General features: G+C 38.7%; 1 protein-coding gene across 4 annotated transcripts; it reads left to right on the top strand.

Annotated features, from left to right (window-relative positions):
• Positions 1–30,765: 30,765 nt before the first annotated feature.
• On the top strand, positions 30,766–54,496 carry LOC135581622 (ribonuclease E/G-like protein, chloroplastic). 4 transcript variants are annotated; one of them, XR_010485196.1, is made up of 15 exons: positions 30,771–31,112; positions 32,737–32,837; positions 33,470–33,654; positions 34,659–34,923; positions 35,007–36,088; positions 37,800–38,117; positions 38,247–38,288; positions 38,568–38,692; positions 39,901–40,048; positions 40,465–40,537; positions 40,622–40,667; positions 52,583–52,695; positions 53,254–53,373; positions 53,782–53,937; positions 54,147–54,313. XR_010485196.1 is itself a non-coding variant. In XM_065099387.1 (14 exons), exons 1-14 carry the CDS (start codon positions 30,916–30,918, stop codon positions 54,321–54,323), a joined length of 3,102 nt encoding a protein of 1,033 aa, XP_064955459.1. In that variant the 5' UTR covers positions 30,766–30,915; the 3' UTR covers positions 54,324–54,496. The 4 variants fall into 4 exon arrangements, 3 of the variants coding, with proteins under 3 accessions (XP_064955459.1, XP_064955458.1, XP_064955460.1); XM_065099387.1 differs by lacking the exon at positions 40,622–40,667 and having other exon boundaries at positions 30,766–31,112; positions 54,147–54,496; XM_065099386.1 differs by lacking the exon at positions 40,622–40,667 and having other exon boundaries at positions 30,771–31,079; positions 54,147–54,496.
• Positions 54,497–72,089: the final 17,593 nt, after the last annotated feature.

The raw sequence follows: 72,089 nt of genomic DNA, 5'->3' as shown, positions 1-72,089 counted from the left end.
GGCCAAACAGAGGTGGTAAACAAGTGTTTAGAGACGTACCTTCGGTGTTTCGCTAGCGACTGACCAAAAGAGTGGGCAAAATGGCTTCCCTGGGCCGAATGGTGGTATAATACTGCATATCATTCATCTACAAAATGTGCCCCTTAAGAAGCATTGTATGGTCGATCGGCCCCTGTGATTCCAAAATATGTAATTGGCTCGGCCAAGGTAGATCAGGTTGAACAAGAATTGATTAATAGGGACAAACTTCTACAACTGTTAAAAGATAATCTCTCTACAACTCAAGCTAGAATGAAGCAGCAAGCCGACACACGACGAAGCGAAAGAGAATTTTCAGTAGGAGATTGGGTTTATCTTTGCCTATAACCATACAAGCAACTCTCCATCAACACTCGAGCCTCGATGAAGCTATCTCCACGATTTTTTGGGCCTTATCAGATCACAGAGCGTATTGGAGCAGTGGCGTATAGACTTAAATTACCTAAGGATGCTAAAATTCACCCTGTCTTCCACATGTTATGCCTGAAGCCCAAGTTGGGAGAACACGAGTCACCCCAGATCAAACTGCCCAACACCACTGAGGATGGAGTTATTCAAGCTCAACCACAAGCCATCCTCGATCGCAGGATCATGATACGTCATCGACGTCCCTCTACTGAAGTACTAGTGCATTGAAATAATTTACCACTTGAAGATGCCACACGGGAACCATATTAGGAGCCGAAGACCTGGTTCCCTGAGTTCATAGAATCTCAGCCTTGAGGACAAGGCTGATTTGAAGAGGGCAGATCTATTAGGACTCTAGCTAGGAGAGTCCTAATTAAGAGAGACATTCATGTAAGAGGTTTTTTCTTAGAGAAGAATTAGGAGTTATAAGGGAATAGGAGTCATGAGTAGGAGTCCTATTAGGAGTTGGTTAGAAGTAAGAGTCTTAAGTAGGAGTCCTATTAGGAGTTAGGGTTTAGAAGCCCTATAAATAGCCATGTATTCCTTCTCTTTTCTTAAGCAATAGATTAATCTTTTTTGTAGCCTTTGAGCAGCAACTTGGAGGGAGGAACTCCTATAGAGTTCCAAGGAGGCCGATCCCCTAAAGAGATCAACCCCAAGTTTAGAATCTATAAGGGTTCTAACATATAACCTAGGGAGATCGTATATCCCTGAATCCTTGTAGATCTCTAGGAGAGGGTGAAGGAGGTCAAGCACCCTCTTCTCTAGTGGTGATCAACATAGCAGGGTTGCGATGACGCTCCTCCAAACTCTAGGTCAGCTCTTAGGTGGAGAGGGGGAGGAGAATATGAGAGGCAAGCTAAGGCTCTAGCCTATGAACCACTGAATCCCTCCTATTTATAGAGGTCCCATGTTAACTTAACCCTTATGGATCCTCCCCTATTGGGTATTGGATCTTCATCCAACTACCCAAGCCTCTTAGATTAATGGATCTCTATCCAATAATCTCTCATGGGCTTTTATTGGATCTTGTCCATGGGATCCAATAATTCAGGAGCTTATTGGATAATCAATAAGATAGGGGATCCGGCGGATATCTCATATCTGAACCTCTACTCATCGTAACACCTACCATATGTGTGTGACCCTCTAGGCCCAATATCGAGCTGGCCGTGAGTCATACCTATCAGAACTCCTTCTGGTTCAGTGAATTATTATCTCCATAATAATTCACTTGACTCATCGACTACGAACGTACTAGGCCACTATACCACTGTCCCCAAATGATACAGGGGAATCCAATCTATTGGACCTATCTATCCTTAGTTACTATGTACCTATAGTCCCTCATCCATCTAATATCCCAAAGACCGTATACCGGGCATGGTGCTGTCAGACCTATACAAATTCTATTCGAGTCTTGCTCTAATCGGATTCTCTCGGAGAACTCTTTCTCTCTCAATCCAAATGACCTTGGCTAGGGATTTGTCTGACGAAGAACACATGAGATATTCTTCTCATGAAAGCAAGAGTGGATGATCCTCTATCGACACTCAATAGCCATCGTAAGGTTGACTATCACTCCAGATGACCAGTTGTACTAGATCTGGGACATCTAAACCTATAAGTCTAGTATCAAAAAATAGAGCACTCATATAGGACATCCTTGGAGTCTTAAGTCTAAGGATCAGATACACCATTGGGATTATAGAATCGCTGTCTAACAATAAGGTATCATCAACCATCCAGCATTCCATAAGCGGATCAATTAGTGAACTCATTCTCCAATGAGCACCTGTACTATATCCCTAGTGTCCCCACACGAGCAGCTATGAGACCAACTGCATCCATCATATAGACGGGTATATAGTACACCAGTCTGTCTAGTTATCTCGATGTCCCTCTCGAGTAATCTATGACCGGGATTATTTAGGATTTGTGTTAAAAGGTGAATCGGTCTCATTATCATGATCTCATCACAATCCGATTCCTATTGCACAGATCCAAGAATATCACAATATATACATGCATATATGTAATAGTCAATATAAAGTGATAAATGTCAAAATATAATAAGTAAAACGATTGTGTGTCAAGTCACATATGTCATCACTCACGTGATTGGCTTGCTGGGCACCTATGACTAGCATGAACTGCATTCCAAGAATCACTTGGAAGTCATCCAATGGCACCGCCATTATATTTGTGCTCCCACTTCATGTTCTGATCTTGATAGGAACTCCCTTTGCCAACACAGAGATTCACTTGGCCTTCGAGTTCACTGCCTTCATTCAACTTGGGTTCTTCTCCAAGATCAGCCCAAGTCGCTTTGCTTCTCGGTCGACAATAAAGTTGTGGGTAGCACTTGTGTCCACCATCGCATGGGTCATTTGGCCATTAAGCTTAATGTCTACGTACATCAGCTCGCTGCTTCTTGCTTTTTGCGGCTTTGTCTTCATATTCTCCCTCACTTGACCTCGTATAGCGTTCAACAAACGCATTGCTCCCATCCAGGGTCCTTGCGACTCCTCATTGTCACTGCTAGATTTTGAACTACTTGAACTAAGAGCGACAGCCTTGCCCTTATCCGATTTGGGGGGATGGATAGAAGTTGTTAAGGCATTGAGTGCTTGCTTCTGTGGGCAATCTCTCACCATGTGTGGCCCTTTGCACAAGAAGCATCCGCTAGGTTTTGGGGCCTTGCCCTTTGAGCTTGGCCCTTTGTGGGAACTCTTCTTCCTTTGTTCGCCCCTGGGCTCCTTCCCTCAAGAATATTTTGGGGGGCGATTTCCTGAAGATGGTCCTTAGAGGTAATAAAGTCGGTGAGCCTTGTTAGGATCAAGAGCACTAAGAGGGGGGGGGGGGGGTGAATTAGTGCAGCGAAAAACTTTCGATGATTAAAACTGCATTCATACGATAAAAGTGATTTTGGTAAGAAAGCTGATTCGTAAATCACTTTAACTTGTGATCAAGGGAGATGCAGTTAAAGCAAACATATAAAGGTAGTATGTAGTTATGATGGAAATCAGAATGTAAGCGCAAACTGAAATATGATGTTCGTACGATAAAACTGATTTTCGTCTTAACGTCGATTTGGAAAATACTTAACTATGAAACACGTTCATAAATGAGCAGAAGGAAGTAAGCTACTGAGGAGGTTTGCAGTAAAGATAAGATGCTCAAAGTAAATGCAAACCGAGATTTAGAGTGGTTCGGTCAATCTTGACCTACATCTACTTTTGGCTTCCTCCACCGACGAGGTCACCGACATCCACTAGAGGCCTTCCTTCAATAGGCGAAAGCCAACCACCCTTTTACAGTTTCACTCCTTTTGATGGGCTTAGGAGATAACCCTTACAGAATTTCTCTCTTCTTATGAAAGCTCGAAACTTGGAAGAAAAGAGGGAGGAGAACTTCTAGCCGTTACAACACTTTTGAGCTCTAAAAATCACAGAGTAAGATCAAGCTTTTGGTGCTTTTTGGTTGCCGTTTCATGCAGGAAATGGTGGGGTTTATATAGGCACCAAATTGGTTTGAATTTGGAGCTCAAAAGTGTCTTTTCCCGGATTTCTGGAGTCCTGGCGGTACTACCTCCTAACTTGGACGGTACAACCGCCTGGCAGCTCGGAGACTGAGCCTCTGGGCGGTGCCACCACCTGACAAGGGCGGCTGCACCGCCCAGTCTCGCTCAGAGACTAAGCCCAGACGGTGCCACCGCCTGACTGGGGCGGTTGCACCGCTTGGCAGAGCTCAGAGACCGAGCTCAGGCGGTTCCACCGCTTATCAAGGGCGGTTGCACCGCCCAATCTCGCTCGAAGACTAAGCCCAGGCGGTGCCACCGCCTAACCTGGGCGGTTGCACCACCCAGTTTTCTTGGGAGACCATCTCCTAGGCGGTGCCACCGCCTGACTGAAATTCTGGTTCGAATGGGTTGATACATTCGGCCCAATTTGGGTCTATCAAGGGCCCAATTGCCCCCAGATTAATTTAGTGGGATCACCTCCCAATCCTAACTTAATCTACATGCTAACTACGATATTTCTTAAGACATTTACTACAACTTGCTCCGGTGCGTCAATCGCTTCTTCTGGCGAGCTTCTAGTGAACTTCCAGCAAACTCCTGGACTTGTGACAATCCACTTAGCGAGTTTCGACGAGCTTCTTTGGCAAGCTCCTGGACTTCTTGGATTTGTTCCTGCAGAACCTCCAACGATCGTCCAGACTTCCGTCGAACTCTCAAACTCCCAACGTGATCATGGTCTTGACTCCAGTGCAACTCCTGTTGCATATCTTACTTCCATCGTAGTTAATCCTACATATGTAAAACAAAACTTTGATCGAGATAATTAATCCTAAGCAATTAACCAAGTTGTCTGGCATGTCATTGGTCCCTCGACACTTCATCCGATTCTTTGGCGCATCATCCCCTCCTACGGCCTATTGCCCAATCGGTCAGTTGACTCTGCAATTCCGATATCCTTGGCACAATACCTGCTCTTCTTGGCCCGATGCCCAAGTCCACGGCCCGAAGCATTCTATCGATACGTCGACTGATCCACCGTTCCGACGTCCAATCTTCTGACATGTTCCTTCGGCACAACATGATTTTTCCTGCTTTAATTGTCTCATCCTGATCGAAGCATCCTATGTCACTCAAAACACAGATTAAATCATAAACATATATCAAGTGGTTTCATCATCAAAATACAAGATTCAATAATCTCCCCCTTTTTTATGATGACAACCAATTGATGACAGAGTTAAACTTAACTCCCGGAGTTTAAACAAACTCCCCTATCAATATGCCATATTGATAGAACCTTGAATTCAAACTGAATTCAAGTCATTGCAATATTCATCATGATACTTGCAACACGTCATCATGAACTTATGCATAACATCATACTTCCCCCCCTTTGTCATCAACAAAAAGGAGAAGTTCCAACTCTAATGTGTTTGTAGTATCAATTTAACTTATTGCATGAAAAACATAATATCAAGTTTTATCATCATGCAGTTTTGAAGCTAGAAAATTTAGCAAGTGTTACATCATGCTTAGAACATTCAAGCTATCAAGTTTTAGATATGCATGTTTTACAGCATACAAGATAGAATTTTTGGTAATGTTCAAGATAGCAAGTTCTACATCATGCAAGCTAGCAATGTTACAACATTTTAGAACTTGCAAGCTAGCAATTTCAAAGATATGCAAGTTGGCATATTTGCTTTTTTTTAGATAGGCACGATAGCATATTTTTGCATTTTCTTGAGATTTCAAGCTAGCAATTTTCGGTGATGTTCAAGATAGCAATTTCTTCTCTTTTGAGAAGTGCAATTTTTGCTTTCTTCTTGAATTGTGCAAGCTAGCTATCTCCCCCTTAGTCATTGTCAAAAAGAAGGGAAGACCCTTTCTAAAGAAGGGAAGACCCTTTATGTCAATTTCTAAATCATGACAAAGGTGAGTAATCATTCTTATTTCAAAATTTCATAATTGAGATAAACCTTGAATTCAAATTAAGGTAATTTTATTCATGATTCACATCATATGCAATACATCACATACATCATAATAAAAAGCATAAGTATTGCATGCATCAGTTTAGCAACAAATCATAGCATTTCATCACACGGCAATATATTAGCAAGTTAAATTACGATGCAAGTTCTTGATATCTTAACATGATGCAAACATGGAATATGGCAATCATAGCATTTCTATCATCAATTTACCATATATTTCGATGCAAGCTTCTTTTGATATCTTAACATAATTCAAATTCAAATATGGCACTAATAGTATCAATTTATATATTTCTCCCCCTTTGTCATCAACAAAAAGGAGAACGATATAAGCAAATTTTAAACGTAAGTGCAGTAATGATTCATGCCATAACTAGGTTTACGTCACTTTTCAACAATGAGTGATAGGATATCAATTATACAAACATCTCAAGGAAAACATGACATGGAGATAGCTTTCATTACTTCTTCCTCTTTATTTGTTATTATCTTTTTGCATGGAGGAAAGTCACTTGTGAGCTTACTCGAATGAAGTTAAACTTGATAAGAAATTAAAGCACACTTCATTTTTACAAGGATCAAGATATGTGTGTGAATCAAATCCTTGCAAGTAAAACTATTTCTCTATTTCTTGAAAGATATTTTTCACATGATAAGTCTATGAGAGATGCATTTGCTAGTTGATTCCATATGTCAAAAATCAATTATATGAATCAAATTCGATATGACATATGTTTATTAAGTTCGGAAGAGAATAATGTATCAAGAAAATCCGATTGTTAGGATCAAGAAGATCCGAAAATGAAATTTAACACTTTCACGCATTTGGACAAGGTTTTGCTAGAGATTTTCAAATTCAATCATGAAGATAAAACATGCTCATGATCATGAAAATTTTTGTATCCAAAACACATAATTTTCAACATGTTATTAAGGCATGTAATAGTGTAAAATCATCATGGCAATTAAGTGATTTGATCATTGAATCAAGAAAGTCCGAAAAATAATCTTAACAAGTTCATACATTCGGGCATATTTTTGCCATAGTTTTTCAAATACACTTATGAAAATAACACATGCTTATCATTATGTATAACTTAAAATCTGTTAGAACCCTTGCAGATTCTAAACTTGGGGTTGATCTCTTTAGGGGATCGGCCTCCTTGGAACTCTATAGGGGTTCGGCCTCCTTGGAACTCTATAGGGGTTCCTCCCTCCAAGTTGCTGGTCAAAGGCTGTAGAAAAGATTCATCTATTGCTTATGAAAAGAGAAGGAATACATGGCTATTTATAGGGCTTCTAAACCCTAACTCCTAATAGGACTCCTACTTAAGACTCTTACTTCTAACCAACTCCTAATATGACTCCTACTCAAGACTCCTATTCCCTTACAACTCCTAATTTTTCTATAAGAAAAAACCTCCTACATGAATGCCCCTCTCAATTAGGACCCTCCTAGCTAGAGTCCTAACAGAATGTCCCTCTCAATTAGGACTCTCCTAGATAGAGTCCTAACAGTTTTACATAAATGTCCCTCTCAATTAGGACTCTCCAAGCTAGAGTCCTAACAGACCCACCCTCTTCAAATCAGCCTTGTCCTCGAGGCTGATGATTCGTGAATTCTGGGAATTTGATCTTCAAGTTGTCATAGTTCTCCCAAGTGGCATCTTCTATTGGTAGGTTCGCCCACTGTATTAGCACTTCATTAGTAGGTCGTCGTCGTCGAGTCACGATCCGTTGATTAATAATGGCACTTGGCTGGGTCTGGAGTTCTCTTTGGGTAGTCATATTTGGTAGGTGGCTTTGGGCTGTCTCCAAGAACCTATTTAAAACTTCCATCTAGCTGTTGGTTTGTGGGTGATATATCGTACTCCTTTTCAATTTAGTACCCTGCATATGGAATAACTTTGTCCAAAATCTGCTCTTGAAGATGCAAGTAGAATTTGTCACAAGCACAATGCGTCCCTTAGAGCATAATTCTTTTGAGTCCCGATTGTAATGAGCCACAGAGCTTGGTGCTTCCTTTAATTTTTTTTTTCTTACTGGTCTCCGAATCTTCCTGCCATTCCATCTTAATATCCTCAAGGAAGTCGTTGGTTGAAAGTAAAACAACCGAAAATTCAGCTTGCTTAGGTAGCTGCGAAAGCGCATCTACAACAATATTCTCTTTCCACCTTTTGTAAGTTATTTCATAATCAAATCCAAGAAGTTTTGTTACCCATTTTTCTTGCTCGGGGGAAGATATCTTCTGCTCTAAGAGATATTTTAGGCTTTTATGGTCGGTCTTGATTTGAAAGTATCGCCAGTACGATCTCCACCTCGTTGCTGCGTGCACAATGGCGAGCATCCCCTTATCATATGTTAACATGTTTTGATAGGGGGGAGACAATGTCTTGCTAATGTATGTGAGTGGTCGATCATCTTGCATAAGAACGTCTCACATTCTGTCTCCAGATGCATCGGCCTTAATGATGAATGGTCGTTTAAAGTATGGTAGCGCTAGCACCGACGTCGTCGTTATGGCTGCCTTAAGTTTGTCGAAGGCAGTGGAGGCTCTGTCCGACCATTGGAAGACATCTTTTTCTAGTAACGAAGTAAGTGGTGCACTGATTTTTCCATAGTTTTTCACGAACTTACGGTAGTAACCTGTTAAACCCAAAAAGCCATGTAGCAATTTTATGTTCCTCGGGGTAGGCCAGTTTTGCATTGCTTCAATTTTGAAGGGGTCCACCGTCACACCTTCCTCTGATATGATATGCCCAAGATATTTCACCTTTTGTTGAAGAAAGTAAAAATTTGTAGTGGTCGTTATGTGTTCGAAAGGCGGTTTTCGGTATGACTTCTTCATACACTCGTATTTGATAATACCTGGATCGAAGGTTTGGCTTTGTGAAGATTTGTGCTCCCTTTCATCTAGCAATTCATCTGTTATTGGAATAAGGTATTTGTTCTTGATGGTTATGCCATTGAGAGCTCGGTAATCAACGCATATTCGTCATGTTCCGTCCTTCTTGTGTACAAGTAGCATCGGTGAAAAGTAGAGGTTGCAACTTGGCCGAATAACTCCTGTTTCAAGCATCTCTTTTAAAATCCTTTCTATTTCATCATTCTGGAGGTGTGGATACCGATATGGCTAAGTATTTGCTGGAGATTTGACTGAAAAAATCATTATACAATGATTATGCCGACGAGTAAGAGGTAGGTTGTGCGGCTCGTCAAATATATCTGAAAATTCAGCAAGCAAAGGAAATAGGTTTGGATCTTCAAATTCTATTGGCTCTCCTTTAATTTGCTGCTCAAGTTGTACCAAAAAGCCCCTGCATGCTTTATGCAAAACCTTCTCCATTTGTTGTGTGCAAATCATCGTTACGTCGCCCTTACATTTCCCATGCAGTATCACCTATTTCTCTTTACTGTAAAATTTTATAAATAGTTGCATAAAATTTCAAGAAATATCACCTAATGTCATCAACCATTTAATTCTGAGTATGGCCTCATGATCATCAAGAGGGAGGAGGAAGAAATCTGCAATTATCTCTTGATCCTACAGCAACAGTTTCACCTACGGGCACCTATGATCACACTTCAAAATCCGTCCGTTGGCGACCTTAACGACAAACCTGCTGCAATTATCAATAGGTAAGTTCATATGGACAGCAACCTTACTGTTTAGGAAGTTATTAGTGCTACCCGTGTCGATGAGAACAGTGATCGGTTGTTGTTTGAGAAGGCCTCCAACTTTCATCATATGCGGGTTTGAGTAGCCGGCTAGTGTATGTACTGTAACTTCGGTCGGTTATGGCTCTTCTTCTGCATCTTCTTCTTTATATTCAAGGCTCTTTTCTGGATATTCAATGACCTCTTTTTCTATTGGTTCAATCATAAGAAGTCTCCCTTTACTACAGCGATGCTCACGACTCCATGGCTCGTCACAATGCCAACATAACCCCTTCGCATATCGCTCCCGAAGCTCTTCTCTTGTTAACCTCTTTGGTGTAGGGACTTGGTGGACAGTAGGGGGGCTTGAGGGCTTCAATATTACTAGTTGAGGAGCGACCCTAGTCCTCCGAGCTTCATGATTCAATTGCTCCTCTTGATGTCGTGTGAAAGAGATGGCTGTCATAAGCGTATACGGTTGTCGCACTTTAACTTCTCCTCGGATCTCCGGCTTCAAGCCCTCAATGAAGGTCCTCAATAGCTATTTTTGAGACCAATCATGAGTTTGATTAGATAACCTTTCAAACCTGGTTTGATACTCCTGAATGGTAGAGGTTTGTCGGATCTTTGCTAGTTGTCCGTCAATATTCTCGTAATCAGTTGGTTTGAAGCGGATCAGCAATCCTTCTTTGAATTGTCGCAATGAAATGACTCCATAAGTATGTTCAAACCAGTCAAACTACTATATAGCATCCCCTTCAAGATGTATAGCTGTAATTTTCACCATAGATGCATCCGCGGTTTTATAGTACCGAAAATATCGCTCCACGCGCGAGATCCAACCAATCAGGTCTCCTTCTTCCCATCTAGGGAAATCCACTCTCATGCATGGATAGTTGGGGTTGGTCATAGAGCTTCTCCTCTCTTGGAAGTCATATCTTTGGGCTTGGTGTGATTGGGCAAAGCTCTCTCCTTGATGTGATTTCTTCGAGCTTAGTGGTCGGCCCAATCTGAGTTCGGTAAAGAGCGTCCGAATCTTATCCTCCATTCGCACCTCCAAAGCTTCGAATTTAGCATTGATTGCCTCCTTAGATGCCATAGTATATGCCTCCAAATCTATGATGTTAAGATCTCTCTTTTGTTGTTAGGTTAAAGGCATGTATAGGTTGAGAGAAGTGATAGTCGAAATGGTTGGTGGATCGGTGGATGTAGGCTACGATTTAGGCTTGTTTTGTGGCTGTTTTGGGTGCAGTTTGAGGGTGTGGTTTGGTGGAGTTTTAGGGCTGTGGATGAAAGTTTTGGATCTGTGGTAGATGGCAGCAAAGGCTTGATAGAAATCAGTGGAAGTTGCAGTAAGTATGTGCTGTCGTGTAAGAGTAGAATTGTCGTCGAAGAAATAATGGTTTCTCGATGTAATTTCTACCAAAAACTTGAGAGAATTGAGGAGAGAATTGATAGAAAAATCACATTTTATATGACAGCAAGGATGTCTAATTTAATCAAGAGAATTTTGGTAGTATAACAGCAAGAAAATTGGTGTAAGTTGCGATAGCAGAATTCTCGTCAAAAAATTTTAGCGGTTTACGATGAAAATTTACAGCAACACAAAATCGTTTTTAGAGATGAATTTCTCAATAGATCAATCTTAGATGGAATCCAAGATGATCTATGAAGTGTATAAGAAATTTCATTCAAAAAAGATTGCAAATACATGGGTTAAGGCAACAATATGCCGCTGAAATTTTCTGCAGCACAAATTTTTAAGTATAGCAGATTGGACGTAAAAGATCAGTGGTTTATATTGAGAATTTTTTAATGAAACCAAAGGGAAATCCACTATTAGGAAGTGTCAAAGCTATCATAAAAATTTCGTAGAGATTTGGATAGAAACAATATAGTATCAAGATCAAACAAACAATGCTATACGGCTAAAATTTTACAATGCAGATTTTCAAGTATAACAGATTAGACGTAAAAGATCAATGGTTTATATTGAGAATTTTTTAAAAAAACCAAAGGGAAATCTGATGTTAGGAAGTGTCAAAAATGTCATAAAAATTTCATAGAAATTTGGATAGAAAAAGCACAGTAGCAAGATCAAACAGATGGTGCTATGCGGTTGGAATTCTGTAATGTATCTTTCATCGTAGAGATGAAAACTTTGTGACAAAAGGTTTATGCAGCAATATAGGAACAGTTTTTTTTTTTGGATTTTTGAATAAGGATAACTAAATTGCAACAGTAGTAAGGTAGGAAACCAGAACCTGTTGCAATTCACGGGGAGATCAAAGGATGATCTGCGGTAGTGGAGATGACGGTGGAATTTGGCGACGATCTTTTAAGCAATTGTGGGAATTACTTTGGATGGTTGTGGAGGGTTGATGGATGGCTGTGGAAGGGCAGCAAGATGCCAAGAACGCTGCTCTGATACCAGGTGTTAGAACCCTTGCTGATTCTAAACTTGGGGTTGATCTCTTTAGGGGATCGGCCTCCTTGGAACTCTATAGGGGTTCCTCCCTCCAAGTTGCTGCTCAAAGACTGCAAAAAAAATTCATCTATTGCTTATGAAAAGAGAAGGAATACATGGCTATTTATATGGCTTCTAAACCCTAACTCCTAATAGGACTCCTACTTAAGACTCTTACTTCTAACCAACTCCTAATAGGACTCCTACTCAAGACTAATATTCCCTTACAACTCCTAATTCTTCTATAAGAAAAAACCTCCTACATGAATGCCCCTCTCAATTAGGACTCTCCTAGTTAGAGTCCTAACAGAATGTCCCTCTCAATTAGGACTCTCCAAGCTAGAGTCCTAATAGTTTTACATGAATGTCCCTCTCAATTAGGACTCTCCAAGCTAGAGTCCTAACAAAATCTCATGCATAAAATTATCAATCAAAATATTTAATATTACATCATTATGCATTTCTTCAAATCAAATATGATTTTATTTAATCAAAATCGAGAAATAAAAATGGAAATCAACGTCACATTAAAAAGATATTTCAAAAAGATATATCGATAAGTGATTCATTTGTATCATTTCATTCATTTGGAAGATTCTCCTCTTTGGTAAATAAATCTAGGAGAACAAAATGAATTAAGGGAGATATAACATGATTGAAGCATTGAAAATAATTTATATTTAAAATGTGTCTCATGTCATAAGTATGAATCAAGCATTTGTGAAATCTGAAATCATCCTCAAAGTCACATTCAATAAATTCATACATGACAAGCATAGATTTATTGAAAAGTCGATAAGATAGAGGATCGCATTTCATTTTTTTATAAATTTCTATTCATGTGATTTGCCTCTTATAAGCATGCCTTTACCTTTAATAAAACAAGTGTCAACATTTAAGATGGAAAGGTAAATTTCATAAAACAAATCATCAAGCATGATTCCATGATAACATCCTTTTAATATCTTGATATTCATCATCAAGTATGATTTCAAAAAGTATATTCAAGAGAAATCATTAAGACCAAATGCATGATACACTTATTTATTTTCAAAATATTCATCAGGTTTATTTTCATGAGATTCACATAATTGGTAAAATAAATTCATTAATCTCAATAGGATAGAAAATTCATTTTCATTTCATACAATTGATTTCATGTGAGGGTATTCAAATCTTTTGTGAAAACATGTATCATCATTTAGAATCGAAACATAAGTTTCGTCATAAAGCCGTCAAGACAAAACACATCAAGATATCACATCTATCATCAAAAGACTATCAAAAAATTCATACATAGATGTACATGCACTATGTCATCTTAATATGTCATGAGAGTGTCATCTTAATTCGTCATAAAAACGATTAGACCAAAAACATGTTAATCTAAAATGAGAGTTTCAAATCAACATTTACTTCAAAAACTCATGCATGACATAAAATCATCAAGATACACATGCATGGATTAATCCTAAGCATTATCACATATCATATAATTATAATCCCTAATGTTGCATACATCATTCAACATTTCAAAACATATCATGTTGAATCTCATATTTTGATGATGAAACCACTTGATATGTGTTTATAATTTAAACTGCATTTTGAGTGATGCAGGTCTACTCGATCAGGATTAGACAGTTAACGCAGGAGGAATTGACGTTGCACCGAAAGAGATCACGTCAGGATATTGGATGGCTGAACGCTTCGGACGTCGGGCATCGGGCCAAGGAGAGCGAAATTGCGCCAAGGATATCGGGGTTGCGGAGGTCAACCGCCGATTGGGCAACAAGCCGCAAGAGAGGACGATGCACCGAAGAATCGGACGAAGCGCCAACCAATGACGTGCCGGGCAACAGAATGTCAATTCGCGTTGTAATAATTGTCTAGATCGGAGTTGAGTTTTGGTTTGTGTGTACAGGATTAACTACGATAACGATGAAGACATAAAGCGAAACAAAGTGTCGGAGTCAAGCACGAAGGATTCGTTGGGAGTTCGAGAGTTCGATGGAAGTCCGAAGGTTCATCGAGAATGCTGCCGGAACTAGCCGAGAATGAGTAGGGAGCTTGCCGAAGGGTTTTTCGGAAGCTCGCCGGAAGGTTCGTTGGAAGTTCGCGGAGCTCACCGAGAAAGATCGGAGCTTACCGAAGAAGCTCGTTGGAACTCGCCAAGATCAAATCGTGAAGTCTAGCAGCTTACCGGGAGTCCGCAAAATGGTTTCCGAGAGTTTATCGGAAGACCGTCGGAAGTTCGCCGGAAGCTCGCCGGAAGAAGTCTTGACTTACGGACTTTGTAATAGCTTAGAAAATATCTTTAAATTCGTAGTTAGCACATTAATTAAGGTTAGGATTAGGTGTTAATCCTATAACCCAAGTAGGGGCCACTTGGGCCCGAGTTCGGACTGGTTTAGGTCAAGTTTAGAGCCCAACCAGTGAGCTGAATTGGCCTAGGCGGTGGCACCGCCCAGCACTATTAATGTCTGACAGTGATAAGCGGTGACACCGCCACTAACAGGCGGTGGCACCGCCAGCAAAGGGAACCCAAAGAGAATTCAAATTTTAGAGCCCAAATTTGAATCCTCTTGAGGCCTATAAATACCCCTCAAATCTCAGCTGAGATTACACCTTTTTGAGCAGCAATTGTTTGAGAGAAAGGTCTTAGAAAAGTCTTTGCTAGTCTTGTTTTTAATTTGCTAGTGTTCACCTCCTTCTTTCTTGCTGAAAATCTGTAAGAGAGTGAACCGCTTGTAAAAAGTTGTAAGAGGGGTATTTGCCCTTCTATTTCAAGAGATTTGCTAGTTGTAATATCCCTCACTTTTGAAAATTATTAATAAAGATTTATTTATAAATCGGGGGACCTATATGTAAATATGGAAATTTCAAGGACTAAACTGTTAAGTTGTAAAAAGAAGAAAATAAAGAAAACCGAAAATTTCGGTTTTATCCCACCGCCTCCCACGCTCTTTCTGTTTCTTCGAGAAACAGAGAGAAGCGGTGGGGCGTGGGGAGAAGAAGAAGAGAAGTAGAGGGAGAAGAGAAGAAGAGGGAAAAGAAGAGAGGAAGAAGAGGGAGAAGAGAAGAAAAGAAGAAGTAGAAGAGAGGGAAGATGGAGAGGAGAAAGAGAGGCAGCTGCAGCAGCTAGGGCTGCAGCACCTCTGTTTCCCGCAGGTGGAAACAGAGGAGAGGATGTGTGGGGCGTTGAGGATGAAAAGGGAAGAAGAAGAAGAAGAAGAAGAAGAAGAAGAAGATAGCTGCAGCAAGGCTGCAGCGAGGAGATGCGTGGCTTTGGGGAGGAAAAGGGAAGAGGAGAAGAAGAGAAGGAGAAGAAGAGGGAAAAGAGAGGGAAGACAGAGAGGAGCGAGAGGTGGCAGCAGCTAGGGCTGCAGCACCTCTGTTTCCTGCAGGTGGAAACAGAGGAGACGTGTGGGGTGTCGGGTAGGAGAAGAGCAGAAGAAGAAGAAGAGGAAGAGAAGAAGAAGGGGAAGCAGGAGAAGAGGTTGTGATACCTCTGTTCCCTGCAGAGGAAACAGAGGAGAGGGTGTGTGTGACGCTGGGAAGAAGAAGGGGAGGAAGGAGAAGAAGAGAAGAAGAAGAAAGGAAGGAGAAGGAAGAGGAGAAGGGAAAGAAGTAGCTGCGGCTGCGGCTGTGGCAGCTGCAGCTATGGCAGGGAAAAGGGAAGAAGAGAAGAAGAGAAGGAGAAGAAGAGGGAAAAGAGAGGGAAGACGGAGAGGAGCGAGAGGTGGCAGCAGCTAGGGCTGCAGCACCTCTGTTTCCTGCAGGTGGAAACAGAGGAGACGTGTGGGGTGTCGGGTAGGAGAAGAGCAGAAGAAGAAGAAGAGGAAGAGAAGAAGAAGGGGAAGCAGGAGAAGAGGTTGTGATACCTCTGTTCCCTGCAGAGGAAACAGAGGAGAGGGTGTGTGTGACGCCGGGAAGAAGAAGGGGAGGAAGGAGAAGAAGAGAAGAAGAAGAAAGGAAGGAGAAGGAAGAGGAGAAGGGAAAGAAGTAGCTGCGGCTGCGGCTGTGGCAGCTGCAGCTATGGCAGGGAAAAGGGAAGAGGAGAAGAAGAGGGAAAAGAGAGGGAAGATGGAGAGGAGCGAGAGGTGGCAGCAGCTAGGGCTGCAGCACCTCTGTTTCTTGCAGGTGGAAACAGAGGAGACGTGTGGGGTGTCGGGTAGGAGAAGAGCAGAAGAAGAAGAAGAGGAAGAGAAGAAGAAGGGGAAGCAGGAGAAGAGGTTGTGATACCTCTGTTCCCTGCAGAGGAAACAGAGGAGAGGGTGTGTGTGACGCCGGGAAGAAGAAGGGGAGGAAGGAGAAGAAGAGAAGAAGAAGAAAGGAAGGAGAAGGAAGAGGAGAAGGGAAAGAAGTAGCTGCGGCTGCGGCTGTGGCAGCTGCAGCTATGGCAGGGAAAGAGGAAGAGAAAGGAAGAAGGGAAGGAGAGGAAGAAGAGAAGGGAAAGAAGGGGCTGCGGCTGCGGCGATGGCAGCTGCAGTTGGAAGAGAAGAAGGAGAGGAAGATGAGCAGGGGAGGAAGAAGAGGCTGTGGTCGTGGCTGAGGCTGCGACTGCAGCAGTGCAGCTGGGAAAGAAGAGAAGGAAAGGAAGAAGAAGAGAAAGGGAAGGAGAGGAAGAAGAGAGGAAGAGGAGAAGGGGTGGCAGCTGCGGCAGTGGCAGCTGCAGTTGGAAGAGAAGAAGGAGAGGAAGAAGAGAGGAAGAGGAGAAGGGGGCTGCGGCTGCGGCGATGGCAGCTGCAGTTGTGGCTGGGAAAGAAGAGAAGGAAAGGAAGAAGAAGAAAAAGGGAAGGAGAGGAAGAAGAGAGGAAGAGGAGAAGGGGTGGCAGCTGCGGCAGTGGCAGCTGTAGTTGGAAGAGAAGGAGAGGAAATAGAGTTACGGAGGAAGAAGAGGCTGCGGTTGTGGTGGCTGCGGCCATGGTTGCGACTGCGACTGCGACGGTTGCAGTTGGGAAAGAAAAGAGAGAAAAGGGGGAAAAAGGGGCTGCGAACGGGATTGTGGCCACAGCGGCAGCGACTGCGTATGCAGCAGTTATGTCTGCGAGAGAAGGGAGGAAGGAAGGTAGTGCGGTGGAAGGGGCTGCGATTGTGGCAGCGGCAGCGGCGGCGGCTGTGGCAGCTGCGTTTAGGAAAGAACAAGAAGGAATGAGAGTAAGAGAGAGCAGGTGACTGTGCCTCGATGTTCGACATGTGGTGTAGTTGCGAAGAAAGGAAGAAAATGAGAGCACAAAATGAAACAAAGAGAGAACATGGAGGAAAAGTAGAAAAAGGATTCGAGCGTACACCTTCTTCGAATCTTTGGATCAAAACCTTCAAAAGGCAAGTGTTCTAACCTTTTCTATTGCAAGCTTTCTAATCTTTTCTCTTGCAAGTTCCCTGATCGTTCCTCACTGCCATTTTTATCTCTGCATTTGCTTTGAATATGAGGAACTTTGAATTGTTCTAGCCTTGCATTTGATATATCTCCTGTTTAGACGTAACGATTCAAATCTGTGCAACTTCTGAGATTCTGACCTTTTGATACCGAGCTGCCTATAAGTCTTTGTTGGAAACTCTGATTTGTTCAAAACTGATTTCATTGGAAACTAGACTCGTAGATATATGGATTGAAAGATTTGGAATCCAAACACCTGTCCAGTTATCTGTTGAATTTGACATTATGAATTCTGCCAACAGAGATTTTGTTCTACGACACTTGCTTACCAAATTATTTGTAACTCTCTCTGTTGGACAGTTCAATTCATATGAAGCCTGTCTTATCTGAAAGTATTATCCAATGATTATTTCTGAGTAAATTGGAGCACGATTGATAGTTTGAATCATTTGTTCAATGTGCCTTCTGTATTCTGCCAGAAATCGAGCTTTGGTCGATTTCTCATATTCTGATTTCATTCCTTTGGAAATTGATATCCTTTAGCTTTCTCATTCAATTGAGCTTTATATTACTGCTTTGAATTCTTGTATGCTCTTGTCCTTAAAATTATTGCATTCTTGAAAACTGTTGTGTAACGTTTATGCTATATCGTATTGACTCATATAGGCACATGTATATCCTATTGTTCTGCATTTGCTTTCAATATGTGCCTATTCCAGTTTCATTCCATTGGACATTGAATTCATCAAATCTTATTATTGAATTGAGTTATATGTGATTGCTTGGATTCCATATGTGCCCTTGCTTTCAATTCCTTTCAAATCTGAATATACTTGTGAAAGATTATTGCTTACTTCGGATTGACTCGTAAAGGCACATGTACGCTTTGTTGTTCCGCGTGTGCTTCCGTTATATGCTACTTATTGTTAAAACTACCCTCTTGTACTCTAGTGTGTGGGATTGTCTGGACCTTTGCCAGAAATGGTAAAGGGTATGCGCTTATTGCTCGCTATGTGGGGTCCCGCTATGTGGGATATTCTGGACCTTTGCCAGAAATGGTAAAGGGTATGCGCTTATTGCCCGCTATGTGGGGTCCCGCTATGTGGGATATTCTGGATGAATCACATTCTGACTAAGATCCCACTACACCTTCTATATGTTTGATATGACATCCAGAGTTTTGGTGAGTTGTTTCTATTCATGCTCTGGATAAGTATGATATTATTGCAACGTCAAGGACGACGTTTGAGCTTCTGTACGATATTTGTTTCTGATATGCTCTGAAATGCTTTATTCACTGATGATTTTTGCTTCGAAATGTTTCATATACCGTTGATATGCTCCGGAACATTTCATACGCCATTGATATGCTCCAATTACTCTGTGCACCATTTGCTATGAACTGATATGTTCTGAAATGTCCTATCTGCCATTGATATGTTCCAATTACTCTGTGCTCCATTTGCTATGAACTGATATGTTCTGAAATGTCCTATCTGCCATTGATATGTTCCAATTACTCTGTGCTCCATTTGCTATGAACTGATATGTTCTGAAATGTCCTATCTGCCATTGATATGTTTCAATTACTCTATGCTCCATTCGTTATGGATCAAATATGTTTTGAATGACATGATACGTATGATTTGGTATCTATTGAGATGGTATCCTTGAGAATTCTTGTATTCTGCCTTGCATTATGATACCTTACTCGTTTGAAACCGTTCCTTTTGTTCTGAATATGCTTTGTCACTTGCTGAGCCGTTTTTGGCTCACTCCGTTGTTATATAAATCTTTCAGGTCAGCTTGTCACTCTTCGAGATGTTTGATTTGGGCTGAGGCAATGGATAGCTATTCAGAATGATGGGCAAGTCTGGTTGGTTATTACGATATTGTTGTATAAGTATGTCTTGTATGTAATGAAATGTTGTCGATGAACCGAAATGGATATACTGTGTAAAAGTATTAGAAGATCTCTCTTATTTGGAATTTCGAAATGTTAAGTCTAATTTATGATGATATGAACTTGTGGTGAATAGTTAGAGTTCTGATTGTATAATTTATTTAGCTTGTGGATTTATAAGTGTTGTTCATGTTTGTCAAGTTGGCTTGGATTGCCATAAATGTGAATTATCGAGTGATGTGATATATGATTTTAAAATGCAAAGGTTTTATGGATGTGAATTTGATTGAATGTTTTTCAGTGTCCTCAAACGTTAGTTTGGATCCTGGATTGGTCTGTGATGAAAGTTTTAAAAAATCATGGATATTTTGAGGGGCATGACACTAGTGGAAGGTGGGAGCCTCATCGAAGAGGGGCCTCGCAAGTGGATGTAGGTCATTTGACCGAACCACTGTAAAATCGGCGTGATCTCTGGTTTGCATTTACTTATTGTCATTTACATTACTGCAAACCATTTGCACTTTAATGCTCTACTTCTTTGTCTCTGTCTTACTTATCTCTTCAAGTTAAAACGCAATCGAAACGGTTTCAAACGAAAACGTTACTTTTATCGTACGAAGTTTCCGAAAGTGTTTAAATCATCAAAAGTTTATCACACTTTACCGCTGCACTAATTCACCCCCCCCTCTTAGTGCCGCTCCGATCCTAACAATTGGTATCAGAGCCCGGTATTTCTCAATTCGGATTTACACCCGAGAGAAATGGCTCTTCATGGCTTTCAAGAGGGCTTATCGGTTTTTCGTCCACCGTTGTTTAACGGATTGGACTACACTTATTGGAAAACTCGAATGAGAGTTTTCTTGATTTCTATGAATTTGGATTTATGGAATATCGTTGAAAACAGTTTTTAACTTCCCTCTAAACCGATGAACGAATGGTCGGATTTGGAGAAGAAATATTTTTCTTTAAACGCAAAGGCTATGAATGCCTTATTTTGCGCTTTGGACAAAAATGAGTTCAATCGGATTTCTACGTGCGAAACGGCTTTTGATATTTGGCGAACACTTGAAATCACGCACGAGGGAACTAGTAGAGTCAAAGACTCGAAAATTAACATTTTATTGCATGATTTTGAGCTTTTTCAAATGCAACCAAGCGAGACTATAGGCGACATGTACACCCGTTTCACGGATGTCGTCAATAATCTAAGAGTTCTTGGTAAATCTTTTTCGAATTTTGATCTTGTAAGCAAAATCTTAAGATCCCTTCCAAAAAGGTGGGATTCTAAAATAACCGCAATACAAGAAACAAAAGATTTAAATATTTTTCCACTTGAAGAACTAATTGGTTTGTTGATGACATATAAAATGGTGCACAATGCACATGATAAACAAAATCACCTTCCAAAGAACAGGAAGGATTTGGAACTCCGGACAAATGGATACCACTTGAGCAATGACTCAAGTGATGAGGACAATGATGAACTTGAATTTCGAATACTAAATCTTAATAAATTTATTAAACAAAAATCTAAAATAAACAATGAATTTAAACGGAGGAAGAGGCCAAAGAAGAGGAAGGCAACCAAGGATGAATCAAGAACTTCCAAAGGTGAAACGACGAATTGGGCTTTGACGGGCTTCGACTACAAGGTAAGTAACTCAACTCTCTTGAATTATTTTGAAATTACTTGATGTTTTCCATGATGCATTTTCTCTTTTTTTTAAATAATTATTTTTCTCAAAAATTGTATGTTTTATGTTAATAGAATAAAATGTTATATTTAAATAATCATATATATATGCTTGAGAAGCAAGAATGTGTATTTTGATGATTTCCATATTAACCTTCAATGATGATGCATGGTTTTTATATGGAAGGCTTGATGATTTTTTTTAAAACCTTGTCTTTGGTTTTCAAACATGATGTATGTTTTTGACATAAGAACAAAACTTGAGCATGCTAATATAAAGTCAATCACATAAATTAAAACTAAAGAAGTTTTAGTTATCTATAAGAATCATTCAAAATTATGTTCAATGAAAACATTGCATAATGATGTAATGAAAATATTAAACATTTTGAAACTATGTTTTAGTGTCATGCATAATGATCATGCTTAATAAATTTTGAAATTATGCATATGAATCTTGTGATTTATGGATTATTGATTTTTACCATAATAAAAGTGCCTTATTAATCTTTGTTGTAATAAATCTTACACTCTCGGTTTTAAACATTATACATGTTTTTATTTGGTATAAGTGAAATAAAATCATATGAATTGAAACAACTAAAAAGAGGAAAATATTTTTTCCTTGAAAAGTTATTTTTCTCTATCCTATTGATCTTGATGTTTATTATGATAAATCTATGTATACCATTTTGAATCTCTTGAAAGTAATGTTGATATTTTGATGATTTTGATGATTTAAATTTGAAATGAGTTTTATCAAAATCATGATATTGATTTCTTGGAATAACATGATCATTTTGATTCATGGAATTTTGGATTCATGACTTGGTCTTACATTTGTTTATGAGATGGTTGAAATCTTTGTACGTTTAAATTCTTCCCTTCTCCTTTCAATTTATGCATGTTATATGTTAAAGATTTAAAACCATGTTTTGGTATCATGTATATCTAAGAAATATTGATGTGACAAATTGAATAAGTTGAAAATGAATGATGATTTTTCTCTTGAATATAACTTGTGATATTTTTTTTATATAAATCATCATTTTGATTTCTCGACATTCGATACATGAGATTTTATTATAAATCAAAATTTCTCATTAATCGATCTTCTACGATTTTACTTGATATTCTCTTGAGAGGAGATTTTCTAAATGAATCATGATTTTTCCTTGTGAGTTCTTGGAGTTATTACTTGATTTTTCTTTTAAAACAAGATCTCTTCTTTGTACTCCTATGATTTTTCTTGATATTTTATTGAAAGAAGATATTTACTATATGAATCATGTCTTTTGGTATTCAAATGATTTTATCCTTCATAACATGACTTCTTTGTATTTATGGCTTGCATGACTTGAAATGTTTTGGTATAATGCATGCAATGATGAAATATTCATAAAGTTAAAATGATGTATGCAATACTTATGATAATGATGTACATAATGTATTTATTGCATATGATGTATATCATGAATGCTTTAAATGATGAATGTTTGGTATCATGATCAACATGTTGATAAATGCTTAAAAATTTTAATGTTTGAGTATCATGTATGATATGCTTATTAATGATGATTGATTTATTTTTTGATATCGTGCATGAAAAATAAGGTTATTGAAATTGTGTATGTTTTAATTTGAATATATAATGATGCACAAATAAGAATGATACTTACTTTTGTCATAATATGAAAATTGATATAAGGGTCTTCCCTTCTTTTTGACAATGACAAAGGGGGAGCAAGAATTTCTAGCGTGGACATCATGAAAAGAGACAAACTAACTAGCTTGCACAATTCAAGATGAAAGCAAAAATTACACTTCTCAAAAGAGAAGATGCAAATGTAACATTTGCCAAATTGTTTGCTTGCCTCATGTAAAACATTATCTCTTGCTAGTTTGGCAGTTTTGCTAGCTTGTAAGTTGCAAAACTTGATCACTTTTTCAAACATTTTGCTAGCTTACACTTTGCAAAGAAAACAAAAATGACACTTCTAGAAGAAAGAGCTTGTTATTTTGAACATCACAAGCTTGCCTATTTTAAGAAACAAAAATTACAAAAGTGCTATCTTGCCTATCTCAAGAAGCAAAACTTGCAACTTGCACATTGCAATAGGAAGCAAGAATTATGAGCTTACACAAGAAAGCTATCTTACATTTGCTTTCGAAATTTTTGCTAGCTTGTATATTGTGAAACTTACATATCGTAAAAATTGCTAGCTTGTAGTCTAAAGAGAAGCAAAAAGTTGCTATCTCAAAAGAAGCAAATGTGCTATCTTGCCTATCTTAAGAGGCAAAAATGCTAACTTGCACATCTAGCAAAACTTGACAAATTCGCATATTTCAAGAAGCAAGAGTTACTTTCTTGAACATCTCAATATTGCTAGCTTGCATGATGTAGAACTTGCTATCTTGAAAATTACCAAAAGTGCTATCTTGTATGCTGTAAAACTTGCATATCTAAAACTTGATAGCTTAAATGTCCTGAGCATGATGCATTACTTACTAAATTTTCTAGCTTCAAAACTACATGATGATAAAACTTAATATTATATTTTTCATGCAATGAGTTGAACCCATATAACAAACACTTGATTGTGGTACTTCTCCTTTTTGTTGATGACAAAGAGGGAGAAGTATGTTGATGACATGACATGTGATGCATCAAGTTTATGCATATGTTCATGATGATGTGTTGCAAGTATTCATGATGAATATTGCAATGACTTAAATTCTGTTTGAATTCAAGGTTCTATCAATATGGCATATTGATAGGGGGAGTTTATTCAAACTCCGAGAGTTAAGGTTAACTCCGTCATCAAGTGGTTGTCATCATAAAAAAGGGGGAGATTGTTGAATCTCATATTTTGATGATGAAACCACTTGATATGTGTTTATAATTTAAACTGCATTTTGAGTGATGCAGGTCTACTCGATCAGGATTAGACAGTTAACGCAAGAGGAATTGACGTTGCGCCGGAAGAGATCACGTTAGGATATTGGATGGCTGAACGCTTCGGACGTCGGGCATCGGGCCAAGGAGAGCGAAATTGCGCCAAGGATATCGGGGTTGCGGAGGTCAACTACCGATTAGGCAACAAGCCGCAAGAGAGGACAATGCACCGAAGAATCGGATGAAGCGCCAACCAATGACATGCCGGGCAACAGAATGTCAATTCGCATTGTAATAATTGTCTAGATCGGAGTTGAGTTTTGGTTTGTGTGTGCAGGATTAACTACGATAACGATGAAGACATAAAGCGAAACAAAGTGTCGGAGTCAAGCGCGAAGGATTCGTTGGGAGTTCGAGAGTTCGACGGAAGTCCGAAGGTTCATCGGGAATGCTGCCGGAACTAGCCAAGAATGAGTAGGGAGCTTGCCGAAGGGTTTTTCGGAAGCTCGCCGGAAGGTTCATTGGAAGTTCGCGGAGCTCACCGAGAAAGATCGGAGCTTACCGAAGAAGCTCGTTGGAACTTGCCAAGATCAAATCGTGAAGTCTAGCAGCTTACCGGGAGTCCGCAGAATGGTTTCCGAGAGTTTAACGGAAGACCGTCGGAAGTTCGCCGGAAGCTCGCCGGAAGAAGTCTTGACTTACGGACTTTGTAATAGATTAGAAAATATCTTTAAATTCGTAGTTAGCACATTAATTAGGGTTAGGATTAGGTGTTAATCGTATAACCCAAGTAGGGGCCAATTGGGCCCGAGTTCGGACTGGTTTGGGCTAAGTTTGGAGCCCAACCAGTGAGCTGAATTGGCCTAGGCGGTGGCACCGCCCAGCACCCGAGAGCTGGGCGATGGCACCGCTTGACTGGGCGGTGGCACCGCCCAGCACTGTCAATGTCTGACAGTGACAGGCGGTGGCACCGCCAACATCGGGAACCCAAAGAGAATTCAAATTTTGGAGCCCAAATTTGAATCCTCTTTAGGCCTATAAATACCCCTCAAATCTCAGCTGATATTACAACATTTTGAGCAGCAATTGTTTGAGAGAAAGGTCTTAGAAAAGTCTTTGCTAGTCTTGTTTTCAATTTGCTAGTGTTCACCTCCTTCTTTCTTGCTGAAAATATGTAAGAGAGTGAACCACTTGTAAAAAGTTATAAGAGGGGTATTTGCCCTTCCATTTCAAGAGATTTGCTAGTGGAAGGTGGGAACCTCATCGAAGAGGGGCCTCGCAAGTGGATGTAGGTCATTTGACCGAACCACTATAAAATCGGCTTGATCTCTGGTTTGCATTTACTTATTGTCATTTACATTACTGCAAACCATTTGCACTTTAATGCTCTACTTCTTTGTCTCCATCTTACTTATCTCTTCAAGTTAAAACGCAATCAAAACGGTTTCAAATGAAAACGTTACTTTTATCGTACGAAGTTTCCGAAAGTGTTTAAATCGTCAAAAGTTTATCACACTTTACTGCTGCACTAATTCACCCCCCCCTCTTAGTGCCGCTCCGATCCTAACATAACATGCATGAAACCTTAGCAATATACTTTTCATGATCAAATTTTTAATTTTTCAAAGATGCTAAAAAGAAAAACGTGATATAGTTTTTGAAAAATAATTTTTTATTTTCTATTCCTACTATCTGAATTAAGCACTCATGAAAGATTTCAAGTAATTTCAAAATAATTCAAGAGAGTTGAGTTACTTACCTTGTAGTCGAAGCCCGTCAAAGCCCAATTCGCAGAGGATTACCTTCATCTTCTTTGGCCTCTTCCTCCGTTCAAGTTCATTGTTTATTTTAGATTTTTGTTTAATAAACTTATTAAGATTTAGTGTTCGAAGTTCAAGTTCATCATTGTCCTCATCACTTGAGTCATCACTCAAATGGTATTCATTTGTCCGGAGTTCCAAATCCTTCCTATTCTTTGGAAGGTGGTTCAAGTACTCATCGGGTTCAAAATGTTCCAAAAGTGTCATTTCATAGGTCATTAATAATCCGATTAATTCTTCTAATGGAAAATCATTTAAATTTTTTATCTCTTGTATTGCGGTTATTTTAGGATCCCATATTTTTGAAAGGGATCTTAAGATCTTGCTTACGAGATCAAAATTTGAAAAAGATTTACCAAGAACTCTTAGATTATTGACGACATCTGTGAAACATGTGTACATGTCACCTATAATCTCGCTTGGTTGTATTCGAAAAAGCTCAAAATCATGCAATAAAATGTTAACTTTCGAGTCTTTGACTCTACTAATTCCCTCGTGCGTGATTTCAAATTTTCGCCAAATATCAAAAGTCGTTTCACACATAGAAACCCGATTAAACTCGTTTTTGTCTAAGGCGCAAAACAAGGCATTCATAGCCTTTGCGTTTAAAGAAAAATACTTCATCTCCAAATACGACCATTTGTTCATTAGTTTAGAGGGAAGTTGAAAACCGTTTTAAACAATATTCCATAAATCCAAATTCATAGAAATCAAGAAAACTCTCATTCGAGTTTTCCAATAAGTGTAGTCTAATCCGTTAAACAACGGTGGACAAACAACCGATAAGCCCTCTTGAAAGCCATAATGAGCCATTTCTCTCGGGTGTAAATCCGAAATGAGAAATACCAGGCTCTAATACCAATTGTTAGGATCAAGAGCACTAAGAGGGGGGGGGGGGGTGAATTAGTATAGCGGAAAACTTTCGACAATTAAAACTGCATTCGTACGATAAAAGTGATTTTGGTAAGAAAGCCGATTCGTAAATCACTTTAACTTATAATCAAGGGAGATGCAGTTAAAGCAAAGATATAAAGGCAATTTGCAGTTATGATAGAAATCAGAATGTAAGCGCAAACTGAAATATGATGTTCGTATGATAAAACCGATTTCCGTCTTAACGTCGATTCAGAAAATACTTAACTATGTAACACGTTCGTAAATGAGCAGAAGGCAGTAAGCTACTGAGGAGGTTTACAGTAAAGATAAGATGCTCAAAGTAAATGCAAACTAAGATTTAGAGTGGTTCGGTCAATCTTGACCTACATCCACTTTTGGCTTCCTCCACCGACGAGGTCATCGACGTCAACTAGAGGCCTTCCTTCAATAGGCGAAGGCCAACCATCATTTTACAGTTACACTCCTTTTGACGGGCTTAGGAGACAACCCTTACAGAATTTCTCTCCTCTCTTGAAAGCTCAAAACTTGGAAGAAAAGAGGGAGGAGAACTTCTAGCTTTTGGTGCTTTTTGGCTGCCCTTTCATGCAGGAAAGGGTGGGGGGTTTATATAGGCCCCAAACTGGTTTGAATTTGGATCTCAAAAGTGTCTTTTCTTGGATTTCCGGGGTCCTAGCGGTACTACCTCCTGACTGGGGCGGTACAACCACTTGGCAGCTCGGAGACTGAGCCTCTAGGCGATGCCACCACCTGATAGGAGCGGTTGCACCACCCATTCTCGCTCGAAGACTGAGCCCAGGCGGTGCCACCGCCTGACTAGGGCCGTTGCACCGCTTAGCAGAGCTCGGTCAAGCGGTTCCACCGCTTGTCAAGGGCGGTTGTACCGCCCAGTCTCACTCGGAGACTGAGCCCAAGCGGTGCCACTGCCTGACCTGGGCGGTTGCATCGCCCAGCTTTCTTGGGAAACCATCTCCTAGGCGGTGCCACCGCCTGACTGGAATTCTAGTCCGAATGGGTTGATCCATTCGGCCCAATTTGGGTCTATCAAGGGCCCAATTGCCCCCAGATTAAGTTAATGGGATCACCTCCCATTCCTAACTTAATCTACATGCTAACTACGATATTTATTAAGACATTTACTGCAACTTGCTCCGGTGCATCAATCGCTTCTTCCGACGAGCTTCCGGCGAACTTTCGGGAAACTCCTGGACTTGCGATGATCCACTTGGCGAGTTCCGACGAGCTTCTTTGGCAAGCTCCTAGACTTCTCGGATTTGTTCCCGTAGAATCTCCAACGATCGTCCGGACTTCCGTCGAACTCTCGAACTCCCAACGTGATCATGGTCTTGACTCCGGCATAACTCCTACTACATGTCTTACTTCCATTGTAGTTAATCCTGCACATGTAAAACAAAACTTCGATCGAGACAATTAATCCTAAGCAATTAACCAAGTTGTCTGGCATGTCATTGGTCCCTCGATGCTTCGTCCGATTCTTCGGCGCATCGTCCTCTCCTGCGGCCTATTGCCCAATCAGCCAATTGACTCCACAACTTCGATATCCTTGGCACAATAGTCGCTCTTCTTGGCCTGATGCCCGAGTCCACGGCCCGTAGCCTTCTGTCGATACGTCCACCGATCCATCGGCCCGACGTCCAATCTTCTAATATGTTCCTCCAGCACAACATGATTTTTCCTACTTTAATTGTCTCATCCTAATCGAAGCATCCCGCGTCACTCAAAATGCAGATTAAATCATAAACAAATATCAAGTGGTTTCATCATCAAAATACGAGATTCAACAAGCCTTTCTACGGTAGCAATTGCTCCGATCACATCGGTGACATTCCTTCGATGCAGTTCTTGTTGAGCCCAAGACTTCAAACCATCGAAGAAGCTAAACAGCTTATCCTTCTCGGAAATGTCATATATGTCCAGTATTAGTGTAGAAAATTGCTTCACATAGTCTTGAATGGAAGTACTTTGGCAGAGTTGTCTTAGTTTCCTCCTTATGATGAACTTTGTGTTCTTAGGTGGAAACTGAGTTCTTAACTCCCGCTTTAAGTCCTCCCATATGTCCACCCGACACCGACCTTATCGGATCTCCTCCCAATGGGTTCGCCACCAAAGTTGTGCATCCCTATTCAAATACATGGTAGCTATCAAAACTTTAGTTTCTTCATAATCAGGCATTGTAGCTCGAAAGTATTGTTTCATATTGAATAGGAAATTCTCGAGCTCTTTAGCATCTCTGGCACCTCCATAACAATGCGGCTCGGGTGCCCTCAAGTTTTGTGGCGATGCAATGCAGGTGTTGCTCCCTCCCGCATTTAGTGCCCTTGTGAGTGCTGTCACTCTAGAAGTGAGTTCAGCCACGACTTCGTGCAAATGTTGCATAGAGTCTTTAGTATCGTCCATCAATCGATCGACTAGGGCCTCAACCTTGTCGATTCAGGATTCAGCTTCTTCTTGCAAGCTCTCTACCCCAAGAAGCCTTCGTTGGCCTTGGTAGAGTTCCTCCAAGCTCGCTTCAAGAACATCCAAGTGGGTTTCCGCTACTATGAGTCTCTCTTTATGACTATTCTTCCCGGTTGGTACTCCGAATTGCGCCTCCTCCGCTCGTAAAGAGTAGCCAATTTTTAGCTCATCATGTTTGTTGCCACGATCCTCCAAAGCGGCTTCAATGACATGAGAGCGAGTTTGCACTTGCAGCCCACCTACGGCTATTTGGGGCAAAGGTCCGGCTTGTCCGGCCTTGCTCAATTTGCCACGATGCTTAGCCATGGCGAGATTATGAAGTTGCTTCGCTGCTTGCTCGCTCTGATACCATAATAATATCACAGACTTAGCTAGAATTGCCTAAGTCGTGAGGCACCCTTGTGGTAAAGTCATGAACTTAGCTGAAGTTGCCTAAGTCATGAAGCACCCTTGCGCCAATACCTCAGACTTAGTTGAGATTGCCTAAGTTATGAGACGCCCTTGTGATATATGCGTCTGCAAATGGTTTAGCCTAGTTGCAACCTCGTACAGGTCCCGAAGGACCTATAAAATAGAAAATTGATTAGATTGAAAACGAGCGATAGACAAATCCCGACGTCTCACGGAGAGGGAAGCTTTACAAATAATTCAGCAAGCACCTTGAGTGCAAGAGAGAAAAGAGAGAAAGGAGAAAATAAAGAATTTAGAAGGTAGAAGAATAAACAGTTGCAAGTCCACAAACAACTGCTCACCGAGTACCGGGCGCGAAGGTAAGTTCCCGACAAGTTAACGTGCGAACTTATGAAGATTTTTTAACGCCCGACAATATACCGAAGCCCTATCTAGCCCTGTGCCACCCAAGGGTTTTCAAGGTGCTGAGATGGCTGATGTTTTATATGCAGTTACGACTTGCAAGAAACAAGTCATGAAATGTAAAAACTGAGCTGTTTTAGGCAGTTCAGCCCGACGCGGCGAGCGGTCACATTGCAACATTATAACCTATTCGAACATGTATTTTTACAAGCAAAAACACACAAAACTAAAGCAAAACTTGCTTCCATGTCTCGGTGCAAGCATACAAAAGTGACAAACAGTTCGTTGAACAAAATTATTGCAGGTGCGCGATGAACGTTCATGACAATGTGGACGACCTTACACAATCGGAACTGAACCAAGCCGTACCCCTTCTTAAGCCATAACATAAAGAATCACAATAAGTTTGTTCATCAATGTTTCCGTCAACCATTTTATCACGTTTTATTTTTGTGTCATTATTTTAGTTGATTTTTAATCATCAACGTTCTAGTTAAATATTGTTTGCTCATATTCGATTTTGATTTTGTTTCTTCTTCCAACATAAATATCTTCCTTAAGCTTAAACCTATTGCTTTTGTTTGTATTTTGCTTTTTACCTTTATGAAAGCCCGAAGCAAGTTTCTGTTTTTGTTTCTGAAAACACGAAACAGAAACCCAGGGCATGCACAGATTTAATCTCAGCCGTCGATCCTGCGAATCTCCAAATACAGGGCCAGGATTTGTAACACAGATTATTTATCTATTTATTTATTTATATGTAAAAGTTGCCAGAAATTAAATCTCTTCTTATCCCCATCCCTTCGCCTCGGCCTTCGCTCCACCCAAAAACCTCGAGCCAAAACCCACTCCGTCGCCGTTTTCTCCTCTCTCTGTCTTTCAATCCACAATTGCAACTCCGGGAATGCTCCTCTTCCCTGTCCTGTCACCTTGCGCCACTTTCGATGGCGACGCCAATCGCGCCTCCTCTCTGTCTTCGTAACCCAGGTGGGATTCAAACGCGGAGCTCCATGGAGCTCTGGGAAGCTTGCCATCTCTTACCCCTCGGGCGCCGCCGCGGGGTCGACCACTATTTGCGGTTTGGTTCCCCGGGAAGGTTGCTCCCGCCGTACGTTCTCTCTCTGTCTCACATGCTTTCTGGGTGATTGTTCCTCGAGTACCTTCTTTTATTATATTGTTCTGTGTTCTGCTTTAGTTGGAGTCAATAATTCCGCCTCCTATTCCTTTGACGATTTCTGTGGGACTTACGTTGTGATTGGTTCAAGCATGGTTTTTGTTTCATTTTCAACTAGGTAATTGCTTACATTTGCGACGGTAATTTGTGCTCAGTGAATCCTACTTTGTACCTCATAAATACGTTTGCTGATGTCTCTTATTGATAAACAGTAGGAAAATTTTGTTTTTTCTTTATTTATTGAAATTGCATGTTGCACCGAGGAACTCTCCTGTATATTCTAAGGGAAAGTATTGCTTTGTTTATGGAAAAAAGGGTTTTTCAAAATTGGGTGGCGAATTACTCTCCCTTTTCTTTGATTTTCGCCTGTTTTCGGGCTCTGTGATGTCCACCAGCTTTCACCCATTTATTGCAATAGATGGCCCTTCAAGACTCTCAATGCAGGCTTGCTAGAAGGTTACTCTCCCTGTGAGGTTTAATCCTCATTTTTTGTCAATTTCTAAAGCATTCTTTAATAGTTATAACGTACCCTAAATTCTTCATTTGGATCAAATCATAGATTGATAAATTTCTGCTTAAGTGTCACCTATATTTCCTGGCTGAAAATGGAATTTTTGGTTAATGTCTTGGTTGGCCGCAAGTTGCACCTCAAATTCATGCAGTTCCTCAGCCAAATGCTTTTTAGTTATTTCTTTCTCGGCAGCTGCCTAGCCTAGTCTAAAGTAAGATATATCCAAAAGATACTCAATTTCTTCTTTTAATGTGCTTATTTTTTTCTTTCTTTCTTAATTTCTTTCTGTGTGTCTGGAGCCGAAATATTTCATAGTGAGAAGATGTGATTACTCTTTAGTCTTGCAATGTGCTTAGTTAAAAATTGAGGATGCCATGGAATGGGGGATACTGTTGAGTTGTGGTGTATTCATAAGGACTTTATAGATTTGAGTTTGTGAGAGGGTTTTTGTCATGGTTCCTAAATAGTTCCACGTTTGGAAAACTAGAAAGTGTAGGTTTGGACTTTGGATATAAAACTGAATGGTCTACTGCTAAAAAGTTGGAGCCATGTCAACAGGTTCTGCTCTATACGAATTATTGAGATACTAGGTTACTTTGTTGTTGCCACTAGCATTAAAATCAGTATTAGCACATATGGTCAGAAATCTGCAGTCTCAATAACATTCCCTTTGTGAGTTTTCTTGAGATAACTAGGGTATTTGGGACATTTTCCCCTGAAATTTGTCAACCCTTGATTACATGGAAATTTATTCAAGTATCTCATTTCCTGAGAAGAAAATAATGCCACCCATAAGTGAGAGGTTATGCGACACAGAGACTGCCGAGAAAATATAAATCAAAATGCTTGCTTTAAAGTGGTTTTGCCCTCTCTGTATTCACATGAAAACTTTAATTGCTAGAATTATGATATCTGAAGGTTTTTTGTGCCATCACGATACTCTAGTCTTTAGCTTTGTTGATTTTTGAAGGTATGCAAATTTACATGTACTCATTTTTTACATCTGGATGCACTCTATTTCAAAGTCTGATGCAATTGCCTGTAGAGGCCAAGCATTTCAAACACTTCGTTGTTTTGCAGATATAATTGGCAATGGATGCTACAGCAGAATGAAATGAAGGCCATTTTTTGCCCTGGAATTTCTTCCCATCTTTCAGGAACATTGATCTCCCCGATGGATGGTATTGGTGTTTTTCTTTAAAGTTCTTATGTGGTAAAAAATATACTACAAAATTTACTTTCAGAAACTTTTCACTAAGCTGTTGCATCAATTTTTATACCTCTCTCTGTCTTGTCAGTAACTTTCGTATGCTTCTGCCATGTAATACAAAGCTCTTATGTTATACATTTTTATTAAATTAAGTCTAGTTCGGCAAATTTTCTCATTTGTGGCTCAGCTTCTTTCAGTCAGCCCTGAATATCTTGAAAGGCTAATAATAGCATTTGCCAAAATTTCTAATGGTCAATTTGTAGAGCATTCCTTTCTTCTCTTGTAATCTTCTCCTTGATCCTGCAGTTGGTTTTCACTTTGTTGTTGTTGCTAGTTTAGATGACGAAATGTAGACTAGCAAAGTGACAGTAGCTGGAACAGAACGTCAACTTTTATTACACTTTGATATTATTTTCATAGTAAAAAATCCTCATGTTCTTTTCATAGTACAAACCCCTCGTGTTCTTTTCATTAGTTATAAAACTAATGATTTTTTTCCATTTGTCTTGACATTTCTTATATGATATTTTCCAATCTTCACAACATTTTAATGGTCGAGGACTGGCCTCAAATTATAGCTTTTCAAGGCCATGTATCTTTCAGGTGACTCAGCCATAACATGCAAAGGGGTGCAGAAGGTACTTTGGAGTGTCAAAGCTGATATAGAAGATGGCTATTTGTTATTTATAACAGGCGATCCTGTTTCCCTAGGCTGTTGGGAGCCAGATATGGCTATTCGCTTATCTCGCTGTAGAGGACATGCTAACTTATGGACATCTGAAATAAAGGTAGTCTTATGTGTTCAGTGGCAAGATTTACTTTTTACCCTTCTTCTTTTTATCTTTAGTACTTGTTCACCATAGATAACCTTTGCTAATACTTCACTAAGTTGAGTTTGAGCATGATGAATTGTGAACTTAAGCAATTGTGACTCCTATTTGGTGCTTAGATTGGATTTCGATTTGTTCTCAACTGATTTACCTTCCTGGACTTTTGATTGTTATTATTTGCTGTATAATGCATTAATATTGTAGCAATTGATTATATCTATATGTCTGTTTATCTGAAATATTATGTCAAAAAAGACTTCTCTGTGCATGCAAATTAGTGTTGACTTTATTCTTCAACATGAGATTGGAACTGAAAATATTAAGCAATACTTTATAAAACTTATCATATATGTTAAGTGTTGATTAATGGGTAACTGGAAGATTGGACATTAGGTGGGTGCTTCCACTGTTTTCAATGTTGTTTATTTGCTTCAACTTTAATATTTTTTTTGCTCATTTATGTGAATTTCTATTACCATCCAGTGGGTCCTAGTCCATATTTGAGCACATCTCTACTGTTCCTGTTTCTGTCAGAAGTTCCAAGTTAAAAGCAATGGCTTGTGAATCTCAATTTAACTGTTTTCAAGCACCTCCAAACAAATGTCACTATATTTCTGTTGTCCAAATGCACCAGGAGTTTCTAAACAAATAGCTAACAGAGACGAATTCCCAAAGTACCTGAGAAGTTGTTTTTGGATATTCCTCTTCAAAAGAAAATACCTCCCCCTGCCCCCTCCTCAGGCTTTAACACATTGTTGATTTAATGTTTTCATATTTTCTGCAATTTGGTACTAATAATCTATTTGTGACAGTCATATTTTGACTACTGAAAATATTGAGACATTGTCTAATGACATCTGGTAAAGCAACCTTGACCTTGATATTGAATACTTTGTTGAGTTCTTTCAATATGTTTGGAGAAATAAGTTCTTGTAAGTTCTCAAGCTACCATGTATCTTTAGGTACCTTGTGGGATTCATTTCAAATACAATTATTTCATAAAAGACAAGAAACAGCGTTCTAGGGACCCTGTTTGGAGACTGGGGCCTGAGTTCTCTCTATCCATACCTTCTCGTGGTGGAGAAAATGAAGTGATCGTGGTGAGAGATTGTTGGATGAGGACTAGAATACAAGGACCACCAGTTCCCTCATGGGGATCATGGATGCTGGATGTAGACTTTCCTGACAATCACATCATGCATGAAAGTTATCGAGCTTCCTCTGCAGGTAATTTCACTTGGCGCAACAATTCGTTGCTTGAGACTCCTTTCATGGCACTGAACACTTAAATGCTTCCAGTGGATTGACAGGTGAGCTTGAGATATTGGGAAGTCTTAATGGTGCTTCTTTGCTGGATGAACATTCGTCAGAAGATTGTATGCCTAAAGAAGACCGTAAATTGTTAGATATGGATACCAAAAAGAATTCTGAAGGTTCTGAGGAGAAACTTTCCGAACAAGAACAACCTGTTGAGGAACCATGGCTCCTTCGATCTACTCTTCTATCTTTTAGTGATTCTGGTGAACTTGGTGATGCAATCAGTCAAGAAGAACAACAACCAGAAAAGGGACTGGGAAAGTTGCATGAGATTGAAAAAATGTCACCCAAGGATGATCACAAGCTAGTCCACATCGATGAACCTGCTTCAACAGTAATACTTATAAATTCATCCGGATGCACCATGCAAAGAATTGCTGTATTGGAAGATGATAAGCTTGTTGAGCTACTATTGGAACCGGTGAAAAATAATGTACAGTGTGATAGTATATATTTAGGTGTGCTCACAAAGCTTGTTCCCCATATGGGTGGGGCATTTGTAGATATCGGGATATCTCGGCCTTCCTTTATGGATGTTAAGCGGAATAGAGAACCATTTGTGTATCCTCCATTCCATAATGAGATTGAGAGAGAGTCTGCTAACAATTCTAATAGGCTTGAACCAAAAGTTAATACTGAAAACCATGGGCATGACCAGCCTTCTTATGATGAAGATGATATGTCCGATGAGTTATTAGACGTAGACCATCTTGATGAACATGAAGTAGCAGATGAACTGGATGTCTCTGATGCTAATGAGATGAACATGAATGATGATATAATTGAGTACAATGGTGTAGTTGATTCCGAAGAAAATAGTGAGGAACATGGGATTCACATTGAAGACGAGTATATGGATGATTTCCTCCCACTAGCAACAACAAGCTCAAACAGCTCTGGTCTCCCACTTCTAATACGACAGAGCTTGAGGAATTCTGATGTCATTGGTAAGGACAAAAATAAATGGGGTCATGTTCGTGAAGGAACAAAAGTAATCGTGCAAGTGGTTAAAGAGGGACTAGGGACAAAAGGTCCTGCTCTAACTGCTTATCCTAATCTAAGAAGCAGATTCTGGGTATGTATGTAGTATAATCTAGTTGTATTTTAGTTTTATTTTGTTATTTATCAACTTTGTAAATCTCTTTTTGTTTAGCAACATACCAGCAGCTATGTTTCCTTTCCTTTCTTACATGGTAGGACTGCATAATAACTTGCAATATATTTTTCTGGTAATGCTTGGTTCTCTTACATTTTTTGTACCTCATGATTTCATTCAAAATAGTAATTGCCTTAGGATGCAACTAAAAAACTTGATCCTTGGAGCCACTAGCATATGGTGACAAGGAAAAGATGATCACACTATATGGTTATACTTCACTGCTAATAAACAATAACATGCCTAATTGTTTTTGGTATTATGACCTGTCATATAATTATTCAGTCCATGTTAATATTTGTTCTAGGTTAGGATGATAGGTGGCAAGGTGGCATTACAAACAATAAGTTGGTGTCGCAGAAAATTAAATTATTGAGGTGGGTGTTCAGTGATATTAGAAAAGATTTAATAAAGAATAATTGTGTCCTGAAAGTTATGAGCAGTACTTATTGAGGAGAACCTTCCTCTAATTATGTGGGCAAGGTGAGATGAACTGATTCATAAGATCTGTGCCAAGAAATAAAGTGAAATGAGAGCAATAAGATAGGATGTGACAGATTATTTGCTTGTTGCTTTTTGCAGAATTAAATTGCTGATCAGGACCCATGTACACAATGTTGTTTCTTCTTTTTATTATTGTCATATTATTTAATTCAAATTCTTGCAGTTGTCTGTGGGATGGCATGCCTACAAAATACAAAATGATGCATTGCAGACGTCTTGGAGTACATGTGGCTATGACATATTCAGCATGCATGTTGGCATGTTTGCAAACACTTGAGTGCAAGCATGGTGTATGGTTGTTCATCTCTGATATAAGTTTGTTATTCTGAAGCTATAATAGTCAAGGAGTTCTAATCATTAATTTCTAGGCCCAATAGTTTATAGTATATTTCCTTGAATATTAATGGTTGCATTTAACATTGTAAGGGGAGACGTATAGTTCAGACATTGCCATATATACTGACATCAACAAATCATAAAAGTAAAACTCCCTAATGACTGCAGTGAAATAGAAATTATTCCAATCATGCTTTAAAATATTGGTTCAGTACTACTGATCGATATTTACTAGTTTGACCATGGATAACAATGGACCATACACCTTGCTATCACTTGGTATTATCACTTTGTTGTTTTTAAGTATATTGGATGATATAGGTTGGTAGTTATTGGTCCGATAAATCATCGAAACTAGTAAGAAACTATCATTACATATCAAAATGAGGTCAAGATCAAGATCAAAGTTCTAATGCTTCTTTCGTGTATTAGTAGCTAAATGTTTAGTGAGTGTAATTTTTCAATTTCAATTCCAGTATTTTTACATAAAACCTAATTTATTTACTTGAAAGATGTTATGCCAGATGAACATTTAAGTCTATTGATCCTAGAGATAAGTTTCAGATACAGAGGCAATGTTTGGCTGCATTCATTGATTGCATTGATTCAGTACATAGCTTCAGGTATAAATGTAAATTGAATTGTTGTGTCTCTAGCAAGAGCTCATTGAACCACATGTTTTGCTTCAGTCTCGATAGGCCAGTTTTAAGTTGCTGAACATGTAAGAAAATCTATTTTTTGTTGACAATACAATTGTCAGTCGTGAGGAAGTTGTCTCTGCTTCTTGCAGATATTAATCACTCGATGTGATAGGATAGGAGTCTCAAAGAAGATCACAGGGGCAGAACGTACTCGCTTAAAAGTTATTGCAAAAACATTGCAACCCCCAGGTTTTGGTTTAACAGTACGAACAGTTGCTGCTGGTCATTCTTTGGATGAACTGAAAAAAGATCTTGATGGTTTAATTTCAACATGGAAAGGCATAATTGAACATGCAAAATCTGCAGCTTTAGCTGCTGAAGAGGGTGTAGAAGATGCAGTTCCTGTAATGTTGCACAGGGCTATGGGTCAGACCTTGTCTGTTGTTCAAGACTATTTCAATGAGAAGGTTGCCCAATTTTCTGTTATGTGTATGTTTTTTGAATTATTTTCTCTTTCCCTCTCTTTCTCTCTCTAACAGTTCTGTTGACTTTGAATGTCATAATCTCACTTGTCTACCTGTGACCTTAATCTTCAGGTTAAGAGCATGGCTGTCGATTCTCCTCGAACTTATCATGAGGTATAATATTCACTAAAAGCGAACATTGATTTTGATTTTGCAAGTTTAATCATTCAGATGCATAAAACTAAAACTGTTGCCTTAGTGTATATTTTGCCTTGAAATACAAGTAGCTATTTGTTTTAGACTGCTGGTTAGTGAATTGTGTGATTTTTCACATGGCTAATTCTCATTCAGTAGATAAAAGTTGTTGAAATTCGAGGAAAAATTATTGACCAATGTAGAACTTCTTTTTTTTTGGAACATCAACCACTTGTCACCAGTGCTTTTGATCTTCAGGTTACCAGCTATCTCCAGGAAATTGCACCAGACTTGTGTAACCGGGTTGAGCTCTATGATAAAAGAATTCCTATTTTTGATGAGTACAACATCGAAGAAGAGATCAACAGCATTCTTAGTAAAAGGTAAGTACAAGCAGTCTAATTTTATCTGTCCAAACAGATTTGACTCTCATGGGTTCTGTAGTTCACAGACTTGAGATTGGAGATATTTGATCGAAGACAGTAATTGGCTTACTGTATCAGTTGTAAATAGAGTACATGTACAACATTATTTCTGCATGCATCCTTGCATCTTGATTAGAGTTTTAATATAGGGCATGATCTTGATGCATACTTGCTGTAGTCATTGTCCCTTTGGACATAATGTATGCCTTCAAAACTTTTGCCGGGTTCAAAGTTGGTGATTATTTAGCTAAATCATGAATGGAACAAATTTTTATAAGTATTGGCTATAGAACTCTGTGTTTCTAGTTTGCATTTGACTTGTAAATATCTGCTCACTTAACGAAGAATATGATAAAGTTACTGCCTGGTTGTTCTATCATGGTGAAGCATTGGAATGCGCCAAAAAGATAAAGGCACTTAACGAAGAATAACGAAGAATCTCATGGTGAAGCATTTGAAGGCCTTTTTACCATATTTTGCAAATTCATATTGGTCTAAGGGCAATAACATCAGAATTGATTGGTTGTGATAGGTGAGATTGGAATGCGCCAAAAAGATAATTTTTTAAAAAATAAATCATAAAAATATTTGAAAAATAAAAATAACTTGAGAGAAATATAAATATCATATTGTTAAAAATTACTTTACTCATATATTTCATGAGTTATCTACTTTTATTAAGTCATGAATTAAAATGCAATAAATAAAAAGCTTTTTTAAAATAATTATTACATATTTATTGGAAAAATAAATAGTAATAATATCATATAGATATTTTGATATAGTAAATTATTATTATACACATCATACGAGAGATCCAAAATTTATCCACCTGCATTTTTTGAAGATGCTAAGTGGAAGCAGGATTAGATAATGCAAAGACCATTGAAGATAAACTTCATTCAAAGGGTCCCCGGAAAATTTAAGGGTAAACGTTGATTCCGTTAGTTTCTGCCCCATTAGATTGGTGGATTCTTATGATGCTAATCTGATGATTCCGACATGGTACCTTTGTTGATTGGACGCTGTTCTGTTTGGCTCAAGGGGATATAAATACTTGTGTTGCTGGTTTTCTCCTCTTACAGCATACTTTGGTGGCTTTTTTTCTGTAAGTGCCTGAAATAGTTGCACTATAGTTTAATGCTAATGTTCTGCTTTTCTTGTAGGGTCCCTCTGTCTAATGGAGGTTATCTGGTGATTGAACAGACTGAAGCTTTGGTTTCAGTCGATGTTAATGGGGGCCAGTGCATGCTAGGAGAAGGGACATCTCAGGAGAAAGCTGTTCTAGATGTCAATCTTGCAGCTGTGAAACAAGTATGTTAAATCCAAATCTTTGTCACCACTTTAGTAATCATGTTAAATCATTAATTTGAAAGATTCTTGTGATGCTGAATTCCTGTCCAGTCTCACCCTTCAACTATTTATGACCAGTCTTCACCATGACAACATTGTTGTTTCCATTTTATTTGTAGCAGCACTAAAAATGAAAACTCCTTGATCTAAGTTGCCCAGTGGTTGATCTTAACCATGGCAAATGTTTCATTCATAAAATTGCACTGGATGGGCTGAAAGTCAAGAGCGAGTCTCAAGGACTCTCTTTCCATTTCTTCTTCTCTTGTGTTTGTTTGATGTAAATAGTTAACACAATCAAAATACCAACCTTAATTTAAAGTCTATTTTGCCACGATGGAAGAAGTTGCTAAAACTTAAATCATTTTATTTTGCTGTAGATTGCAAGGGAGCTACGTCTAAGAGATATTGGTGGCATCATTGTGGTCGATTTTATTGATATGGTTGATGAATGTAAGTAAATACCCTTGAGTACCATTTTCTGCACTTCTTATTATGTATCATGATTTTAACATTGGTTGCTCCCCTTGTGAGCAGGGTGACCATGTTTTAAATCAATAGAAATAGCTCTCTGGTTATCCGGGTAAGGCTGTATATATTGATCCTTTCCAAACCTCACATTAGTGGGAGCCTTATGAATGGTTCACCCTCAAAAGGTTGTTTAAATAGGCCTCTGATCTAAATAGCTGAATGTAGAGCTCTATTAGATATTAACATGGTTTTATTGCTTGAGATTTTAAATTGTAGTTATCAAAACAATCCAGCCAAGCCTTGGGTTAACAGTTTTCTAGTTGGACATTGGTAAACTGGGGACATCTTAAGTTCATTATAAGTACTTAAAATACATTAAAATTGATAAATTTGTACTAATAAAAACAAAAAAAATCATAGTGGGGCTATTGAGATCTTAGGCATTACTGAAGCATTAATCACCTATTTAGGAGTTTGTAATCACCTATTTAGGAGTAACAAACAATTCAGGATTATGCTATATTATTTTACAAGTTCTACTCTTACATTAATCACTTAAATAAAATAAAGTTGTTAAAACTGAAGTAGACTGCTGTCAATGCTTAATAAATAAACCAATTTTTCTGTTTCGTATTTAAGAAATTAAGTGTTTCTCAAGAACGATCAAATTTCTTCAAGTAATTATTTATTGTTTATAAATATTCGAATGATGGCCTCTGCTAAAGCAGCACTGTGGAAGCAGCGGTGATTAAAAGACTGAAACCTATCAACATGATTATGAAACGAGGCTGGGTCTTGGATGCATCATCTTATCACCTATTGCTTGGTGGCCCCACACCTCTAGACTTATTATGTATGTCCATAAACTATTTCTTGCAGTCATATGTGATGTAGAAGGCATCAGTTATGTTAGAGGCCACTTGTTCTGGGGATAAATAAACATACAACCCACATAACTTGGCAGTTGGCAAAGAGTATTATTGACAGATCAAAAAGGTACAGTGAGGTGGTCTTGCTCACAGAACTCAATAAAACAGAAGTTTGACATCTCTATGATGATGAGAGGGTAGATGCTGGGGTCACAGTTAATGAGAAGAACAAGGCATGGTATTGAGGGGCATTGAGGCATTTTGGCAATGTTTCCCTTTGGCCTTGTGAAAGTTGAATCATGGGCCTTTTGGTCTTTTAGTTGATATGATAAAATCCGGTCATTCACATGGTATTGGTCATTTTTAATGGTTAATGAAAAACTAGCCATGTTGAATGGTCCAGGCTGGTCTAGAAGTATGATCTGATTATGGAAATGGATTGGAAAGGGGTCTGGTTCATGAATTTGTTAATCACTATTGTTTGACATAAATACTAAAATATTTATTTTGTTAGATCTAATTCCATACGTATCTCTGTAGAGATTGGTGAAACAAACATTAAGTTCTTTTAGATGCCAATGTTCTAAATTAACTGGTTGACCAGAAGGAGAATGTGTGTCCAGAAGATGATAGGGGGAATTATGAGAGAAAAGGGAATATAATACTATAAACAACTTCCTGGAGAGCATAAATCTTTAACCTAACAACAAAGAATGATCCTAAACAATGTATAGCTTGTCCTGACCCTAAAAAAATTCATTTCTGCTTTCTTGCATAGAAAAATCTTTTCTGATTATATAGGTTTCTTCGAGAGTAGGCACTTGTTCTTTGAAGTCTAAATGGTTTTAGAATCTGAAAGTGAAAGGATGTTCTCGAACAATTTATCTATTATTCATCTTTCGATTTCCAACAAGAGGCTCTTGTATAAATTTACCTCTAAGAATCAATGTAGAACAAGGGCTGTTAAAAACTTGTACCTTCTTTATAATGCTCTGGCCTGATGCTTGAACTAAATACAGAAGGTTGTTGTCCAACTGATTAGTAAATTGTGAATTCACTTGCTGTAGATGTTATATCATTTGGATTCTCTTATTAGCTGATTCAAATTTTTTTTCTAACAATAGAGATAAAGCCATATTAAGGAGGATGCTACTGCTTCTTTAAGCCTTCAATTGAGTATTTTTATGCTGCCTGTAACTTGTCAATATAATGGGATCTGGTTACTGACCAATCAGTTCATCATTGTTTTTTAAAAATTAAACATAGTTATGAACATCACCTTTTTCTGTTTCAATTTGTTATCAGGCAAATCCCTCAGCCTCAACCTATCTCACCTATCCGTTGAGCTTGTTTTTATCTTCATATACAAGACTTGACACCAGCAGCCACAAGACCTAATCTAATAATTGGTACATTTTATAAAACTCATACTTATTTCTTACTAGAAAGTTTGATAAGGTTATATATAATAAGGTTCGCAATACCGTACCGTACTGGTATTTCGACCTGGGCTCAGTACCGGTACGGTACGGTGTACCGAACACTGTAGCACTGCTACAGTGCGGATAGGTACCGGGCGGTCCGCGTACCGCTGGCTTGTCGGACCGGTACGTACCGCCCGTACTGGGCGGTATGATTCGGTATGGCAGACACTGATATATAAGAATTATAATGTTATAAGTGAAAGCTTGATGAATCAAACATAGGTTGATGAATTTTTTGTTAATGGTAATGGTATTAGATATTTGTCATTGAAAATGGAAGAAGAGAAAGAAGTAAAAAGCTTACTAGACTAGATGGTGAAGTTTTGAATAGAAAAATATATTTGTTGTTGGTTGATGGTATTAGATATTTGTTACTATGATATTAGATATTTGTTGTTGAAAATGGAAGAAGAAAAAGATACGAAAAAAATTTAGTAGAGCTAGATACAAAAAGAGGTTGTTTGGAATTTAGATGAGGATAATATTAATAGTATTTAGACTATAATGATCAATAGGATTAGAATCTTAATAAAGGAGATTCTTGGATAAATTAAAGATAGAGTCTAGTTCTAAGAGGGTTGTTGGTGGCATGAGAAAGCAGGATTTGTTGTATCGGTACATACCACCCGGTACGAGTGGTACGTACTGGTCCGATAGGATACCGGTATGCGGACTGTCTTCTACTGGGCAGTACCAGTCACTTGACCCGTATTGGGTGATACGGGGTTTGTACCGGGCAGTAACGGTCGAAATCCAACTGTTATCGATTTGTACCAATCGATAACGGTTGGATTTCGACCATTATCGATCAAGGTTTAAGATTGCCATATTTTAAACGATCAATTTGACCATTTGAGGCTTAGAAAAGGGTTTTAAACCCTTTCCTCCCTCTTCTTTCAACTCATTTTATTCTCTCAATATCTTAAACTCTCTTAAACTTTTTTTCACTCACATCTCTCTCTTATTATCATATTTTGTTGGTCATACTTCTTGGAGCAATAGTACGATGATCAATCTTATGATACGGAGTAGCAGATCAGTAGCAAAGTAGAAGTTATGATATTCTTTATACTCTGCACCAATACATGCCACATTCGTCATTTTCTCAGGAGTCGCCTCGGACACGTGGTTCATGACGATCAGACTACGACCATCACCACATTGATGCACCAATGACATATAGTGTATCAGTCAAGGTTCGCAATACCGTACCGTACCGGTATTTCGACTTGAGCTCGGTACCGGTACGGTATGGTGTACCGAGCACTGTAGCACTGCTACAGTGCGGACCGGTACCAGGCGGTCCACGTACCGCTAGCCTGTCGGACCGGTACGTACCGCCCGTACCGGGCGGTACTATTTGGTATGGCAGACACTGGTATCAGTACACTATGTCGTTAGATCAATTTTAAGATTGGATTCAATAAATATATTATATTGATATACAAATACATAGGATTGAGGACCTCAATCCATCACCCTTGAATCCCGTCGATCCTTTTGGTGATAGAACCAGGTATATCAAAGTTTAAGTTGTATAAAAAAAAAATCTAACAATTCAAATAATTTCTTTGTTGATAATTCAATATTAACGAAAAGACGATTCAAAATGTACCACAAAGTTACTCCTCAAAGCCCAAAAAAGATATGTGGCATTATTATTTCTTAATTTACATTATTTTTGCTAAAATTATATTAAATTCATATTTATTTCTAACTTAAAAACCCTAATCTATTTTTTTTTTTCTATTTTCAAGTATTTTTGGAGGTGTTTTTATGATTTTGGACGTACCGTTGATACACCCCTGTGTATCGTCAGTACGCCTTGGTACGTACCGTACCGAGCAGGGCTCGGTATATTGGTATGGACCAAAATTGCAATCTTTGTGAGAAAGTTCAAAAAGTAATTATTAAAGATTAATAAAATTATAAAAATAAGAAAAAAATTAAGAAAATAAAAATCTAAAATAGAGGCTAAGAGAGTTGTTAGTATGATGAGATATAAGACTTATGATAATTTTTATAATAGGTACCAAGGATGGGAAAAAAATAGAGAAATAAAGTGTAAGTATTTAGGTGATTAGATGCATTAAAGATAAAGATGAAAGAATCCTTATTAATGATAGTGAAATTAAGAAAAAATAGAAAAATATTTTTATAAATTATTTAATGAATGTTCCACAATTGACTTGGATTCAAAGATAGATAATAATGATAGATCTAGTAATTATAGATTTGTTCGTAAAATTAGAGCTAGTGAGGTAAAAGAAGTCTTAAAATAGATAAAGAGTGAGAGACCTAATGATAGCTCTATTAAGGTTTGAAAAAATTTAAATGACCAAGGCATAGTTTAGTTAACTAGTTTATTTAGCAAAATTTTGAGATTTAAAAGATGCCTAATAAATAGAAGAAGAGTGGCTAATTTATAAGAATAAGGGTGATATCTAAAATTATTCTAGTTATTGAGGAATTAAAAGCATGAGTCACATTATAAAATTTAAACATTGGAAAAGAGTAATTGAAAGTATGATAAAACTTAAAATAAGTATCTCCTAAAATCAATATGGTTTTATGTCTAGAAGATAAAAATAGAAGCTATTTACTTATTAAGATAATTAATGAAAATGTTTAAGAGAAAAAGAAAGATTTGCTTATGATTTTTATTAATTTAGAGAAGGCCTATGATATAGCTCCTAGAAATTCATTATGATGAGTTTCAAAAATAATGTGTATTCACTAGTTATAATGATGTTATAAAGGGTATACATGATAATGTATCCACTAGTGTTACAATTAAAAGGAGTTTGTCTAGTGAGTTCCTATTAGTATAAGGCTGTATCAAGAATCCATATTAAGTCTTTACTTTTTTACATTGCTTGCTTGGGTAGACCTTGGAGTAATCTTAAGTGATGAGAGTTTAAGTATAATTAATTCTAAACTTGAGTTGGAGACAATCATTTGAAACTAAATGTTTTAGATTAAGTAGGACTAAGACGAAATAAATGAGATGTAATTTTGGTAATATAAGGAATAGACATGAGGATATATAGTTAAGTTAGATACATAAGAAGTTTTATTAAGTTTTAGGATCTTAGATCAATTATTCAACAAGATAAAGCAATTGATGAAAATATTATTCATAGAATAAAAATGGGATGGTTGAAACGCCATGAGGCATCAGGAGTTTATGATCGGGTACCTTTGAGATTAAACGAAAAATTTTACAAATAGTTGTTAGACCAGCAATGCTTTATGGACTCCTTTATTGACTAGTGAAGTCATCGGGCACCTAGATGCTTGCCTAGGTGCCCAGGCGTGGCTCGAGTGCTCGCCTGTTGGGTTCAACGGGCAACTTGTTAGGACTCTAGCTAGGAGAGTCCTAATTGAGAGGGACATTCATGTAAAATCTACCTAAGCCGACCCCTATTAAAGAGGTGAAGAGGTCGGCTAGGAGGTTATTTCTTAGAGAAGAATTAGGAGTTGTAAAGGAATATGAGTCTTGAGTAGGAGTCCTATTAAAAGTTGGTTAGAAGTAGGAGTCTTGAGTAGGAGTCTTATTAGGAGTTAGGGTTTAGAAGCCCTATAAATAGCCATGTATTTCTCCTCTTTTGATAAGCAATAGATGAATCTTTTCTGCAGCCTTTGAGCAGCAACTTGGAGGGAGGAACCCCTATAGAGTTCCAAGTAGGCCGATCCCCTAAAGAGATCAAACCCAAGTTTAGAATCTGGGATAGCTTTACGAAATTTTCATGATAGCTTTGACACTTCCTAACAGTGGAATTCCCTTTGGTTTCATAAAAAAATTCATAATATAAACCACTAATCTTTTACGTCCAATCTACTATACTTAAAAATCTGTGCTGCAGAAAATTTCAGCCGCATATTGTTGCCTTAACCCATCTATTTGCAATCTTTTTTGAATGAAATTTCTTATACACTTCATAGATCATCTTGGCTTCCATCTAAGATTGATCTATTAAGAAATTCATCTCTAAAAACGATTTTGTATTGCTGCAAATTTTCGTCATAACCTGCTGAAATTTCTCGACGAGAATTGTACAATCGCAACTTGCACCAATTTCCTTACTGTTATATTGCCGAAATTTTCTTGATTAAATTAGATATCCTTGCTGTCATATAAACTGTGATTTTGCTATCAATTCCCTCCTCAATTCTCTCAAGTTTTTGGTGGAAATTATGTCGAGAAACCGTTGTTTCTTCGACGACAATTCTATTCTTACAAGACAGCACATACTTGCTGCAACTTCCACTTATTTCTATCAAACCTTTGTTACCATCTACCATAGATCCAAAACTTTCATCTACAGTCCTAAAACTCCACCAAACCACACCCTCAAACTGCACCCAAAATAGCCACAAAACAAGCCTAAACCTTAGCCTACATCCACCAATCTACCAACCCTTTCGACCATCACCTCTCTCAACCAATACATGCCTATAACCCGACAACAAAAGAGAGAGATCTTAACATCACAGATTTGGCGGCATATACTATGGCATCTGAGGAGGTAATCAATGCTAAATTCGAAGTCTTCGAGGTGCGAATGAAGAATAAGATTCGGACGCTCTTTACCGAACTCAGATTGGGCCAACCACTAAGCCCGAAGAAATCACATCAAGGAGAGAGCTTTGACCAATCGCACCAAGCCCAAAGATATGACTTCCAAGAGAGGGGAAGCTCTATGACCGACTCCAACTATCCATGCATGAGAGTGGACTTCCCTAGATGGGAAGAAGGAGACCCGATTGGTTGGATCTCGCGCGCGGAGCGATATTTTCGGTACCATAAAACTGCGGATGCATCTATGGTGAAAATTGCAGCTATACATCTTGAAGGGGATGCTATACAGTGGTTTGACTGGTTTGAACATACTTATGGAGTCCTTTCATGGCGATAATTCAAAGAAGGACTGCTGATCCGCTTTAGACCAACCGATTACGAGAATATTGATGGACAACTAGCAAAGATCCGACAAACCTCTACCATTCAGGACTGCCAAACCAGGTTTGAAAGGTTATCTAATCAAACTCGTGATTGGTCTCAAAAACAACTATTGAGGACCTTCATTGAGGGCTTAAAGTCGGAGATCCGAGGAGAAGTTAAAGCGCGGCAACCGTATACGCTTATGTCAGCCATCTCTTTCGCACGACATCAAGAGGAGCAATTGAGCCATGAAGCTCGGAGGACTAGGGTCGCTCCTCAACCAGCAATATTGAAGCCCTTAGCCCCCCTTACTGTCGACCGAGTCCCTACACCAAAAAGGTTAATAAGAGAAGAGCTTCGGGAGCGATATGTGAAGGGGTTATGTTGGCATTGTGACGAGCCGTGGAGCCGTGAGCATCGCTGTAGTAAAGGGAGACTTCTTATGATTGAACCAATAGAGAAAGAGGTCATTGAACATCCAGAAGAGAGCCTTGAACAAGAAGAAGAAGATGCAGAAGAAGAGCCACAACCGACCGAAGTTACGGTACATACACTAGCTGGCTACTCAAACCCGCAAACGAAAAAAGTTGGAGGCCTTCTCAAATAACAACCGATCACTGTTCTCATCGACACGGGCAGTACTAATACCTTTCTAAATAGTAAGGTTACTATCCAGATGGCCTTACCTATCGAGAATTGCAGCAGGTTTGACGTTAAGGTCACAAATGGATAGATTTTGAAGTATGATCGTAGGCGCCCGCAAGTGAAACTGTTGCTGATCATGAGGCCTTACCAAGAGATAATTGCATATTTCTTCCTTCTCCTTCTTGATGATCATGAGGCCATGCTCAAAATTAAATGGTTGATGACATAGGTGATATTTCTTGGAATTTTATGCAATTAATTATGAAATTTTACAGTAAGGAGAAACAGGTGATACTGAACGGGAAACGTGGGGGCGACGTAACGATGATTTGCACACAACAAAATGAGAAGGTTTTGCATAAAGTATACAGCGGCTTTTTGGTACAACTTGAGCAGCAAACTAAGGGAGAGCCAATAGAATTTGAAGATCTAAAACTACTTCCTTTGCTTGCTGAATTTTTAGATATATTTGACGAACCGCACAACCTACCTCTTACCCGTCAGCATGATCATTATATAATGATTCTTGCAGGCAAATCTCCAGCAAATACTCGGCCATATCAGTATCTACATCTCCAGAAGGATGAAATAGAAAGGATTATAAAAGAGATGCTCGAAACAGGAGTTATTCGGCCAAGTTGCAACCTCTACTCTTCACCGGTGCTACTTGTATGTAAGAAGGACGGAACATGGCGAATATGCGTTGATTACCGAGCTCTCAATGGCATAACCATCAAGAATAAATACCCTATTCCAGTAGTAGATGAATTGTTAGATGAAAGGGAGCACAAATTTTCACAAAGTTGGACCTTCGATCCGGGTATTATCAAATACGAGTGTACGAAGAAGTCATATCGAAAACCGCCTTTCGAACACACAACGGCCGCTACGAATTTTTACTTTCTTCAACAAAAGGTGGAATATCTTGGGCATATCATATCAGAGGAAGGTGTGACGGTGGACCCCTTCAAAATTGAAGCAATGCAAAACTGGCCTACCCCGAGGAACATAAAATTGCTACATGGCTTTCTGGGTTTAACAGGCTACTACCGTAAGTTCATGAAAAACTATAGAAAGATCAGTGTACCACTTACTTTCTTACTGGAAAAAGATGTCTTCCAATGGTTGAATAGAGCCTCCACTGCCTTCGACAAACTTAAGGCAGCCATAACGACGACGCCGGTGCTAGCGCTACCAGATTTCAACCGACCCTTCATCATTGAGGCTGATGCATCTGGAAACAGAATGGGAGACGTTCTTATGCAAGATGGTCGACCACTCATATACATTAGCAAGGCATTGTCTCCCCCCTATCAAAACATGTTAACAAATGATAAGGAGATGCTCGCCATTGTGCACGCAGCAACGAGGTGGAGATCGTACTTGATCAGGCGATGCTTTCAAATCAAGACCGACCATAAAAGTCTAAAATATCTCTTGAAGCAGAAGATATCTTCCCCCCGAGCAACAAAAATGGGTAACAAAGGTTCTTGGATATGATTATGAAATAACTTACAAAAAGGGGAAAGAGAATGTTGTTGCAGATGCGCTTTTACGGCTACCTAAGCAAGCTGAATTTTTAGCCATTTCACTTTCGACTACTGACTTCCTTGAGGATATTAAGATGGAATGACAAGAAGATTCGGAGACTAGTAAGATCATACAAAAATTGGAGGAAGCACCAAGCTCCGTGGCTCACTACAATTGGGACTCAAAAGAATTACACTATAAGGGACACATTGTGCTTGTGACAAATTCTACTTGCATTTTCACGAGTAGATTTTGGACAAAGTTATTCCATATGCAGGATACTAAATTGAAAAGGAGTATGGCATATCACCCACAAACCGATGGCCAGACAGAAGTTGTAAATAGGTGCTTGGAGATAGCCTAAAGCCACCCACCAAGTATGACTACCCAAGGAGAACTCCAGACCCAGCTAAGTGCCATTATTGATCGACGGATCGTGATTCAACGACGACGACTCACTACTGAAGTGCTAATACAGCGGGCGAACCTACTAATAGAAGATGTCACTTGGGAGAACTATGATGACTTGAAGATCAAATTCTCAGAATTCATGAATCGTCAGCCTCGAGGACAAGGCTGATTTGAAGAGGGCGGGTCTGTTAGGACTCTAGCTAGGAGAGTCCTAATTGAGAGGGACATTCATGTAAAATCTATCTAAGCCGACCCCTATTAAAGAGGTGAAGAGGCCGGCTAGAGTTAGGAGGTTGTTTCTTAGAGAAGAATTAGGAGTTGTAAAGGAATAGGAATCTTGAGTAGGAGTCCTATTAAAAGTTGGTTAGAAGTAGGAGTCTTGAGTAGGAGTCCTATTAGGAGTTAGGGTTTAGAAGCCCTATAAATAGTCATGTATTTCTCCTCTTTTGATAAGCAATAGATGAATCTTTTCTGCAGCCTTTGAGCAACAACTTGGAGGGAGGAACCCCCATAGAGTTCCAAGGAGGCCGATCTCCTAAAGAGATCAATCCCAAGTTTAGAATCTGCAAGGGTTCTATCACAACTTCACTTAGGCACAGCCTAGGCATTCGTTTGGACCCAAGCATTGGGTAGGCCAGGTGCCTGCCTAGTTCAACTCAGGTCAAGTTGAGCCTGAGTTGAACCAAAATAGTCCTATATGGTTCGATTGAACTAGTTATTTGATGCAAAAATCCTTCTTTCCCACACACGAACTGTGCCCTAACGTAGAAATCCCTCTTTCCCACTTTCTGCATGGTGGTGGAGTTCCTCCCTTCAGCAAATGACGGCAGCGTCTTCTTCCACTGGTAGCAGTGATGTCTTCCTCTGGCAGTAGTGGCGCAACGGCGTCTTCTTTCCCTCCCTCCTAGTGTATCTCTCTCTTTCTCCTTCGTCACCACCAAAAACCCCCCCACCCCCCACCCCCCCCCCCCCCCCTAAAATCCCGCTTCCCTCCCTATTCACCACTGCCTTCTTGCACGTTCACCACTGCCTTCTTTGTTGTTTTATTTTTATAGGTGTTTCAAGTTTTAGATAAATCAAAGTTGATTATTTCTGTCTAAGTTTGTGAAAACAGCAACTGCCTTCTAGGTTAAGTTGACCTGGGAGCTCTCTAGTGGGGCTTGAGCAGCCCTATTTATATTAATTAACCACAGTTGTTTATTTGTGTTAATTATGTTATATAATTTTTAAATTATAATATTCGGGATCACGTTTCGTATAGGGGAGCGCCTTGGGCATTTTGGGACTGTGGTGCCTTTTGACACCAAGCGTTTTTGAATACACTATTATGGACTGAGTGTTAGGTTGAGTGTCGAATAGTTAAGAAATAATATATAAAAAAATTATATAGTTGAGATGAGAATGTTAACGCCGATGTGTGGAGTTATTAGAAAAGATAAGAAAAGAAATGTTTTTATTTGTGTGCAATTTGGTGTCGGTTTGATAGAGAATAAAATGAAAGAGTATCGTTTAAGGTAGTAAGGACATGTGCTCAGAAACATATAGATATGGTAATTAGACTTGGTGAAATAGTTACTATTAGTGACATGAGGATAGGTAGAGGGAGACTTAAAAAGATTCTAATAGTAATTATAAATAATAATTTAAAATTTTAAAGATATGGCTCTTTATATATCTCAATAATGGCAAAAGATTCATGTAACCGATTCTAAATAGTTGGAACTTTATGAATTTGCTATTGTTTTTGTTGCATCATAATTGCACCTTTTTTTTCTTCATATGCTATGGTTCCTTGTCTCTTTACATTTTGATGTTTTAGCTTCACAATATTTCTTGCATATGATTACTGGAAAATTGAAGTACTTTGTGCCAGTATAATAGAGTACACTAGAATATTTGGATCAGATGTTTCTGTTCAAATATAACCCGTCTTTGTAATAGAACTCCGTTGCTTTGTGACTGAGGGTTTTTATTTCATTTGATTGGTTCATTTTGTTCTCCCTGTTTCATGTTTTTTCAGAAGTTTTGTTTGGCTATCCACCCACATAGTAGTAGATTTTTTTTTGCATTAATGCTTTTTGAGATTGAGAATAATATGTTTTTTGTAAAATTCTTGTTATGTGTTTATTTATTTTCTTTCCAGCAAATAGAAGGCTAGTCTATGAAGAAATGAAGAAGGCAGTTGAAAGGGATCGGTCAACAGTGAGAGTTTCTGAGCTATCTAAGCTTGGATTGATGGAAATCACCAGGAAGAGGGTATGCATTGAGGAGACGGTTACAATATTCTCTGATGAACCACATTAACTGAGAAGTGATGGTTTCATAAGTATAAACTTGTTAAGTAGAATTACAACCAAACACATGCAGCATTACAGATAATCTTTTGTAACAAGATGTAAAGCAAGCTTATTTTTATGTGAACTCTCAAATGATAAATAATTTATGTGACCCAGGATTTCATTAATAATATTGATGAAATTTACTTTTTTATTAATTATGGTAACTGAATTGTATATCCAGTACTTTGATTAGCTAAACATTGTATAAATTATAGCTATGAGTTGGATTCTATATTGTGTAGAATTAATTAGAATAAATTATAGCTAAACATTCTATATCCAGTTCCGTAGATCCTTAATGGTTTTATTTCTTTACATTTGTATAGTTATTAGCCATGATATGAGTCAACAAAAGGTGGTTTTGAAACAGAGGCAACAGCAGTTGTAAATTGTGAGGGTGGCTAGAGTGTTGGTAATGATTTCTGTACAACTTGGATTTCACCAGGAAACATGAATTAATTAATGCATGTTGCAGGTCCGCCCGAGTGTGACATTCATGATCAGTGAACCATGCACTTGCTGTCATGCTACTGGTCGTGTGGAAGCTTTAGAAACATCATTCTCAAAGATTGAACACGAAATATGCCGCTTGCTTGTAAGATAAATCTTTTCATTTCTCTCTGATGTTCTAATGCTTCAACTTCTTGTGCTTCCTTAAGAAATGAAGGATAAAGGTTTTGTGTTGATTCCTTATACCTAAAGGAAAAAACCCAGAAAGAGGATTCCTTCCCAACATCGTACACTTCCGTTGTCCTATATTTACTGTTTATATGTGCTATGTGGTTGAACTATATCATCATATATAATTATTTTAAATTATGAGGTGCTTGCTATCTTTGATTTGCTCCTTCAAAACAAACTACTCTTGGCTGTTCTTTGGTGACTCTCATGTAACCTTTAACTGACTTTCTCCATGTACCTACTCGGCCTCGAAGTTCATCTTCTTTCTTGCAGTCTTTTTTATTACTTATTCTGTGGTCCTTATCTTTCTTTGATGTTTCAGGCTGTCTCTAATCAGAAGCCAGACCCTGATAACGCGAAGTCTTGGCCACGGTTTGTGCTAAGGGTGGACCGTTACATGTGCAACTACTTAACATCAGGAAAGCGAACAAAGCTTGCAGTCTTAAGCAGTTGTCTAAAAGTGTGGATTTTATTGAAGGTATACAATGACAGTCATTTCATCCAAGTCAAGATTTATGGTTATGCGGAAATCGTAGTTTTTCTCTAGTAACCAATGGCTGTTGAGTCACTCGTAAGCGCTCTTGCTTCTCCTAAGAATGCTAGAGAATTCGTGGAACAAAAGGTTATATAATCATTGTAGATGGTGGTATAGCAAGCATGATCAATGAGTTGTAATATCACTTGCAGGTGGCCAGAGGATTTCCTCGAGGAACATTTGAGGTGAAACCATTTGCAGATGACAAGGCAAGTGAAGCGAAGCAAGTTGCTATTTCCAGATTGCGGCCTGCAGAAGCTGCTGCTTATATTTCAAGCACCAAGCTCACTCTTTTCCCTGTCAAGAAATGGAAGAGTCGAAAAAAATGAAGGCGCTTTCGATGAGCTATCTCCACTCCCTGAATCAACCATTTGAAAATTTTCTTGTGTAATCGTGGGATTTGAAATCATGGCATATGGAGCTTTATTCTTCACATTTGATAACATAAAGAGGTCATTTATGTGAGCTTTATGTTGGTTATAATAATGAAATTTCTCGAACATTACAATGCTCTTTGTTCTTTGTTAATGATATTAAGGGCAGCTTTACCGCCGCACGTGTCTAATAAGCTATCAAAATTTAATTATTTTTAGTCGAAGGTTTAGATTTTTTGAGAGAACTTTTCATGGCCACAGCATGCGCTAAGGTCACCAGGAAGCCTACACGCCCCTCAGCTGATTGATTTTGACACTAGCGAGCGGGAATAAGTAATCCTCAGCTTTGGTTCTGAACTCCCATCTCCTCTTCTCTCGTTAGGGGAAATCCGACACAAAACTAGCCTCTCGTCGGAAGGGCTTTGGCATAAGATTTTTGCTAGTTTTTTTCTCCTCTTAGTCAGGGTTTTTTCTCACCGTCTGAACCTTAGACTTCCAAACTCCTGTTGTTGATCTATATGGGGTTTGGGTTCAACGATCTGATCTGTGGAGGAATTATGCTTTTGCTGTAATAAATATAACTTAGAAAGGAGAAATTTATCTACTTTTACTGTAAATTTAAAGTGTCTAAAATAGAGAACTAAAGTAAAGAGTTCTTTATCTATAATTGCTTAAAAAGTTATCATGCGAGAAGCACAGGTAGATCACTGTAGAACGCTTGCTGTCGGTTTTTTCTTTCTTTCCTCTTCTCACCAATTCGACAACACAACACCTTTGTTAGGCATTGTGGAAGGGGTTGAATATGTCGAGTTTGTTGCTATGTCTTTGGACAGCGAGGACAAAGATAAATATAGTGTTCTACGATGGTTCTCTGCCATAGAATTCTATTGCATGTTGAAAGAGTATCTCTAGATAGAAAATATTGCAGTCGGCTTAGGGGCTACTTTGTTGAGTTCTTTGTTGTCGAGACCTCTTCTCGAGGCTACTATAGAGGGTTAGAAAGACCTCGAGACCTTTGTCTTGCTAGAAGGGTCGAACACATCTACTTGCATTGGTTGGTAGCCCAAAAAAGGGACGTTAGCAGCTTGATTCCGAGCAGTAACTCCTCCTCTACTTTCTCCTATAGTTCTCTTGACTAGAGTAGGCTCTAGTTGTCGGGGGATCTTACTGGAACAACCTGAGGAATGACCCTTGGTGGCCGTCGACGGAAAGTATCTCTCCATGTAGTAGGATTTTTCTATTGCAAGGCGTCGATGGGAGGTAGAAGGTTGGTTTCAACTGTGATTTGGCTTTTCATGGGGTTGGGTTTTTCTTTCGTGTCTTCAAGGTTGCAATTCCCTTCGTTAAGTAGCTATGATTCTAGGAGTCATGATATAGGGAAATTTGGACTTCTTAGAGATGGGGTGATGAGATATTCCTTGTAGAAAAATCTGAGGCGACATTACATGGACAGTGAAAGAACAAAAACAAACTCCTAGAATTCCCATAGAAAAATAAGGTTTCATCGTCGTGCAAGGATTGGTGCGCAAAAACTCACAAAGCCGAAAAATATACGTACAAGGGAGATTGTGTTACCTAGGAAAATCCTATAAATCTATGAGAGAGGATGAAGAATATCAATTGCCCTCCTCTCTAACGGTGATCCATATGGTAGGGGCTGTGAATACGCTCCTCAAATCGCTGTACAATCCTCCTCACTATGTGCACTACGCAATCAAGAAGGGGCTATAGGTTGAGGAGAGAGAGAGTAGAGAATAGAAGGTGGCAACAAAAAAGAACCTAGCCCATGACCCCCTTTGATTCCCTCCTATTTGTCAACTTACCCTAATGAATCCTACCATATTGGGTACTAGTGTTGAATCTCGGATTTTGATTATGAAATCAATTGATAAATTATTTGATATAATCTATGTGTTAAGATAAGTGTGCATAATTAACTACGATAGCGGTAAGGCATAAAGCATATGATGAGCCGGAGTCGAAGATTTGAACGATGTACCGGAAGTGTGTCGGGAGCTCACTGAGAGTTCGTCGGAAGATCGCTAAGAGTTTGTTGGGAGTTCGCTGAGGGTCCGTTAGGAGTTCGTCGAAAGCTTGGCCGGAGGATCGTCGAGAGAAAACTCGACATACCGAATATAGATTGCTTGCCTTAATCGTAGTTAGTACATTAGTTGAGTTAGGATTGGGAGGTAATCTCACTAACTCGGTTAGGGGCCAACTGGGCCCTTAATAAGGCTGAATTGGGCCGATTGAACAACCCATTCAACACCTAAAGCCACAGCCGATAGTGGCACCGCTTGGGACTCAGTCTCCCAATGCTTTAGGCAGTAGTACTGTCGGCAGTTAATACTGTCAGGCGGTGGTACCACCCTTATCAAGCGGTGGTACCGCTAAAGCTCGGTCTCCGAGCTATATCAGGTGGTGGTATCGCCTAGACTAGGCAATGGTACCGTCAGTACCCCAAAATCCGGGGATATGACACTTTTTAGCTCAAATTCTGAAGTCATTTGGGCCTATAAATACCCAACCATTTTCTGCATGAAAATGTACAAAAGTGTGAACATAATCTTGAATTCTTGGGGTGCTAAAAGTGTTGTAAAAGTGCAAAAGAGTCCTCCTCCTCCCTTTCTAAGTGTTGAGATCATTCAAGAGAGGTGTGAGGCTTGTAAGGGTTATCTCCTAAACCCGTGAAAAGGAGAAAGCATTGTAAAGAGGTGGTTGGTCTTCGCCTATTGAAGGAAGACCATTAATGGACACTAGTGACCTCGACAGAGGAGGAATCAGAAGTGGATGTAGGTCACAATGACCAAACCACTATAAATTCCGGTGTGCTCATTTTCATTCTCCTTTTCATTACTGTCATTTCTTAGATAATTGCTAGTTCTTTCATTCTAAAGTCAAGCACTTTCCGAAATTGATTTTCGATGAACGAAATATTTTACAAACCGACGATTTTCTCCACTACACTAATTCACCCCCCCCTCTTAGTGCCGCTCTTGATCCTAACAATTGGTATTAGAGCTTGGTTACTGTTAGGACTCTAGCTTGGAGAGTCCTAATTGAGAGGGACATTCATGTAAAACTGTTAGGACTCTAGCTAAGAGAGTCCTAATTGAGAGGGGCATCCATTTAAAACTGTTAGGACTCTAGCTAGGAGAGTCCTAATTGAGAGGGGCATCCATTTAAAACTGTTAGGACTCTAGCTAGGAGAGTCCTAATTGAGAGGGGCATTCATGTAGGAGGTGTTTTCTTAGAGAAGAATTAGGAGTTGTAAGGGAATAGGAGTCTTGACTAGGAGTCCTATTAGGAGTTGGTTAGAAGTAAGAGTCTTAAGTAGGAGTCCTATTAGGAGTTAGGGTTTAGAAGCCCTATAAATAGCCATGTATTCTTTCTCTTTGGATAAGTAATAGATGAATCTTTTCTGCAGCCTTTGAGCAGCAACTTGGAGGGAGGAACCCCTATAGAGTTCCAAGGAGGCCGATCCCCTAAAGAGATCAACCCCAAGTTTAGAATCCGCATGGGTTCTAACACCTGGTATCAGAGCAGCGTTCTTGGCGTCTCGCTGCCCTTCGACAGCCATCCATCAACCCTCCACAACCATCCAAAGCAATTCCCACAATTGCTTAAAAGATCGTCACCGAATTCCGCCATCATCTCCACCATCGCGGATCATCCTTTGATCTCCCCGTGAATTGCAACAGGTTCTGGTTTCCTACCTTACTGCTGCTGCAATTTAGTTATCCTTATTCGAAAATCCAAAAAAAAAAAAAAAAAAAATTATTCCTATATTGCTGCATAAACTTTTCGTCACAAAGTTTTCATCTCTACGACGAAAGATACATTGCAGAATTCAAGCCGCATAGCACCATCTGTTTGATCTTGTTACTATACTTTTTCTATCCAAATTTCTATGAAATTTTTATGACATCTTTGACACTTCCTAACAGTGGATTTCCCTATGGTTTCATAAAAAAATTCTCAATATAAACTACTGATCTTTTATGTCCAATCTGCTGCACTTGAATTGCAGAATTCAAGCCGCATAGCACCATCTGTTTGATCTTGCTACTATGCTTTTTCTATCCAAATTTCTACGAAATTTTTATGACATCTTTGACACTTCCTAACAGTAGATTTTCCTTTGGTTTCATCGAAAAATTCTCAATATAAACTATTGATCTTTTATGTCCAATCTGCTGCACTTGAAAATCTATGCTGCAGAAAATTTCAGCTGCATATCGTTGCCTTAACCCATCTATTTGCAATCTTTTTTGAATGAAATTTCTTATACACTTCATAGATCATCTTGGCTTCCATCTAAGATTGATCTATTAAGAAATTCATCTCTAAAAATGATTTTTCGATGACAATTCTGCAATTGCAACTTGCACCAATTTTCTTGCTGTTATACTGCTGAATTTTTTTTGATTAAATTAGATATCCTTGCTGTCATATAAATTGTGATTTTGCTATCAATTCCCTCCTCAATTCTCTTAAGTTTTTGGTGGAAATTACGTCGAGAAACCGTTGTTTCTTCGACGACAATTCTACTCTTACAAGACAGCACATACTTGTTGCAACTTCTACGGATTTCTATCAAACCTTTGCTACCATCTACCACAGATCCAAAACTTTCATCCACAACCCTAAAACTCTGCCAAACCACACCCTCAAACTGTACCCAAAACAGCCACAAAACAAGCCTAAACCGTAGCCTACATCCACCAATCCACCAACCCTTTTAACCATCACTTCTCTCAACCTATACATGCCTTTAACCCAACAACAAAAGAGAGATTTGGGGGCATATACTATGGCATCTAAGGAGGTAATCAATGCTAAATTCGAAGCCTTGGAGGTGCGAATGGAGGATAAGATTCGGATGCTCTTTACCGAACTCAGATTGGGCCGACCACTAAGCCCGAAGAAATCAAATCAAGGAGAGAGCTTTGCCCAATCACACCAAGCCCGAATAGATGACTTCCAAGGGAGGGGAGGCTATATGACTGACCCCAACTATCCATGCATGAGAGTGAACTTCCCTAGATGGGAAGAAGGAGACCCGATTGGTTGGATCTCGCGCGCGGAGCGATATTTTCAGTACCACAAAACCGCGGATGTATCTATGGTGAAAATTACAGCTATACATCTTAAAGGGGATGCTATACAGTGGTTTGACTGGTTTGAACATACTTATGGAGTCCTTTCATGGCGACAATTCAAAGAAGGACTACTGATTCGCTTCAGACCAACCGATTACGAGAATATTGACGAACAACTAGCAAAGATCCGACAAACCTCCACCATTCAGGAGTACCAAACTAGGTTTGAAAGGTTATCTAATCAAACTCGTGATTGGTCTCAAAAACAGCTATTGAGGACCTTCATTGAGGGCTTGAAGCCGGAGATCCGAGGAGAAGTTAAAGCGCGACAACCGTATACACTTATGGCAGCCATCTCTTTCGCACGACATCAAGAGGAGCAATTGAACCATGAAGCTCGGAGGACTAGGGTCGCTCCTCAACCAGTAATATTGAAGCCCTTAGCCCCCCCTACTGTCGACCAAGTCCCTACACTAAAGAGGTTAACAAGAGAAGAGCTTCGGGAGCGATATGCGAAGGGGTTATGTTGGCATTGTGACGAGCCGTGGAGCCGTGAGTATCGCTGTAGTAAAGGAGGACTTCTTATGATTGAATCGATAGAAGAAGAGATCATTGAACATCCAAAAGAGAGCCTTGAACATGAAGAAGAAGATGCGGAAGAAGAGCCACAACCGACTGACGTTACAGTACACGCACTAGCCAGCTACTCAAACCCGCAAACGATGAAAGTTGGAGGCCTTCTCAAACAACAACCGATCACTGTTCTCATCGACACGGGCAGTACTACTAACTTCCTATATAGTAAGCTTGTTGTTTGGATAGCATTACCTATCGAGAATCGCTGCAGGTTTGATGTTAAGGTCATCAACGGACGGATTTTCAATTGTGATCGTAGGCGCCCGCAGGAGAAACTATTGCTGAAGGACCAAGAGATAATTGCAGATTTCTTCCTTCTCCCTCTTAACAATCATGAGGCCATGCTCAGAATTAAATGGTTGATGACATTAGGTGATATTTCTTGGAATTTTATGAAACTAATTATGAAATTTTACAGTAAGGAGAAACAGGTGACATTGTATGGGAAACGTGGGGGCGACATAACAACGATTTGCACACAACAAATGGAGAATGTTTTGCATAAAGCATGCAGCGGCTTTTTGGTACAACTTGAGCAGCAAACTAAGGGGGAGCCAACAGAATTTGAAGATCCAAATCTACTTCCTTTGCTTGCTGAATTTTCAAATATATTTGACGAACCGCGCAACCTACCTCTTACCTGTCGGCATGATCATTGTATAATGATTCTTCTAGGAAAATCTTCAGCAAATGCTCAGCCATATCAATATCCACATCTCCAAAAGGATGAAATAGAAAAGATTATAAAAGAGATGCTCGAAACAGGAGTTATTCGGCCAAGTTGCAACCTCTACTCTTCGCCGGTGCTAATTGTACGCAAGAAGGACGGAACAAGGCGAATATGTGTTGATTACCGAGCTCTCAATGGCATAATCATCAAGGACAAATACTTTATTCCAATAGTAGATAAATCGCTAGATGAAAGGGAGCACAAATCTTTACAAAGCTGGACCTTTGATCCGGGTATCATCAAATACGAGCATGCGAAGAAGACATACGAAAAACCACCTTTTGAACACACAACAACCACGAATTTTTGCTTTCTTCAACAAAAGGTGGAATATCTTGGGCATATCATATCAGAGGAAGGTGTGGCAGTGGACCCCTTCAAAATTGGAGCAATGCAAAACTGGCCGACCTCGAGAAACATAAAATTGCTACATGGCTTTCTGGGTTTAATAGGCTACTACCGCAAGTTCGTGAAAAACTATAGAAAGATCAGTACACCACTTACTTCCTTACTAGAAAAAGATGTCTTCCAATGGTTGGACAGAGCCTCCGCTACCTTCGACAAACTTAAGGCAGCCATGACGATGACGCCGGTGCTAACACTACCAGATTTCAACCGACCCTTCATTATTGAGGCCGACACATCTGGAGTCAGAATTGGAGCCATTCTCATGCAAGATGGTCGACCACTCGCATACACTAGCAAGACATTATCTCCCTCCGATCAAAATATGTCAACATATGATAAGGAGATGCTCGCCATTGTGCGCGCAGCAACGAGGTGGAGATTGTACTTGATCAGGTGATACTTTCAAATCAAGACCGACCATAAAAGCCTAAAATATCTCTTGGAGCTGAAGATATCTTCCCCCGAGCAGCAAAAATGGGTAACAAAACTTCTTGGATTTGATTTTGAAATAACTTACAAAAAGGGGAAAGTGAATGTTCTTGCAGATGCGCTTTCGCAGTTACCCGAGCAAGTTGAAGTTTCGACCGTTTCACTTCCGACCAACGACTTCCTTGAGGATATTAAGATGGAATGGCAGGAAGATTCAGATACTAGTAAGATTATAAAAAAATTGGAGGAAGCACCAAGCTCCGTGGCTCATTACAATTGGGACTCAAAAGAATTACACTATAAGGGACGCATTGTGCTTATGATAAATTCTACTTGCATCTTCACGAGTAGATTTTGGACCAAGTTATTCTATATGCAGGGTACTAAATTGAAAAGGAGTATGGCATATCACCCACAAATCGACGACGAGACAGTTGTAAATAGGTGCTTGGAGACAGCCCAAAGCCACCCACCAAATATGACTATCCAAAGAGAACTCCAGACCCAGCGAAGTGCCATTATTGATCGACGGATCGTGACTCGACGACGACGACCCACTAATGAAGTTCTAATACAGTGGGCGAACCTACCAATAGAAGATGCCACTTGGAAGAACTATGACGACTTAAAGATCAAATTCCCAGAATTCATGAATCATCAGCCTCGAGGACAAGGCTGATTTGAAGAGGGCGGGTCTGTTAGGACTCTAGCTTGGAGAGTCCTAATTGAGAGGGACATTCATGTAAAACTGTTAGGACTCTAGCTAAGAGAGTCCTAATTGAGAGGGGCATCCATTTAAAATTGTTAGGACTCTAGCTAGGAGAGTCCTAATTGAGAGGGGCATTCATGTAGGAGGTGTTTTCTTAGAGAAGAATTAGGAGTTGTAAGGGAATAGGAGTCTTGACTAGGAGTCCTATTAGGAGTTGATTAGAAGTAAGAGTCTTAAGTAGGAGTCCTATTAGGAGTTAGGGTTTAGAAGCCCTATAAATAGCCATGTATTCCTTCTCTTTGGATAAGCAATAGATGAATCTTTTCTGCAGCCTTTGAGCAGCAACTTGGAGGGAGAAACCCCTATAGAGTTCCAAGAAGGCCGATCCCCCAAAGAGATCAACCCCAAGTTTAGAATCCGAAAGGGTTCTAACAGTCACTCTTGTTTGGTTTGAAACCCAAGAGAGATGACATTTGTCGGCAATCAAGAGAGTCATTCAATTACACATCCTCTCATGTTCAATAGGACGAATTACAAATATTGAAAGACTAGAATGAGGATATTTCTAATTTCAATAGATTTTGAGTTATGGAACCTTGTGGAAAATGACTTTCAAAAGTCTTCTCTTCCAATGAACGATTGGAATGAGTTGGAGAAGAAGACTTTTGCTTTAAACGTCAAGGCTATGAATGCCTTGTTTTGTGCTTTAGATGAAAACAAGTTCAATCGAGTGTCTATTTGTGAAACAACTTTTGATATTTGGCACATACTCGAAATCACTCATGAAGACACTAGTAGAGTAAAGGAGTAAAAAATAAATCTTTTAGTTCATACTTATGAATTTTTTCGGATGAAACCAAGTGAAACTATTGTCGACATGTATACCCGTTTTACGAATGTCGTTAATAATTTAAAAGCTCTTGGCAAATGTTTTTCAAACTTTGAACTTGTTAATAAAATATTGAGATCCCTTCCAAAGAGTTGGGACCCTAAAGTAATGGTCATTCAAGAGGCCAAGGATTTAAATAATTTTTCTCTCGAAGAACTTATTGAGTCACTAATGACCTACGAAATGACTTACAATGCTCATGAAGAGCTTGAGAACAACCTTCCAAAGAATAAAAAGGATATAACACTAAGAACTCATAAAGACCACTTGAAAGAAAATTTAAGTGATGAGGACTTTGATGATGACTTGGCACTCTTGATAAGAAAGTTTAAAAAATTTATAAAAATAAATAAATTTAAAAATGACACTAAAAATAAAATAAAACTCAAGAAAGAACAAGTAATATACTACGAATGCAGGAAGCTGGGATATTTTAAAAGCGAATGTCTCCAAGCAAAGAAGAAGCAATCAAAAAAGAAGAAGACTCTTAAAGCAACTTGGGATGACTCAAGTGCATCCGAAGAAGAGGAGCCAACCAACATAGAGCAAGTTGCTCACTACGCATTAATGGCTATCGGAGATGAGGTAAGTAGTTCATTAGATGCAATTTTATCTTTTGACAAGCTTTTAAGTGCTTTTCATTAATTGTTTGATGAATGTAGATCTTTGATTAAAATGTATAACTCTTTGAAAAAGGATCATACCATTTTAAATGTTGAATTTGAGAAACTTAATCATGATAATCCTTCTTTGCCTCTATGTACTAAGTGTGAACACTTAGAGACACTTAAGAAGAAAAACTTGCTACTCAAAGAAACCTTAGAAAAGTTTGAGGTTAGTAGCAAGTTCTTGAACATGATCCTTACCAATAAGGGTCATGTTCATAGAAGAGGCGGAATCGGATTTATGAGTAGCTCTCACTAAAATCCAACCACCTTTGTTAAAGGCCCTACCTTGCATGTATCACCCCACACCAAATGTAACTTTTGTTGCCTATAAATATCCACTTAAGAGATATAGTCCATACAAATTGATTTGGGTTCCTAAAGGAACCATAAAGAATTCTATACAAAATGATAAGTTGAGTAGATCAATTTTTGAGGTACGCAAGGTCAAATGACTACCTAAAAATCACCCTCTTTTATAAAAATGTTTACCATCACAATCTAGGAACAAGAGAGTACCTTGATAGTGGACGTTCAAGGCACATGACCGGAGATCCATCTTAATTCTCTAAACTCACTAGTCTAGACGAAGGGTATGTCACATTCGGAGATAACAATAAGGATAAAATCATTAGCAAAGGAACCATAGGTAACAAATCCAACTTTTCGATTGAAGATGTGTTATTGGTTGATGGCTTAAAGCATAATCTTTTGAGCATTAGTCAATTGTGTGATAAAGGATACATCATTAGATTTGAATCCAATACTTACATTATTAAAAAATCACACAAAAACATATCTATTATTGCCCTAAAACAAAATAATATATATACTATCGACATTGATGATCTTTATAATGAAATGTGTTTTTCAGTTTTGATTGACGATGCTTGGCTTTAGCATAGGAGATTAGGTCATGCTAACATGAAACTAATCTCTCAAATCTCATCTAAAGAACTTGTAAGAGGTATTCCTCATATTAAGTTCGTTAAAGACAATGTGTGTGATGCATGTCAACTAGAAAAACAAATAAAAGATAGTTTCAAATCAAAGAATCAAATCAGCACCTCTAGACCATTGCAATTGATTAATAGGGATTTGTTTGGACCAATTGATACATCAAGCCTAGGAGGTACCAAATACGCCTTTGTAATTATGGACGATTATAGTAGATACACTTGGACATACTTCTTGGCACACAAAAGTGATTGCTTTAGGTATTTTTTGAAGTTTTGTAAACTTGTTCAAAATGAAAAAGGCTTTATGATTTCATCAATTCAGAGTGATCATGGTGGCGAATTTCAAAACCATGATTTCCAAAGTTTTTGTGAATCTAATGGATATAATCATAATTTTTTTACTTTAAGAAATCCTCAACAAAATGGTGTAGTAGAAAGAAAAAATAGAAACTTATAAGAAATGATAAGAACCATGTTGAACGAACATAGTCTACCCAAATATTTTTGGGCCGAAGCTGTTAATACAATATGCTAAGTCATGAATAGGGTTCTAGTAAGACCATTACTTTCCAAAACTCCTTATGAATTGTAGAATAACAAAAAACCTAATATTTTATATTTTTAAAGTTTTCGATTGTAAATATTTTATCTTGAATGAAAATGATGCCTTGGGAAAGTTTGATGCAAAATCCGATGAAGAAATTTTTCTTGGCTATTCTTCTATTTCTATAGCCATTCGTATCTTTAACAAAATAACTTTGGTTATAGAAGAGTCTATTCATGTTGTCTTTAATAAAGTTTCCAAATTAAAGAAAAATAAGTTTGATAATGATCTTAATTTTGATGCTTTGAATTTAAATGAACCTCATCCTTCAACTAGCTTGGATACATCTTCTCCTGATAGATTCTTACCCAAGGAATGGAAGTACGTAGATTCTCATCCCAAGGAGCTAATTATCGAAGACACATCAAAAGAGGTTCAAACTCATTCTTTTCTTAAGAATTTTTGTGCCAACTTCATTTTTCTTTCTCAAATTGAACCTAAATGCATTGACGAAGCCTTGAAAGATGATTTATGAGTTATTGCAATGCAAGAAGAGTTGAACCAATTTGAGAGAAATGAGGTATGGAAACTTGTTCCGAGGTCAAATGACCATTTAGTTATTAGTACTATGGGTCTTTCGAAACAAGCAAGATGAATTTGGTATCGTGGTTAGAAATAATGCTAGATTAGTGGCCAAGGGTTTTAAACAATAAGAAGGTATCAATTATGAAGAAACCTTCGCTCCTATGGCACGAGTAGTAGTAATAATTTTAAGTTATTTCAAATAGATGTTAAAAGTACTTTTCTTAATGACTTTATTTCCAAAGAAGTTTATATTGAATAACCTCCCAGATTTAAGAATGATAATTTTTTGAATCATATGTTTAAATTAACTAAAGCTCTCTATGGATTAAAACAAGCTCCAAGGGCTTGGTATGAGAGATTTAGCTCCTTTCTTATCCAAAATAATTTTTCTAAAGGTAAGGTCGATACTACATTGTTTATTGAAAATTTTAAGAATAATTTTCTTATTGTTCAAATTTATGTTCATGATATTATTTTTGGTTCTACAAATGAATCTTTATGCAAATTGTTTGCCAAGAGTATGAGCCTAGAGTTTAAAATGAGTTTAATGGGAAAACTAACTTTCTTTTTAGGCTTACAAATCAAACAACTTAGTGATGTTATTTTTCTTAGTCAAACAAAATATGCATTAGACTTGCTAAAACGGTTTAAAATGGATAGTTCAAAGGCTATCAATACTCCTATAAGTACCTCCACTAAGTTAGACATTGACGAAGGTAGAAAAAGCCTTGATCAAAAAGCTTGTAGGGGTATGATAAGTAGTTTACTATACCTCACTGCAACTACACCAGACATCATGTTTAGCATAGGACTTTGTGCTTGGTTTTAATCTAACCTCGAGCAATCTCATTTAAAAGCCGTTAAAAGGATTTTTAGATACCTAATAGGAACTCCTAAACTAGGATTATGATATCCAAAATTTAAAAAATTTAAATTTCTTGGTTATGCGGATGCTGATTTCGCTGGTTGCCAAATAGATAGAAAAAGCACATTCGGAACATGTCAATTTTTAGGACACGCACTTGTCTCTTGGTCTTCCAAGAAACAAAACTCGGTTGCACTATCTACAACCGAAGCTGAGTATATAGCAGTAGGTGCATGTTGTGCTCAAGTTATACGGATGAAAAACACTTTAGAGAATTATTGAATTCTCCTAAAAAACATACCTATAAAGTATGATAACACTAGTGCAATATGCTTGACAAAAATTCTATTCAACACTCTAGAACTAAATATATTGATATTAGGCATCACTTTATACGAGATCATGTTAATAACCATGACATATCTTTAGAATTTATTGATACAAAACATCAATTACCTGACATTTTTACAAAACCCTTGATTGAGAAACAATTTGATTTTATAAGAAGAGAATTAGGTATGCTAAATTTCTCTGATACATGAGTTCCTATTTAAATTTTTCTCCAAATTTTCTTAATTGAGTTCTATTTTTCGAGATCATTCACTATTATTTCTTCACTTGAGATAAGATTTGAAGCATGAATTTATGGTATGAGCCATATGAATTATTCCATACAAATTTTCTCCTCTTACTAAAGTAGAACTTCAAAAATCTTATATGATGTTTATGTAAATAAGTGTGCGCACCACTTAATGATAAAGATCTTGCACGCTAGAACCACACAATATCGACAATACACAAATTTGCACCACACCATAGTGCAGCAAGTACTCACTGCCTATAGGCGGTGGCACCGCCCAGCTGGCGGTAGCACCGCTAGTGCTCATTGGTTGCAGGTGGTGGCACTGCCCGTAACTCAGCACTATAAAAACCCAAGTTAGGGCCGGTGGTAGAATCGACCCCAACTCACTCTACACCTCTCTAAAGAGCCCCAAAACCCTCATTCCTCTTGCTCTCCCTCTAGTAACTCAAAAGAATCCTCATCCTCTACTAAATCAAGGATCAATCTCAAACCTCTTTATTGGTGATCACAAGAAGGTTAAACTACTAAGGTAATCCCTAAACCAAATCATTTCCTTCTTTGCATTACTTGTTCTTGCCTCTCATTTGTTCTTAATAAATGTAGTCTCCATGACTTCTAGAAGATCCTCAAGGGATAAAGGGAAAAGGAGATTAGATGAAACCTATGACTCCCTACTTTTTGATTCTCCTCAACATGCCCTTAAATTTCCCATCATAGAGACTAGAAATGTTCATAAGGGGAAATACGTAGATTTAGAGGAATTGAGCAATTTGAAACTAATTCAATGGTTTGCTAACTTAGATATCCTCCAAATCCTTCAAATAAGTGAACCTATCTATCCTAGACTTGTTAGGTTGTTTTACAACAACTTGCATGTGGATGAACACGATAGGGTCTCCACTTATCTCTTAGGACATCATATACCCATTACGGATAGCGTAATTTGTAACCTCATAGGAATTACTGAGAAAAGGAGAGGTTGTTACTTTAGAGGACAATGGGACAAAGAATCAGTTGGGACCACCTATTATGATGCCTTAGGTACAATTTTGGTAATTTAAACTTGTCTATCCTTCTAAAAAGCTGTGAAAACTTACTACCTTTCAACACCAAATTACTTCATAGCATCTTGATAAGTATTATACTCCCAAAACAATATCATCATAATGAAGTTAGTCAAATGGAATTAGGAACAATATATTGAATTATGAAGAGACATGACAATTGTTTTGGTTACCTAATACAACGAAACATGATTGTGCCAATCATATATGCCCTGCAAGCTAATCAAATAAGTGATGGCACGTGTGATTTGACATGCAATCTTTTTGCTTATTATATTTTAGTATTTTATCACTTTGTATTAACTATTACATATATATATATATATATATATATATATATATATATATATATATATATATATATATATATATATATATATATATATATATATATATATATATATATATATATATATATATATTGTGATGTCCTTGGATCTGTATAATGAGAATCAGATCGTGATGAGATCATGATAATGAGATCGATTCACCTTTAAACACATATCCTAAATAATCCCGGTCATAGGCTACTCGAGAAAGACATCGAGATAACCAAACAGACTAATGTGCTATATATCCGTCCATATGATGGATACAACTGGTCTCATAGTTGCTCATGTGGGGATACTAGCGATACAGTACAGGTGCTCATTGGAGAATGAGTTCACTGATTGATCCACTTACGGAATACTGGATGGTTGATGATGCCTTATTGTCAAACAGCGATTTCGTGGTCCTAGTGATATATCTGGTCCTTAGACTTAAGACACCAAGGATGTCCTGTATGAGTGCTCCACTCTTTGATATAGACGTATAGGTTTGGATGTCCCAGATCTAGCACAACTGGTCTTCGGGAGTTGTAGTCAACCTTACGAAGGCTATTGAGTGTCGATAGAGGATCATCCACTCTTAGTGTCATGAAAGGAATGTCCCATGTGTTCTTGCTTAGACAAATCCCTAGCCAGGGTCATTCGGATTGAGAGAGAAAGAGTTCTTCGGGAGAATCCGATTAGAGCAAGACTCGAGTAGAAATCGTATGGGTCTGACAACACTATGCCCGGTATACGATCTCTGATATATTAGATGTATGAGGGACTATAGGTGCATGGTAACTAAGGACAGACAAGTCCAATGGATTGGATTCTCCTATATCGTCTGGGGACTGTGGCGTAGTGGCCTAGTACATCCGTAGTTGATGAGTCGAGTGAATTATTATGAAGATAATAATTCACTAAGCTAGAAGGAGTTCTGACAGATATGGCTCATGACCAGCTTGATATTTGGGCCTAGAGGGTCAGACACATATGGTAGGCATTGCGATTGGTAGAGGTTCGGATATGAGATATCCATCGGAGCCCCTATCTTATTGGATATTCGATAAACCTATGAATTATTGGATCCTATAGATAAGATCCAATAAGAGCCCATGAGAGATTATTGGATAGAGATTCACTATTCTAAGAGGCTTGGGTAGTTGGATAAGGATCCAATACCCAATAAGGGGAGGATCCATTCGGGTTAATTTGATAGAAGACCTCTATAAATAGGAGGGATTTAGTGGTTCATAGGTTAGAGCCTTTGCTTGCCTCTCATATTCTCCTCCCCCTCTCCACCTCAAAGCAGGTCTAGAGTTTTGAGGAACATCATCGCATCCCTGTTGTATGGATCACCGCTAGAGAGGAGGGCACTTAACCACTTTCACCTATCCTAGAGATCTGCAGGGATACAGGGATATATGATCTCCATAGGTAACATAAGCTATTCTATATGCAGATTCAAGTTTCGTGGATTTTTGCACACCAATCTTCACATGACGACAAACATATATTTGGGAATTGAGGATTTTATTTTATGTTCTTCTGCTGCATATGTGATGTCGCCCTCAAGATTTTCCAATAGTGGTATCAGAGCTAGGTTGTTCATGCGATAGATTGATTTTCAACTGTGTAGGTTGTTCATGCGATAGAGCTAGGTGGCGCTGCCCCACACAGGCAGGGCCGCAGGCACGACGGCCACCTGCGTGCGGGCACCGTGCCCGCGTGCAAGGGCGGCGCCTGCGGGTGCTGGATCCGTGAGCATAGGCACCTACATGCGCTGCGTGGGGCAGCGCCACCTGTAGGGGAGCTCGCAGGTGGGGGTGCCGCCCACGGGGGCACTCACTTGCAAGAGTAGCGCCGCCTACGGGCAGGGGCAGCGCCCCTGTGCCCCTCGCCACACAAGGCTGTTGCCGACAGGGTGGCGGTAGCCACAACAAGCAAGGGAGAAAGAATTTTAGGGTTTTGGGCAAAAAGATAGTTTTTTAATCTAAGAAATTTTAGTTATGTTATTTTTTCCAAATTATGAAAATACCCCTCAGAAGTGAAAAAATTCCCTGCATATCCTTGAATTCTGAAAATATTAATTAATTAAAAGGTTTAATTGATTATTATTTTTATTATTATCTAGTAGTCCTAAATGATGATGATTTATACATGTGATGTATGATATGTGGACGGATGATGATGGACCATGTGATGTGTGTACTTATGATTATTATTATTGGGGCTTGCGAGCCTCCATTTTTTATTTCTCATTTATTGTTGGGCCTATGTGCCTATGATTAAGTTGTAATCACACGAGGAGGCGCAGCGGGAGTGTGGAAGCAATAGTGGGACCCACGATACGGACGATCGCGATGTATGAAGATGCATCGAGATGCCGACGGAACCGACGAGAACGAGATGGACGATCACAAGGCATGGAGATGTACCACTATACACATAGATCTTGATGTGAGTGATTAGGCCTACTAGCTTGGGCCTGATCACATTAGGTTGTGGTCCATGATCATCTAGTGTGATTGCTTATACACCTACTAGATATATATATATATATATATATATATATGCATGCGATGTAGGTATATATTAAATATGTATATATGTGACATGTCATATTAGGAGACCAAATCATGGAAACCCCTCTATCGATAATATTAAGTCGGTAAATGTGAGACAATTAGATTGACCCACGTGGCCTTCCATCATTATAAGTAGGGATCGATTCCCAATGTAGGGTGAGTTGGTCGAGTCCCCCGAGGCTCACTTATATCATGATTCGTTATCTTGCCTACGACATAGAGATTTCACCGGTAACCTGAGGACCTGGTATGCTTGGTTGAGTCCCTCGAGGGTATATCATCGAATCAGACTCATCTTTTAACGATAGTGTTGACTTAACTAAACATCATGGTTGGTCGAGTCCCTTGAGACCATAATGATTCAGAGGCCAAATAGGACGAGAATCACAAGGAGTTGTGATCGACAAGAGTTGCCTACCTTTTTGGCTTAGTGTGATTGGTTGAGTCCCTTAAGGTTATATTAAGACTTTGATTGGATCTTGATCCCTACTAGAAGTCTACCGAAGACTTCCGTTTCACGTGCTGAGGGTGTCGTATGACTTGCCATTAAAATAGTGGGAGCATATTAAGATAGAAGTCTATATCTTGATTATTTATTTTCTGTAAAATCTACTTGTTATTTATTTTTGTTGCATCTTTATTTTCAGAAAATAT

The sequence above is a fragment of the Musa acuminata genome, chromosome BXJ2-3 (assembly GCF_036884655.1).
Source record: "Musa acuminata AAA Group cultivar baxijiao chromosome BXJ2-3, Cavendish_Baxijiao_AAA, whole genome shotgun sequence".
In the NCBI taxonomy this organism is placed as follows: domain Eukaryota; kingdom Viridiplantae; phylum Streptophyta; class Magnoliopsida; order Zingiberales; family Musaceae; genus Musa; species Musa acuminata.
Note: the sequence above shows the minus strand (reverse complement) of the source record. Positions and strands in the feature narration are given on the sequence as shown.

What these genes read in the sequence shown, in the direction of transcription:
- LOC135581622 (XM_065099387.1), top strand. Translation starts at nt 30,916, where the DNA reads ATGGCGACGCCAATCGCGCCTCCTCTCTGTCTTCGTAACCCAGGTGGG. An exon ending in CTCCTCGAACTTATCATGAG is followed by an intron (nt 38,289 to 38,567) that starts GTATAATATTCA and finishes TTTGATCTTCAG; the next exon opens with GTTACCAGCTATCTCCAGGA. An exon ending in AAGTGTGGATTTTATTGAAG is followed by an intron (nt 53,938 to 54,146) that starts GTATACAATGAC and finishes TATCACTTGCAG; the next exon opens with GTGGCCAGAGGATTTCCTCG.